This window comes from Pyrus communis, chromosome 13 (assembly GCF_041283825.1).
Source record: "Pyrus communis isolate YQ-2024b chromosome 13, ASM4128382v1, whole genome shotgun sequence".
Classification (NCBI taxonomy): Eukaryota; Viridiplantae; Streptophyta; class Magnoliopsida; order Rosales; family Rosaceae; genus Pyrus; species Pyrus communis.
The window spans coordinates 7,601,223-7,673,311 of NC_142577.1; the positions used below are offsets into that span (position 1 = coordinate 7,601,223).

At 38.8% G+C, this 72,089-nt stretch overlaps 1 protein-coding gene and 2 non-coding genes across 3 annotated transcripts; 2 read left to right on the forward strand and 1 right to left on the reverse strand.

The window, feature by feature from the left end:
• The first annotated feature begins 21,271 nt into the window (after window positions 1-21,271).
• TRNAD-GUC (transfer RNA aspartic acid (anticodon GUC)) lies at window positions 21,272-21,343 on the forward strand. Its single transcript has one exon. It is a non-coding gene; the product is annotated as a tRNA-Asp (tRNA).
• A 12,029-nt stretch (window positions 21,344-33,372) lies between these two features.
• LOC148691689 (small nucleolar RNA R71) lies at window positions 33,373-33,483 on the forward strand. Its single transcript, XR_015955370.1, has one exon. It is a non-coding gene; the product is annotated as a small nucleolar RNA R71 (small nucleolar RNA).
• A 19,004-nt stretch (window positions 33,484-52,487) lies between these two features.
• LOC148691690 (uncharacterized) lies at window positions 52,488-56,455 on the reverse strand. Its single transcript, XM_088683249.1, has one exon. The coding sequence runs from the start codon at window positions 56,453-56,455 to the stop codon at window positions 53,594-53,596; it is 2,862 nt and encodes a 953-aa protein (XP_088539375.1). The 3' UTR covers window positions 52,488-53,593.
• Window positions 56,456-72,089: the final 15,634 nt, after the last annotated feature.

Below are 72,089 nucleotides of genomic sequence, written 5' to 3' on the forward strand. Positions count from 1 at the left end.
CGAATTGCACCATTTAACACTTCCACATCATTTCCTGAAATTCCAGCAGTCAAATGTTTCCTAGATTCTTCATTTGAACTTCAATTTAACTCCCTAGAATCCTCTCCACGTTTGGAATAATGCTCAGCTACCAAAAGGAATGTTTTTAATTCATTTGCCTTCCCATTGATCCAAATTCACACTTGGCTGCACACTAACACCAAATAATGTAAAATGCACTAGTTTAATCCAAAAACATCACAAAGACGCCAAATAAGGAAGATATAAATGCATGCAACATGTGACTTATCATTGGACACAGAAGCCAGCGCACTGAACACTGAGAGCCAGGGACTCTTGAACGGCCAACTCATCGGACCGTCCTGAAAGCAGCTGACTATCTTTGGGAGTGAGGAGGTTCCGAGCTACTATCGTAGCCGTTGTTGCATCCGTCATCACAGAGTCCTCATCTCTAAGAGGGCCATGAGAAGATAAGAAAGACGGGCACCATACCTTATCCTGACGCGGCGCAACAGGATCATTGCTTAGACTCAAATCTAAGCAAATGTTCGATGGGTTAGATGAGCTAGCCATTTTTTTCAAGAAGTTAAAAGAGAAGGGTTGGATGGAGTGAAATCTCGACGGGCCGGAGACGAATTCTGGGCAATTTTCAAGTGTGCATGCTAGAGGTGATCGATCACCTCTATTAAAGGAGAGGCGTTCACCAATTCAGAAATGAAGAGACACCACTCTTCAAAACCGAAATTTCCGGCGTAAAGATCGCCAGCTCGTCAGACGCAATCCCGGCTTTTCAGAAAGCGTGTGTAACTTTGTCAAAAGCTCCCAGCTTTTCAGAAGACGCGTGGAAGGCGAGAAATCAGCTGCACACTTTTGCCGACAAGCGTGGGAGACAAAGCCGAAAGCTCCCGGCTTTTCAGAAAGCGTGTGCCACTTTGTCGAAAGCTCCCGGCTTTTCAGAAAACGCGTACCATTTTGTCAAAAGCTCTCTGACAAAGCTGAAGACGCGTGGAGGTAATTTCCGCATCCGCATTGCCACTTGCCATTACAATTCCTATATACATCAACATTCATGGCAGGGCATACACCCAGAAGCGCATGACTTTCCTTCTCGGCCGAGAATGTAAATGCAACCAACCCTCTCAAACATGCTCAGTTTTCTCCTTCTCTTGAGAACACACTTTCAACCATGGATGTATCCCCCAAAGAAGATACCAAATGCCTGGAGTACAAAGGAGGCAAGAGGAAACGGTGGATCGAAGCATGTGGATTCATTCGCTGCCTCTTCGAAAGCAAAGGTATCTCATATCATGCTCTTTCCCTGTCTTTTCCTTTGTCCTTGATATTACTTGCATGGCAAAGTGAAAGAAGCAATCAGCCAGCACTTGGAGTCTATCTAGACTCTATTCCCTGGTTGCTTACCTAGCGTTGCTCTCGAGTAGTCATCTTCAACGGTTGATACACTTCCAGAGAAGGGACCACTTCTGCAAAGGGGAGCAAGTAAGGCAAAGGAAAAAGATACATTGAAGCATGAGGAGACAAGCATATGCTGAGCTATCCTCTAACCCTCTTCAATACGAATTGGAGAGATTGAACAAAGAAACAGATAAAAGGAGTAAGCTCAGACCTTCGGGGGAGACCAAAAGAATCCTGCTGCCCAGTTCAAGAGTAGCACAAAGGAAAATCAACGATCGGAGGAAACCAAAAGAATCTCCAGCTCAGTTCAAGAGTAGCCTGTGGAAAAACTCACGATGAAGCCTCACTGCAATCACCAAGGAGAAGATGGAATTTACACTCCATAACCAGATTTGCATCCCTAAACTCTTCTCTTTGTTAGATACATTCTGCCATGTTTAGTATGTTTAGTTGCTGTTTATGTGTTTACTTTTGTTTGGTGTGTTTTAAGCTTAAAACATTGAGGACAATGTTTGATTTAAGTGTGGGGGGGGTAACTAAGTATATTTGATGCAAATTCGCGGGATTTTATCACCCATAACTTCTAGTGTTGTTCCTTGCTGTTTTAAAATGTTTTTAAACTGATTTGGAGTGTTTTAGCGTGTTTTGTGTTATAACTCCGAAAATCACATAAAAATTTGAAAAACATGTTTTGAAAAGCCTAAAAAGAGTGTTTTGAGTCGTTTTTGTGTCGTAGGTACCTTCCAACACTTGCCTCAGGATTTGGTTTTTAATTGCATGACTGTTAAAAAGAGTTATAAACATAGAGAAAAGTTTGATTTACTCTTGGTATATGCTTGGTTATGGTTATAATGTATGACTTCACATGCAATCATAAAAGAAAAATTAGTTTTTGTAACATGCCTGAAGGAAGGAACTCAAACAAACGCTACAACCCTGAGAGACTTGAGCCTATAACGTTCTTTGGAGAGTATAATCTGTGATTTCTTGTTTTCTAAAGTCGTTGCATGATCTCATTATTCTTTGCTTGGTTACTACTTAGAAGGCGTTTCATCATATAGTTCCAAATGCTAGAACTCATGCCCATTTCATTCAAAGCATGTTATTGATTTGCATAACACATATTCAAGAAGAAGTTGTGTAGTGACCACCACCATAGCCAAATAGCCTTACTTCCCATATTTCGTATATGTTGTAAGTTTTAACCCCGTTGAGCCTTGTTTAGCCTTTATTCTTTGTTTACCCACATTTTCCTCACCTAGCCTAGTTTAGGACAATCCCCACCCTTGTTCTTAAAAGATAGTGAGCATGACTTAATTGAATTCCTTTTGAGTTACATTATGAAAGAAAATAAGTGTGGGGGAGAGAATGTTTAAGTGTTTATGTATGTTTTGAGATTCAAAAGAAAAGAAAAAAAAAAAAAAAAAAAAAAAAAAGAAAAGAAAGAAAGAAAGAAAAAAGAGCTTGAAAAAAATGAAAGAATGAGTGATTGAAGAAAGGGTCCCAAACACCAATTCTGGCCGTAAATTGTCTAAATTCTCCCTTTTTGTTCAAAAGTTGAGTTTTCATTCAAAAGTGAATTCTAAGTTGATTCAAGTGCTTTGCTCACTATTTCTTTAAGAACCTTTGTTTTCCATATCCCTTCTTTGTTATCCACACGCCCCGAACCCCATTACAACCCGTGCTAAGAATATAGATAATACACACACTTACCATCACCCATGAATACATCCTCAATGATCAGCTAGGTCTTTCTCAAGATTGTAATGCAAGGCTTAGGGTATAGGTTACGAAAGAAGTGATATGAAATACTAGAGCTTGGGGCATACCAAAGTGTCTTTGAGGATCATGCTCTTCACTTGCGTTTGTCTTCTTTCTTCTTTGTTTTTGGCGTCCAGGCCCTATGTCTTATAATGAGGCGATTTGGAATTTGTATCCACTTTGATCCTCTTTTTTTTTTTTTTTTTTTTTTTTTTTTTTTTAGAAACATTTTCAACATAGGTGCCCTCGGTACACGCCACAATCTTGTTCTAAAGCTCAATTTACCTTTAGTCTTCATCACATTGGCATTCCCCAAACTATAAGGTATGGCTTGTAATGAGCTAGAATGGTAGAGTATGGTGTGGGTGATGAAAGAATTAGGCTAAAGTGTTTGGCTGCAACAAGGGTGAATGGAGCACACAAAGGGATAGGATTTAAGCCTTTTAGTAGTTAAAACATGCATAGCCTAACATCGTCTCATTGAGTTCATTCATAAATGATACTAAACACATGGTATCTGCAAAGGAGAGTGATTCTTAGTATCCAAACAAAATAGAAGTAATGAGATCATTTAGAGTGAAATTGAAAGAAAGAGATAGGAGTAGAAACACTTTAAACCCTCTCAAAGAAGCAATTAGGCTCAAAATAACTCACTAGGGTAGTCTCCACTATTCTTCTTTCAGAATTTGAGTATGGTACCTCTATCATCATAAATCCAAGAGTTACAGCTTTATAAAAGACAACAAGATGCAACACTTTTTATAGCAACCCATTTGTTTGTTTTCAAACATAGCCCTCATATACATTCGTATTAGTAAGCAAACACACTCTTAACCCAAAACAAACCCAAACAAACCAAACCTTCCATCCCATACCCCCAAACCTAACCTAAACATTGTCCTCGATGTTTAAAATTGTATGCAATGCAAGTAGGCAAAGAATATGGAATGGTAACAATATAAACACAACATAAAGAAAGAACACAAACCATACTAGGTTGCCTCCTAGCAAGCGCTTTATTTAATGTCTAGGCAAGACATGGTAGCTTGTTCATGGTGTTGTAAACTCAAGAAAATCTACAACTTGATACACTGGCTCTTCCGCCACTTTCTCCAAATATGGTTTCAATCGCTGCCCATTGACTTTAAAAGAGGTGCCATTCTTCATGTTCTCTATCTCCACAGCTCCGTGGGGAAATGTTTGTAGCACTTTGAATGGTCCCACCCACCTAGACTTCAATTTACCTGGAAAAAGTCTCAAACGTGAGTCATACAAAAGTACTTTCATACCTTGGTGAAACTCCTTCCTTAGGATGGCCTTGTCATGATAGAGCTTAGTCCGTTCCTTGTAGATTTTGGCATTCTCATATGCCTCATTTCTAAGTTCTTCCAACTCATTAAGTTGGAGCTTCCTTGCTATTCTAGCATCCTTGTAATCAAAGTTGAACTTCTTGATGGCCCAATATGCACGGTGTTCAAGCTCCATTGGCAAGTGACAAGCTTTCCCAAACACAAGGCGATAAGGGCTCATGCCAATGGGGGTCTTGTATGCTGTTCTATATGCCCATAGTGCATCATTCAACCTCAATGACCAATCCTTCCTTGTAGGGCTCACAGTCTTCATCAAAATGTTCTTGATCTCCCTGTTGCTAATCTCCACTTGTCTTGAGGTTTGAGGATGGTACGGGGTTGCCACTTTGTGGTTGATGTTGTACTTCTTCATTAAGGATTCAAAGGGTTTGTTGCAGAAATGGCTGCCACCATCACTAATAATAGCTCTTGGGGTTCCAAACCTACAAAAAATCACATCTTTAAGAAAATTCAAAACAACCTTATGATCATTAGTTCTTGTAGCAATGGCTTCAACCCATTTGGATACATAATCTACTGCCACTAATATGTATAAGTAACCAAAAGATGATGGAAATGGTCCCATGAAATCGATTCCCCAAACATCAAAGAGCTCCACCACCAAAATGTTGTTCAATGGCATCTCATTTCTTCGGCTAATGTTCCCCATTTTCTGGCACCTATCACACTTAGAACAAAAATCAAAAGCATCTTTGAATAAAGTAGGCCAAAAGAAACCAGATTGTAAAACCTTTAGAGATGTCTTTTTGGCACCAAAATGTCCTCCACATGCCAATGTATGGCTAAATGTTAGAATGCTTTGTTGCTCACTCTCTGGGACACATCTCCTAATGATTTGATCAGGGCAATATTTAAACAAATATGGTTCGTCCCAAACGTAGTGCTTTACCATGGCAAGGAACTTCTTTCTTTCCTGAAAAGAAAGGTCATTTCTAATTATACCACAAGCAAGATAATTAACAAAATCCGCATACCATGGTTCTTTTTCTTGAATGACAAGGAGTTGTTCATCTGGAAATGATTTATTTAGAGGCAACGGTTGTCCAACTCCATGGTTTTCATTAAGCCTTGACAAATGGTCAGCCACAACATTATCACTTCCCTTCTTATCTCGAATTTCCAAGTCAAACTCTTGTAGTAAGAGTATCCATCTAATTAAGCGTGGTTTAGCATCCTTCTTTGTCATCAAGTACCTAAGGGCTGCATGATCAGAAAACACAATAACTTTAGATCCCACAAGATATGATCTAAACTTTTCTAAGGCAAAAACAACAGCAAGCAACTCCTTTTCAGTTGTGGAATAGTTAAGTTGAGCATCATGCAGAGTCCGGCTTGCATAGTAGATCACATGTGGAAGCTTGTTCACCCTTTGCCCTAAAACTGCACCAATAGCATAGTCAGAGGCATCACACATCAATTCAAAAGGTAAAGACCAATCTGGTGCCATAATAATAGGGGCCGAGGTTAGTTCATATTTCAAAGTATTGAATGCATCCATACAAGCTTTATCAAAATGAAATACAACATCTTTAGCTAACAGATTGCATAATGGACGAGTGATCATTGAAAAGTTCTTAATGAAACGACGATAAAAACCGGCATGTCCCAAAAAACTTCTTACTCCCTTCACAGTGGTGGGGGCTACCATATTGGTGATGACGTCAATTTTGGCTTTGTCCACCTCCATTCCTTTGCTAGAGATTACATGTCCCAACACAATTCCTTGTTTCACCATAAATTGGCACTTTTCCCAATTGAGAACCAAATTTGTTTCCTGACATCTTTGAAGTACTAAAGAAAGATGGTTAAGACATTCATCAAAAGAGGAACCAAACACTGAGAAGTCATTGATGCGAGAATTATACGCACACAAATTAAACCCTCTTGTTGTCAAATTGTAGTAAGGATGCAAGTAGGGATCGTTCTAGACCGGGGATTAGGAGGGCTTGCTAAAACCTCTAAATTGACTCAAAAACATAAAAACAAAGTTAAAAACGTTCACAAAGACTCAAAGGACTCAAAACAGATTCAAAAGACTCAAAACTGCCTAAAAACACTCACTAGGCAGTTTCTGACCTTAAACACAAATTTGGACGAATTTAAGATTATAGGTTGATTCAAAACACTTTAAAACACAAATTAAGACACTTTAACACTAAACTAGACTCAAAGAATGCAAAACTAAAAGTTAAAACACTTAAACAAACCTAAAACCCAAAACAGCAACTAGAAGACTCAAAACTGCCTAAAAACCACTTTCTGGGCAGTTTTGAGCACCTACACTAATTTGGACGAAATTGGATGAAAACTTGAATCAAAATACTTAGAAACACAAATCAAAACACTTTCTAACTAATCTAAGACTTCAAATTAAAGGGGGATTTGTTTTGGACGAAAATTGAAATAACAAAACAAAGTAACAAACTAGGCAGATTGTAAAACGAATTCCTTGAAAACAAGATGATGGATGGATTAGCTAAGGGGTTCATCTCCACACATGTTACACTTGCATACAAAACGATTTCTAATTGCTTCTCAATAAACCATGAATTCTCAACGCCCCGGGTTAATTAGGTCCGCTTAAATTAACCGTCAAGTTTTCCTTAAGTTAATGAATTGGATGATTGCATACGACAACCCAAAGCATTCCTCACAAGTTCCCTACATGAATTGCATAATAGAGATACAAGCAAGAATCATTAAGCATCATGAAAACTATAAGTGTTGACGAGGCATTCGTTACTATGATTGCATGAAACTTATGCCAAGAATTTGTTTAACGCGATTGTTTATAAGCAACCTCCACTACTTGTGAATATAAGTTCATAACTATTACGTGAAACTCACTTATATTCTAGCGTCAAATTCATGCATGAAAATTAAGCGTGCACTCTCAATAAACATAAATAAATAGGTTATCAATCAAATAGTTAAACAAATTGAATCCACAACTTATGAAACGCAATTAGAAGTAATCAAATCAAAATGCAAGCATAAACATATATTTCGAATCCCCCCCTAGCCAAAGGGGGGTTTAGTTCCTCATGATACAAAACAAAGAGAATCAAAGAAACACCTAAACATTCCAACAACTCAAACTTGAATTGTATGAACGTTTAGGCCCTCTTCTCTTCCATTCCTCATTCGTACAAAACAAAGAGTATTGAAATTAAACATTGAAATCAAAGAAACACCTAAACATTCCAACAACTCAAACTTGAATTGTATGAACGTTTAGGCCCTCTTATCTTCCTCTTCGTTGTAGCACAAGGTCTAAGGATAGTTTGATGGTGTGAATGGTTTGGGGAGTTATGGATGGTGTAGAATGATGTGTTTAGGATAGGGATGGATGTAGGGGACCTCAAGGCTTATTTTTGAGCAGAAAATATGAAGAATGGTGAAGTATGGATGTGTTATAGAGAGGGGATGAATTTCTGGCGTGAATGGTGAATGAATTGTGTATGAATGGGAATGAATGCAATGGATGCTTATTTATAGGTGAATGAAGGAAGAAAAGAGGGAATATGACAGCTAGGTTGTGATGATGAATGCATGTGCAAAGTTGGTTGAATGATTATGGGTGCATGTGGCTGATTTATATGAAGGGAATGGGAGAGGGAACATGACAGCTAGGTAAAGTGAATGTGGCTGCATGTTTGAATGATTAAATGATGCATGTGGGTTGGAAATGCATGTGCAATGATTCTTTGGTGTTGAAAATGCATGTGTAAGCATGTGTTGGCTGATTTAAAGAATGTGAGGGAATGATGAAAGGGGAAACATGACAGCTAGGTTGGTTGGTGGCTGCCATGGATTAAAGGGTGAATGCATGTGGCTGATTTAAGTGAATGATTATGGGTGATTATGATAAGTGATAAGTGGTGATGATAAGTGTATGATATGTGATTATGATAAGTGATAAGTGGTGATGATAAGTAATGATATGTGATTATGATAAGTGATAGTGGTGATGATAAGTAATGATATGTGGGAGTGTGGCTGAAATGAAGGAGTGGAGTGTTGGAATGTTATGCACGGCTAAGGATATAGGAGAGGTTTAAATGTCCTAAAACTAAAGGGAACAAGGTTCGAACACTTTGGTCTTCAATTAGGTCTTCAATTTCGTCCAACACTTTGGCTCCAAGCATAGGCTATCCATCCTTAGCCCAAAAGTTCTCCAAAAGTCTCCAAAATGCATCTTTTTGCTCCTTTAGCCCTTTGGACCTACAAACCCACAAAAATAGCTTAAAGTACTAAAATAACTAAAGAAACATAACGTAAATGCACGAGAACAAGCCATTTAAGTCGCATGAATATGCTCCTATCAAATACCCCCACACTTAGCTTTTGCTAGTCCTCGAGCAAAACAAAACAAAAGAAACCAAAAACAAAACGACACTGAACAAGAAAAACACAACCTAAACCTTCCAACAATCGTCTCAGGGATTTCCAATGTACATGACAAGTTAAAAATCATTATTCCCACAGATTTTAGCCATCTTTACACTTAAGTACATTTTTAATCATAGTCACCACATACTAGTTCACAATTAAGCATTTAAAACCATGTTTTGAATGTAGTAACATGCCTTAGAGAATTTGCTCAATTCCTTACAAGATATGCACTCGATTTTCACTCAGATTTTCTAACTACACACCCTAATCTAGTCATATGTGAGAAGATTGATGTAAACATGAAACCGAACACTCACATATATGTATCACAAAGAATGCAATTTCTGGAGTTAATAAGCATGTTTAGATATGATCTCATGAATGGAATGCTACTATTTAGACGCGAGAACCAGTGACACCATATGCTCATACCAAGTTCAAACTCCACAAATTGAAACACATAACACTCAAGATTGAAGTCACGGGTTGTAATGGGGTTCGGGGCGTGTGGATAACAAAGAAGGGATATGGAAAACAAAGGTTCTTAAAGAAATAGTGAGCAAAGCACTTGAATCAACTTAGAATTCACTTTTGAATGAAAACTCAACTTTTGAACAAAAAGGGAGAATTTAGACAATTTACGGCCAGAATTGGTGTTTTGGACCCTTTCTTCAATCACTCATTCTTTCATTTTTTTTTTTTTCAAGCACTTTTTTCTTTCTTTCTTTCTTTTCTTTTTTCTTTTCTTTTGAATCTCAAAACATACATAAACACTTAAACATTCTCTCCCCCACACTCATTTTCTTTCATAATTCAATTAAGTCATGCTCACTATCTTTTAAGAACAAGGGTGGGGATTGTCCTAAACAAGACTAGGTGAGGAAAATGTGGGTAAACAAAGAATAAAGGCTAAACAAGGCTCAACGGGGTTAAAACTTACAACAAATACGAAATATGGGAAGTAAGGCTATTTGGCTATGGTGGTGGTCACTACGCAACTTCTTCTTGAATATGTGTTATGCAAATCAATAACATGCTTTGAATGAAATGGGCATGAGTTCTAGCATTTGGAACTATATGATGAAACGCCTTCTAAGTAGTAACCAAGCAAAGAATAATGAGATCATGCAACAACTTTAGAAAACAAAGAATCACAGAAAATAACTCTCCAAAGAACATTTAGGCTCAAGTCTCACAAGGTTGTAGCGTTTGTTTGAGTTCCTTCCTTCAAGCATGTTACAAAAACAATTTTTTTCTTTTATGATTGCATGTGAAGTCATACATTATAACCATAACCAAGCATATACCAAGAGTAAATCAAACTTTTCTCTATGTTCATAACTCTTTTTAACAGTCATGCAATTACAAACCAAATCCTTATCATTGTGTTGGAAGGTACCCTAAGACACAAACACACAAAAACGACTCAAAACACTCTTTTTAGGCTTTTCAAAACATGTTTTTCAAATTTTTATGTGATTTTCGGAGTTATAAAAACAAAACATATTAAAACACTCTAAAACATCTTAAAAACACCTTAAAACAGCAAGGAACAACATTTGAAGTTATGGGTGATAAAATCCCACGAATTTGCATCAAATATACTTAGTTACCCCCCCACACTTGAATCAAACATTGTCCTCAATGTTTTAAGCATAGATTCACACAAAACATAAGTAAACACACAAAAAGCAACTAAACATACTAAACATGGCAGAATGTAATTAACAAAGAGAAGAGTTTAGAGACGCAAATCTGGTTATAGAGTGTAAATTCCATCTTCTCCTTGGTAATTGCATTGAGGCTTGGATCTTTGTGATTCCACAGGCTTACTCTTGAACTGCGCTGCTCTCATCGTTGATTTTCCTTTGTGCTACTCTTGAACTGGGCAGCAGGCTTCCTTTGGTCTCCCCCGAAGGTCTGAGCTTCCTCCTTTTATCTGTTTCTTTGTTCAATCTCTCCAATTCGTATTGAAGAGGGTTAGAGGATAGCTCAGCATATGCAGTTGTTGCTTGTCTCCACATGCTTCAATGTGTCATTTTCACTTGCCTTACTTGCTCCCCTTTGCAGAAGTGGTCCCTTCTCTGGAAGTGTATCAACCGTTGAAGATGACTACTCGAGAGCAACGCTAGGTAAGCAATCAGGAAAGGGATTCCAGGCAGTCGGAAGACTGACTCCAAGTGCCGGCTGATTGCTTATTTTACTTTGCTATGCGAGTAATAACAAAGACAAAGGAAAAGACAGGGAAAGAGCATGATATGAGATACTTTTGCTTTTGACCTTGATGATATGAGATACCTTTGCTTTTGAAGAAGCGGTGAATGAATCAGCACATGTATTTGTTGTGCTGTTTCCTCCTGGGTCATCTGTACTCCAGGCATCTGGTATCATCTTTGGGGAAGAAGAAAGAATTGAGTATTTCGAAGGGCTTTGCTGGGAGTGCGCCCTCAGAGGTGAGGAAGAGTTGGGCATTTTCTTCAGGTTTGCCTTGCCATAAAAGATGAAGGTCGACATATATAGGGATTTCCCAATAGCAAGTGGTGGTATTGTTCTTTTACCCTTGTCGACAACCGTTTTGATCCCGCAAATCCGGCTTTTTGAAATAGTGACGCCTCTTCGATTTCTGAACGACGCCTCTTCGATTTCTGAGCAGGCGCCCCTTCGATTTCTGAGCGACACGTAGTAGTGCGGATGCGGCTCTTTTGACAAAGCTGCATGCGTTTTCTGAAAAGTAGAGAAAGCGTCGCCGAACTTTGCGCTTGTCGGCTAAAGATGTGTAGTTGCGATGATGGCCTCCACGTGTTTTCACTTTGTCGGAGATCTTTTGACAAAGTGAACGCGTTTTCTGAAAAGCCGAGAGATCGTCGCCGAACTTTGCGCAGGAAATTCCGGCTTTTTGAATTGGTGAACGCGTCGCCTTGGCTTTTTATAGAGCTATCGATCACCACCAACATACACACTCTGAAGATTTCCCCTTCTTGAAACTTGTCTCCGGCCCTTTGAAAATTTACTCCGTCCACCCCTTCTCTTGAACACCTTTGAAAAATGGCAAACCCATCGAACCTTAGCTTAGAATTGAGTCTCAGCAGTGATATGGGCGCGCCGCGTCAAGGTAACGTATGGCACCCTTCTTTCTTATCTTCTAACGGTCCTCTTACAGGTGAAGACTCAGTGATGCAGGACGCCACAACAGCTACAATAGTAGCTAGGAACCTCCTCACTCCCAAAGATAGTCAGCTGCTTTCAGGACGGTCTGATGAGTTGGCCGTTCAAGAGTCCCTGGCTCTCAGTGTTCAGTGCGCGGGCTCTGTGTCCAACATGGGCCAACGCCTGCTTGCTCGGTCCCGCCAAGTGGAATCATTGATGGCGGAGGTGGAGAATCTTAAGCAGGAGATTAAACAGCTTAAGTACGAGAATAGAAGTTTGCATGTGCTTGCAAATAACTATTCGTCGGGCATGAAGAGGAAGCTTGATGAGATGCAAGAATCTCAAGGTCGAATGCAAAGTGACCGTCAAAGGCTTGCGTCTTTCTTCCAGAGGCACCTTTTTCCTGGGTCATCCAGCGTTCCGCCAAGTATTGAGGCCTGGAATGCTTTATCTCCTATGCCTCTCGCTCCGATGCCTCCTGCTCCGATGCCTCTTGCTCCGATGCCTCTCGCTCCGATGCCTTCCGCTCCGATGACTTCCGCTCCCAGAGTTTTGCCACGTAGTGGGGCTTCACGTAAACAAAAACAACCGTTGTGAAGGCTCCATCTTTCTCTTTCTTTGTTAGATACATTATTATTATTTTTTTTTTTTTTTTTTTTTCGCATTTGTAATTCTCGAAAATAAATGAACATGCTTTGTTTTATTCAGTGCATTGGGTTGCCTCCCAAGTAGCGCTTTCTTTTACGTCTTGTAGCCGGACGAGGAACTTCTTTCCTCACTTAGGACCCACGACATGGAATTTATCTTTGAATGGGGGGTGATACTTGAGATGATCCGGTAATGGTTTAAATTCTAGAGTGGGTGCCTGGATCATTAACAACATATCAGTATAAAACAAAATTGAAATTCGGGGAGGTGGCTTACCTGTGTGCTCCGATATAAACTCAAGAATAAACACCACTCCCTGGAAAGTTTCAGGGATATTGGACTTGGCCAGATGTGGTGTCATGGTTATGACTTGTCCAATGTCATCAAATTCAACTTCTTTGGGTTTTGTGGTTTCAAATATGTCCTCTTTGATGCCTTCTACATCTTCTCCAGCCACTACCTTCTCTTGAATCATTCTTCTTGGTGTACAAAGTCCTTTGAAGAATTCAACACCATCTAAAACTTGCTGTGTTGCACCAAGAATTGGAATAGCATTTTGCACCTTTGGGAAGGCTTCCACGATGTCCTTTTTACTCTCTTCTTGGTTGGGAATCAAAAACCTGCTAGGAAAAGGGACATTGGGTGGAATAACATCAGAATAACATGGAATTGGGACGTCCTTACTTGTGGTGGGTGGTTTAGAGGGCTTAGGGGGCTGCGGCAAGGGTTGTTCTACCCTTGCCGTGTGCATGTCTTCTTCCTCCTCCTCAATTAGCAGCTCCTCATCCACTTCTAGGCTATGTTTGGACATTTTTAGGTCAGCTCCAACCTCCATAGCACTTCCCAAAGTGATAGCATTATGGATTTCAAAATCTTCCTTCGAGTTTTCAATAGTTGAGTTGGAGAGTTCACTTTGCTCTTGAATTTGTTTCATGAACTCCATAATCTGCCCAACTTGCTCCTCCAATTTACCCAACTTCTTGTCTTGATTTTGTTCGTCCTGCGTCAAAGTGGTTAGTAATTGAAAATTTTTATCATTATCCATGGACATACTTGAACTTGATTGGAATTGTTGTGGGGGAGGTTGTGGTGGCTGCACAGGTGTTGTATAGAACTCCTCATATGGTTGCCAATATGCTTCTTGTTGAGCCTCCTTGGCTTGATTTTGTGAGCCCTGCACCAACAAAATTAATTCATCAAGCTTTTGATTATAATCTATTGACGAACTTGAATTTAATTGAGCATATTGCATATGAAGTTGTGGTGGCTGCATAGGTCTTGAATAGAACTCCTCATATGGCTGCCAATCTGCTTCACGTTGAACTTGTTGAGCTTCCCACCACATAGAGTTTGAATGATCCCTCCAATCTCTTTGTGGACATTGATTGGCTTGAAATCCTTGCCTATATGAAGCACCAAATGTAGGGACACTCTACATTGTGGTCCTTTCGGCATACGGCGACAATTGAGAAGTAAGATTTGCCAATTGAGCTTGAATGCTAGCAAAATCCATATCTTACTTCTCTAGTACCTAAAATCAAAGAAAGAGAACTAAATCAAATATCAAAAGTAACAACAAACAAAGAAAACAACACTAAGTTAGAAACTAAAACGAAAACAACTAAACCAAAAAGAAAAGAACCAAGGGATTAGCAAAGTTGCTAATCCCCGGCAATGGCGCCAAAATTTGATGCGAGAATTATACGCACACAAATTAAACCCTCTTGTTGTCAAATTGTAGTAAGGATGCAAGTAGGGATCGTTCTAGACCGGGGATTAGGAGGGCTTGCTAAAACCTCTAAATTGACTCAAAAACATAAAAACAAAGTTAAAAACGTTCACAAAGGACTCAAAACAGATTCAAAAGACTCAAAACTGCCTAAAAACACTAACTAGGCAGTTTCTGACCTTAAACACAAATTTGGACGAATTTAAGATTATAGGTTGATTCAAAACACTTTAAAACACAAATTAAGACACTTTAACACTAAACTAGACTCAAAGAATGCAAAACTAAAAGTTAAAACACTTAAACAAACCTAAAACCCAAAACAGCAACTAGAAGACTCAAAACTGCCTAAAAACCACTTTCTGGGCAGTTTTGAGCACCTACACTAATTTGGACGAAATTGGATGAAAACTTGAATCAAAATACTTAGAAACACAAATCAAAACACTTTCTAACTAATCTAAGACTTCAAATTAAAGGGGGATTTGTTTTGGACGAAAATTGAAATAACAAAACAAAGTAACAAACTAGGCAGATTGTAAAACGAATTCCTTGAAAACAAGATGATGGATGGATTAGCTAAGGGGTTCATCTCCACACATGTTACACTTGCATACAAAACGATTTCTAATTGCTTCTCAATAAACCATGAATTCTCAACGCCCCGGGTTAATTAGGTCCGCTTAAATTAACCGTCAAGTTTTCCTTAAGTTAATGAATTGGATGATTGCATACGACAACCCAAAGCATTCCTCACAAGTTCCCTACATGAATTGCATAATAGAGATACAAGCAAGAATCATTAAGCATCATGAAAACTATAAGTGTTGACGAGGCATTCGTTACTATGATTGCATGAAACTTATGCCAAGAATTTGTTTAACGCGATTGTTTATAAGCAACCTCCACTACTTGTGAATATAAGTTCATAACTATTACGTGAAACTCACTTATATTCTAGCGTCAAATTCATGCATGAAAATTAAGCGTGCACTCTCAATAAACATAAATAAATAGGTTATCAATCAAATAGTTAAACAAATTGAATCCACAACTTATGAAACGCAATTAGAAGTAATCAAATCAAAATGCAAGCATAAACATATATTTCGAATCCCCCCCTAGCCAAAGGGGGGTTTAGTTCCTCATGATACAAAACAAAGAGAATCAAAGAAACACCTAAACATTCCAACAACTCAAACTTGAATTGTATGAACGTTTAGGCCCTCTTCTCTTCCATTCCTCATTCGTACAAAACAAAGAGTATTGAAATTAAACATTGAAATCAAAGAAACACCTAAACATTCCAACAACTCAAACTTGAATTGTATGAACGTTTAGGCCCTCTTATCTTCCTCTTCGTTGTAGCACAAGGTCTAAGGATAGTTTGATGGTGTGAATGGTTTGGGGAGTTATGGATGGTGTAGAATGATGTGTTTAGGATAGGGATGGATGTAGGGGACCTCAAGGCTTATTTTTGAGCAGAAAATATGAAGAATGGTGAAGTATGGATGTGTTATAGAGAGGGGATGAATTTCTGGCGTGAATGGTGAATGAATTGTGTATGAATGGGAATGAATGCAATGGATGCTTATTTATAGGTGAATGAAGGAAGAAAAGAGGGAATATGACAGCTAGGTTGTGATGATGAATGCATGTGCAAAGTTGGTTGAATGATTATGGGTGCATGTGGCTGATTTATATGAAGGGAATGGGAGAGGGAACATGACAGCTAGGTAAAGTGAATGTGGCTGCATGTTTGAATGATTAAATGATGCATGTGGGTTGGAAATGCATGTGCAATGATTCTTTGGTGTTGAAAATGCATGTGTAAGCATGTGTTGGCTGATTTAAAGAATGTGAGGGAATGATGAAAGGGGAAACATGACAGCTAGGTTGGTTGGTGGCTGCCATGGATTAAAGGGTGAATGCATGTGGCTGATTTAAGTGAATGATTATGGGTGATTATGATAAGTGATAAGTGGTGATGATAAGTGTATGATATGTGATTATGATAAGTGATAAGTGGTGATGATAAGTAATGATATGTGATTATGATAAGTGATAAGTGGTGATGATAAGTAATGATATGTGGGAGTGTGGCTGAAATGAAGGAGTGGAGTGTTGGAATGTTATGCACGGCTAAGGATATAGGAGAGGTTTAAATGTCCTAAAACTAAAGGGAACAAGGTTCCAACACTTTGGTCTTCAATTAGGTCTTCAATTTCGTCCAACACTTTGGCTCCAAGCATAGGCTATCCATCCTTAGCCCAAAAGTTCTCCAAAAGTCTCCAAAATGCATCTTTTTGCTCCTTTAGCCCTTTGGACCTACAAACCCACAAAAATAGCTTAAAGTACTAAAATAACTAAAGAAACATAACGTAAATGCACGAGAACAAGCCATTTAAGTCGCATGAATATGCTCCTATCAGTCATCCATAAATACCTCAATGAATCTTTCTACCATGTCAGAAAAGATGGCCAACATGCATCTTTGGAATGTTGCTGGAGCATTGCAAAGTCCAAAAGGCATTCTCCTATATGCAAATGTGCCAAATGGGCAAGTAAAGGTTGTTTTCTCTTGATCCTCCGGAGCAATTGCAATTTGATTGTAACCTGAGTAACCATCAAGAAAACAATAGTGTGAGTAACCTGCCAATCTCTCAAGCATTTGATCTATGAAAGGCATAGGAAAATAATCTTTTCTAGTGCTAGAATTCAACTTCCTGTAATCGGTGCAAACACGCCAACTAGCCGTGGGCTTTGTGGGCACAAGCTCATTGTTTTCATTCCTCATCACTGTGATTCCCACCTTCTTAGGTACCACTTGAATAGCACTGATAGGAGCATATTCATGCGACTTAAATGGCTTGTTCTCGTGCATTTACGTTATGTTTCTTTAGTTATTTTAGTACTTTGAGCTATTTTCGTGTGTTTGTAGGTCCAAAGGGCTAAAGGAGCAAAAAGATGCATTTTGGAGACTTTTGGAGCACTTTTGGGCTAAGGATGGATAGCTTATGCTTGGAGCCAAAGTGTTGGACGAAATTGAAGACCAAAGTGTTGGAACCTTGTTCCCTTTAGTTTTAGGACATTTAAACCTTTCCTATATCCTTAGCCGTGCATAACATTCCAACATTCCACTCCTTCATTTCAGCCACACTCCCACATATCATTACTTATCATCACCACTTATCACTTATCAAACCATTCACTTATCACTTATCATAACCATTCACTCATCACTTATCAAACCATTCACTTATCACTTATCATCAACATTCACTTATCACTTATCATAACCATAACCATACCTTCCTCCTTGCAATTCCACATGCATTCATCAACATATCTAGCTGTCATTCACATGCATTCCATTCATCATTTCCACCCCCACATGTCCCTTTAATCATTCAAACATGCACTCCCTTTAATCACATGCATAAATCAGCCACATGCACTCCCTTTAATCACATGCATAAATCAGCCACATGCATCTCCCATCATCATTCCACTTTAACCCACATGCATTTCCACCCACATGCTCTCCCATTTCAGATTACATTACCATTCACACACCAACAACACAAAACAACCAACACATGCTTGCACATGCATTTCCAACCCACATGCATCCTTTAATCATTCAAACATGCAGCCACATTCCCTCCTAGCTGTCATGTTCCCCCCATTTCGCCTATAAATAAGCATCCATTACACCTAAATTCTCATTCATTCTTCCATACACATTTCAGTCACAAACACCAACCATTCCCTTGTGCCTTGCTCTCTCCCTAATAATCCAAACACCACACCAGAAATCATCCCATTGCCGTGGCCTCCTCCTTCCATTTTCACCACTCCCCAAACCATTCACACCATCAAACTATCCTTAGACCTTGTGCTACAACGAAGAGGAAGATAAGAGGGCCTAAACGTTCATACAATTCAAGTTTGAGTTGTTGGAATGTTTAGGTGTTTCTTTGATTTCAATGTTTAATGTCAATACTCTTTGTTTTGTACGAATGAGGAATGGAAGAGAAGAGGGCCTAAACGTTCATACAATTCAAGTTTGAGTTGTTGGAATGTTTAGGTGTTTCTTTGATTCTCTTTGTTTTGTATCAAGAGGAACTAAACCCCCCCTTGGCTAGGGGGGGATTCGAAATATATGTTTATGCTTGCATTTTGATTTGATTACTTCTAATTGCGTTTCATAAGTTGTGGATTCAATTTGTTTAACTGTTTGATTGATAACTTATTTATGTATGTTTATTGAGAGTGCACGCTTAATTTTCATGCATGAATATGACGCTAGAATATAAGTGAGTTTCACCTAATAGTTACGAACTTATATTCATAAGTAGTGGAGGTTGCTTATAAACAATCGCGTTAAATGAATTCTTGGAATAAGTTTCATGCAATCATAGTAACGAATGCCTCGTCAACACTTATAATTTTCATAGAGCGTAATGATTCTTGCTTGTATCTCTATTATGCAATCATGTAGGGGACTTGTGGGGAATGTTTTGGGTTGTCGTATGCAATCATCCAATTCAATAACGTTAGGAAGATTTGAAGGTTAATTTAAGCGGACCTAATTAACCCGGGGTGATGAGTTTCATAATTTATTGAAATGCAATTGGAAATCGTTTTATTATGCAAGTGTAACATGTATGGAGATGAACCCCTTAGCTAGTCATCCCATCTATTCAAATCCATCACATTCATATTTACATTCTGTTTTTAATTAGAATCTGTGCAATTAGTTTAATTTCGTCCAAAACTCAATCCCCCCTTACTTTAATGTCCAAATTAGTTAGAAATCAATTTAGTTTGTGTTTTTAAGAGTCTTGAGTCAAGTTACAACTTAATTTCGTCCAAATTTGGGTTTAAGGTCAGAAACTGCCTAGTTAGTGTTTTTAGGCAGTTTTGAGTCTTTTGAACTTGTTTTGAGTCCTTTGAGTCTTTGTATTGTTCAAATTAGTTAGAAAGTGTTTTGGTTTGTGTTTATAAGTGTTTTGATTCAATTTGTTACCCAAATTCGTCCAAAGTACTCAAAGTGCTCAAAACTGCCCAGAAAGTGTTTTTAAGGCAGTTTTGAGTGTTTTGGTGCTGTTTTGAGTCTTTTAGGTTTGTTTAAGTGTTTTAACTTTTAGTTTTGCATTCTTTGAGTCGAGTTTAGTGTTTTAAACTTTGTTTTTGAGTTTTTAAGTCAGTTTCCAAGAGATTTGCAATCCCTCCTAATCCCCGGTTAAGAACGATCCCTACTTATATCTATACTACAATTGTCAAAAAGAGGGTTTAATTTGTGTGCGTATAAAATCTCGCATCAAATTTTGGCGCCGTTGCCGGGGATTAGCAACTTTGCTAATCCCTTGGATTGTTTTATTTTCGTTTGATTTTATTTTATTCCAGATTCTTAATCTTGTTTTGTTTCTTCTTTTAGGTACTAGTTTATGAATCGGAGTTCTCATCCGATTCGTGAACATATCATGGAGTGATTGGAGTCTTCGTCCGGCTGCAAGACGTAAAAGAAAGCACTACTTGGGAGGCAACCCAATACAGTGAATAAAACAAAGCTCGTTCATTGATTTTTCGAGAAATTACAATTGTATCTAAACATGGCAGAAAGATGGAGCCTTCACAAGGGTTGTGTACGTGAGGCCCCACTACGTGGCAACACTCTAGGAGCGAGAGGCATCGGAGCAGGAGGCATCGGAGCAGGAGGCATCGGAGCAGGAGGCATCGGAGCGAGAGGCATAGGAGCGGGAGGCATCAAAGCAAGATCATTCAAGGCCCCAATCCTTGGTGGAACGCTGGATGACCCAGGAAAAAGGTGCCTCTGGAAGAAAGCCGCAAGCCTTTGACGGTCATCAAGCTCATCAAGCTTCCTCTTCATGCCTGTCGAATAATTGTTGGCAAGCACGTGCAAACTTCGATTCTCGTGCTTAAGTTGTTTGATCTCCTGCTTGAGACTTTCCACCTCTGCCATCAACGATTCCACTTGGCGGGACCGAGCAAGCAGGCGTTGGCCCATGTTGGACACCGAGCTCGCACACTGAACACTAAGAGCGAGGGACTCTTGAACGGCCAACTCATCGGACCGTCCTGACAGCAGCCTACTATCTTTTGGAGTGAGGAGGTTCCTAGCTACTATTGTAGCTGTTGTGGCATCCTGCATCACGGAGTCTTCATCTGTAAGAGGACCGTTAGAAGATAAGAAAGAAGGGCGCCATATCTTTCAAGGTGTAAGGAAACACTCTCATCCTCAAATTTGCTTCACTTACTCCCTGCAAGGGCAAACCACTCACAACATTGTAAAACTCTTTAATATGAGCTAAAGGGTCTTCATTAGGTAAGCCATAAAAAGAGGGAAACATATGGAAATGTGAAGATTTAAGATCATAGTTTCTAGCTTCTGTGGGCAGCAAGATGCATGAAGGTGAATTTGGTATGATTGGTTGAGCAAAGTCCTCCAAAGCTCGAAGCTCATCTTGGTTGCCCGCCATCTCTTCTTCTCTTTCCCAATTAAATTGCTCAGATCCTTTACTTGTTGAACTAGGTGAATTCCCTTCCTCTTCTTCACGGATAATGGAGGAACTTGATGGCACAAAGTTGTCCAAAGTGTGGCCCTTTAACCGTTCAATTCTTTGGCCTAGCTCCACGAGTCTATTTGACATATACTACCTGAAACAAAATAACACAAGTTTGAATGAAAATCAAGAATCTACCTACAATGAAAAGAACAAAGTTTAAATAGCAAACAAGCAATTACAAGGGACTGAAATCAGTCCCCGGCAACGGCGCCATTGTCGTTGTAGTATAGTGGTAAGTATTCCCGCCTGTCACGCGGGTGACCCGGGTTCGATCCCCGGCAACGGCGCCAGTTTTGTTGAAGTAATTTCCTTCCTAGATGCTAAAATAGGTTTAGTATAATGGCACAAGCAAGGGTGTCGAATCCACAGGGACTAATTGGACCTATATAATCACTTGTTTTGCAAGAACTCTATGAAATGAATCAAACTAAGCAAATTAGGCAGATTTGTTGTTGTAACTTGAAAGCATAAGAAAATGATGTAAATACAAATAAATGAATCAACAACTAATAAAATGGGATAGTATCAATGGAGATGAAGCTAGGGATTCGGTTTCACCATTGCTTAAACCAAGTCCATGTTTGTTAAGTTAGTTTATACTCAGCTATCTACTTATTTCTTGAGTTTGTTTCACTTAGATATGATCAACCATATGATGTGTGGATTTGATCACATGTCCTTAATCATGAGCCTAGTTGTGATGTGCAACTTTGGTTTTTAATCAAGAAGGTGTTACGAACAAGAAACTTTCATAAAACCAAAGGTAACACTTGGCAGGTTGTTTGCAAAGTATTCCCTTCATTCATTCACATATCTACCAAGAATATGCATGATGTGTGCTCTAATCTTGGCTAAACAACCTGTGGTTAATTCAAATGGTGATCAAACATTATAATCAACTCACAAAGTCACAATTAAATCAGAGAATGAAACAAGAAATAGATGGACAAACTGAGCATTCTAACTTAATTACATGGCAAACTTTGCAAGGCTACATCGAATCCCTAGAGGGAGATTAGTTACACTTCATGTTTACAAAAGGTTTAACATAACAATATAAAACATGAGTGAACATAGAATTAATTAAGAAGAAACCCTTGAAGCAAAACTGATGTCGAAATCCCTTAAGAGTGCCTTCGGTGGTGGTTCTCCAAGTGTGATGTAAATGAAGGTAGATTGGCTATGGTTGAATGGTTTCTGCACTTGGGAGAACAAATGGACAGAGATGGAGTGAAATGGAGTGGTTATGCGTGTGAATCATGGAATGATGGAAGCCAACTTGTTGTGTGAAATGTGCATGGTTTTATAGAAGGGAAATGTCACTGCCATCATTAAGAATTGAGCTGGAATTGCACATGTGAGATGGGAGTGCATAAATGAGCTGGAATGAATGGGTTTCTGAGGTGGTGGACGCACGGCATGGGCAATGTCCAAGCATGTGGCTATTTTAATTGAATCATGCATGTGTATTGGCTGCAAAGCTGAAATGGACAACCTGGAATTGGTTGTCCAAATCTGGAAAGGACATGAAGGTGCACGGCATAGACAAGAGGGAGCTGGAATGGCATGGAATGGTTTATTTAATCAAAGATGCATGTGTGATATCTGCAACAAAGGAGTGGACAACCTGGAATTGGTTTCACCAAGCTGGAACAATGGATTTGCACGGCATGATTGTGTTTGTTGGTGTAAATATGGTTGAATGAATTAAGTAATGGAAGTGCATGTTCTTAGTGCAAAAGGGAGCTGGAAAGGCATGGAATGATGGGATGAATGGATTTCTGGAATGATGGATGCACGGCATGGGTGTGTGGAAGCTGTTTTAGAGTTAGAAGTGCATAAGTGAGCTGGAACCACATGGGAGTACACGGCAAGGTTGTAAACATGCATGTGAATGCATGTTTTGGTGTTGTGATAGGAGCATATTTATGCACCTTAGTTTAGCTTGTCTTGTGCATTTAAAGTGTTTCTCCTTAGTAAAGTAGTCTTTTAAGCTAGTTTTATGTATTTTCAGGATTTAAGGGCAAAGGATGCATTTTGGAGCATTTTGGAGCAAAATTGGGCTTAAAATGGATAGCATATGCTTGGAGCAAAAGGAATGGACGAAATTGAAAGCATTCACTCTTCATAATTCACTCACATGCTCTCCCATCATCATTCCACACCTCCATTGCAGCCACCAACCAACCTAGCTGTCACCCACATGCTCTCCCATCATCATTCCCTCTTTAACCCATTCAGCCACATGCACTTTGCCTTTAATCATTCACCCTAGCTGTCACTCCCATGCTCTCCCATTAATTAATTCAAGTCCATATCTGATTTCCCTAGGGTTCTATGTGCCTATATATACTCATATTAACCCCTAGATCAGATGACCACCTCTCATACACACTCTTCCATTTCAGAAATTCATTCATTCAAACACACATCCACACCATCAAACTATCCTTAGACCTTGTGCTACAACGAAGAGGAAGATAAGAGGGCCTAAACGTTCATACAATTCAAGTTTGAGTTGTTGGAATGTTTAGGTGTTTCTTTGATTTCAATGTTTAATTTCAATACTCTTTGTTTTGTACGAATGAGGAATGGAAGAGAAGAGGACCTAAACGTTCATACAATTCAAGTTTGAATTGTTGGAATGTTTAGGTGTTTCTTTGATTCTCTTTGTTTTGTATCATGAGGAACTAAACCCCCCCTTGGCTAGGGGGGGATTCGAAATATATGTTTATGCTTGCATTTTGATTTGATTACTTCTAATTGCGTTTCATAAGTTGTGGATTCAATTTGTTGAACTGTTTGATTGATAACTTATTTATGTATGTTTATTGAGAGTGCACGCTTAATTTTCATGCATGAATATGACGCTAGAATATAAGTGAGTTTCACCTAATAGTTACGAACTTATATTCACAAGTAGTGGAGGTTGCTTATAAACAATCGCGTTAAACGAATTCTTGGCATAAGTTTCATGCAATCATAGTAACGAATGCCTCGTCAACACTTATAATTTTCATAGAGCGTAATGATTCTTGCTTGTATCTCTATTATGCAATCATGTAGGGGACTTGTGGGGAATGTTTTGGGTTGTCGTATGCAATCATCCAATTCAATAACGTTAGGAAGATTTGAGGGTTAATTAGTGCAATCACGGTTAACCTGGGGCGTTGAGAATTCATGGTTTATTGAAAAGCAATTAGAAATCGTTTTATTATGCAAGTGTAACATGTATGGAGATGAACCCTTTAGCTAATCCATCCATCATCTTGTTTTCAAGGAATTCGTTTTACAATCTGCCTAGTTTGTTACTTTGTTTTGTTATTTCAATTTTCGTCAAAACAAAACCCCCCTTTACTTTCTTGTTCTATAGTGTTTAGAATCTGTTTAATTTGTGTTTTAAAGTGTTTTGAATCAACCTATAATCTTAAATTCGTCCAAATTTGTGTTTAAGGTCAGAAACTGCCTAGTTAGTGTTTTTAGGCAGTTTTGAGTCTTTTGAACCTGTTTTGAGTCCTTTGAGTCTTTGTATTGTCCAAATTAGTTAGAAAGTGTTTAAGTTTGTGTTTATAAGTGTTTTGATTCAATTTGTTACCCAAATTCGTCCAAAGTACTCAAAGTGCTCAAAACTGCCCAGAAAGTGTTTTCAAGGCAGTTTTGAGTGTTTTGGGTGCTGTTTTGGGTTTTAGGTTTGTTTAAGTGTTTTAACTTTTAGTTTTGCATTCTTTGAGTCGAGTTTAGTGTTTTAAACTTTGTTTTTGAGTTTTTAAGTCAGTTTCCAAGTGTTTAGCAATCCCTCCTAATCCCCGGTCTAGAACGATCCCTACTTACATCTTTACTACAATTTGACAAAAAGAGGGTTTAATTTGTGTGCTTATCTATTTCGCATCATGTTGGAACCACCTAATCTGACTTCAATGTTTCTTGCCTTGTTTAGAATCACCCAATATGGCCGAATTGCACCATTTAACACTTCCACATCATTTCCTGAAATTCCAGCAGTCAAATGTTTCCTAGATTCTTCATTTGAACTTCAATTTAACTCCCTAGAATCCTCTCCACGTTTGGAATAATGCTCAGCTACCAAAAGGAATGTTTTTAATTCATTTGCCTTCCCATTGATCCAAATTCACACTTGGCTGCACACTAACACCAAATAATGTAAAATGCACTAGTTTAATCCAAAAACATCACAAAGACGCCAAATAAGGAAGATATAAATGCATGCAACATGTGACTTATCATTGGACACAGAAGCCAGCGCACTGAACACTGAGAGCCAGGGACTCTTGAACGGCCAACTCATCGGACCGTCCTGAAAACAGCTGACTATCTTTGGGAGTGAGGAGGTTCCGAGCTACTATCGTAGCCGTTGTTACATCCGTCATCACAGAGTCCTCATCTGTAAGAGGGCCATGAGAAGATAAGAAAGACGGGCACCATACCTTATCCTGACGCGGCGCAACAAGATCATTGCTTAGACTCAAATCTAAGCAAATGTTCGATGGGTTAGATGAGCTAGCCATTTTTTTCAAGAAGTTAAAAGAGAAGGGTTGGATGGAGTGAAATCTCGACGGGCCGGAGACGAATTCTGGGCAATTTTCAAGTGTGCATGCTAGAGGTGATCGATCACCTCTATTAAAGGAGAGGCGTTCACCAATTCAGAAATGAAGAGACACCACTCTTCAAAACCGGAATTTCCGGCGTAAAGATCGCCAGCTCGTCAAACGCAATCCTGGCTTTTCAGAAAGCGTGTGTAACTTTGTCAAAAGCTCCCAGCTTTTCAGAAGACGCGTGGAAGGCGAGAAATCAGCTGCACACTTTTGCCGACAAGCGTGGGAGACAAAGCCGAAAGCTCCCGGCTTTTCAGAAAGCGTGTGCCACTTTGTCGAAAGCTCCCGGCTTTTCAGAAAACGCGTACCATTTTGTCAAAAGCTCTCTGACAAAGCTGAAGACGCGTGGAGGTAATTTCCGCATCCGCATTGCCACTTGCCATTACAATTCCTATATACATCAACATTCATGGCAGGGCATACACCCAGAAGCGCATTGATAGGAGCATATTTATACGACTTAGTTAGCTTGTTTTCTTGCATTTAATTAGCTAAATTATGTTAATTATAGTGTTTAAAGTTATTTTCGTGCAATTTCAGGTTTTAGTGTCAAAGTATGCAAAAAGAAGCAATTTGGAGCATTCTAGAGCATTTTTGGGCCAAGATTGGATAGTGCAAGCATGGAGGCATGAGGATGGACGAATTTGAAGGCTTGAATTCAGTTAGGGAGCTGCAAGGGGGCCTAAAAACCTTATTTCTAGAAGGCTTTATCTATTCACACATAGTGCCTAATTTCTGCCTAATTTCTGTATTGGAAGCACAAGCCGTCCTACCTTGTCTCCTAGCCGACCTACCTTGTCTCCTAGCCGTCCTAGCTTCCTACCTTGTCTCCTAGCCGTCCTAGCTTGTCTCCTAGCCGTCCTAGCTTCCTACCTTGTCTCCTAGCCGTCCTAGCTTGTCTCCTAGCCGTCCTACCTTGTCTCCTAGCCGTCCTACCTTGTCACAAGCCGTCCTAGCTTGTCTCCTAGCCGTCCTAGCTTGTCTCCTAGCCGTCCTGCCTTGTCTCCTAGCCGTCCTACCTTGTCACAAGCAGTCCTAGCTTGTCTCCTAGCCGTCCTACCTTGTCTCCTAGCCGTCCTAGCTTGTCACAAGCTCATATCTGATTACCCTAGGGTTTTAAGTGCTTATATATACTCATATTAACCCCTAGATCAGATCACCACCTCTCATACACATTCATTCACGCCAGAAATTCATTCCCTCTCTCTAACACAGCCATACTTCACCATTCTTCATATTTTCTTTCCAAAAACACTCCTTGCCTTCCCCTACATCCATCCCTACCCTAAACACATCATTCTACATCATCCATAACCCCCAAAACTCACCAAAACCCCTTGTGCCGCAGCAACTAGAGGAGAAGAGGCTTAAACGTTCATACAATTCAAGATTGAGTTGTTGGAATTTTTAGGTGTACTTCGATTCTTGTTTTCAATGTTTACTTTGTTATTACTCTCTAAGTTTGTTGTAATCATGAGTGGCTAAACCCCCTTGGTTAGGGGGGGAATTCGAAACCATGTACATGCTTGCAATATGATTTGATTACATTCAGTTGTTATTTCATAAGTTGTGGATTCAATTCGTTCATCTATTTGATTGATAACTTATTTGTGTATGTTGATTGAGAGTGCACGCTTAGTTTTCATGCATGAATATGATGCTAGATTATGAGGGAGTTTCACCTAATAGTTACAATCTTATAATCACAAGTAGTGAAGGTCGCTTGAAAACGATCGCGTTGAATGAATTCTTAGCATAAGTTTCATGCAATTCATAGTAACGAATGCTTCGTCAATGCTTATGTTTTTCATAGAACTTAATGATTCTTGCTTGTATCTCTATTATGCAATTCATGTAGGGAACTTGTAGGGAATGTTTTGGGTTGTCGTATGCAATCATCCAACTTAATAACTTGTGGAAAAACTGAGGATTAATTAGTGCAATTCACGGTTAATTTGGGGCGTTGAGTATTTATAATTTATTGGAAGAACAACTGAAAATCGTTTTGTTTGCAAGTGTGACATGTGTGGAGAAGAACCTCCTAACTAGCCTTTTATCCATCCTTTTTATCCAAAAACATTCTACAATCTGTTTAGTTTAAAGTTTCTGTTTTATGTTAAATTTTCGTCCAAAACAAATCCCCCTTTAATTTGAAGTCTTAGATTAGTTAGAAAGTGTTTTGATTTGTGTTTCTAAGTATTTGGATTCAAGTTTTCATCCAATTTCGTCCAAATTAGTGTAGGTGCTCAAAACTGCCCAGAAAGTGGTTTTTAGGCAGTTTTGAGTCTTCTAGTTGCTGTTTTGGGTTTTAGGTTTGTTTAAGTGTTTTAACTGTTAGTTTTGCATTCTTTGAGTCGAGTTTAGTGTTTTAAACTTTGTTTTTGAGTTTTTAAGTCAGTTTCCAAGTGTTTAGCAATCCCTCCTAATCCCCGGTCTAGAACGATCCCTACTTACATCTTTACTACAATTTGACAAAAAGAGGGTTTAATTTGTGTGCTTATCTATTTCGCATCACGCATGACTTTCCTTCTCGGCCGAGAATGTAAATGCAACCAACCCTCTCAAACATGCTCAGTTTTCTCCTTCTCTTGAGAACACACTTTCAACCATGGATGTATCCCCCAAAGAAGATACCAAATGCCTGGAGTACAAAGGAGGCAAGAGGAAACGGTGGATCGAAGCATGTGGATTCATTCGCTGCCTCTTCGAAAGCAAAGGTATCTCATATCATCAAGGGCGAAAACAAAGGTATCACATATCATGCTCTTTCCCTGTCTTTTCCTTTGTCCTTGATATTACTTGCATGGCAAAGTGAAAGAAGCAATCAGCCGGCACTTGGAGTCTATCTGGACTCTATTCCCTGGTTGCTTACCTAGCGTTGCTCTCGAGTAGTCATCTTCAACGGTTGATACACTTCCAGAGAAGGGACCACTTCTGCAAAGGGGAGCAAGTAAGGCAAAGGAAAAAGATACATTGAAGCATGAGGAGACAAGCATATGCTGAGCTATCCTCTAACCCTCTTCAATACGAATTGGAGAGATTGAACAAAGAAACAGATAAAAGGAGTAAGCTCAGACCTTCGGGGGAGACCAAAAGAATCCTGCTGCCCAGTTCAAGAGTAGCACAAAGGAAAATCAACGATCGGAGGAAACCAAAAGAATCTCCAGCTCAGTTCAAGAGTAGCCTGTGGAAAAACTCACGATGAAGCCTCACTGCAATCACCAAGGAGAAGATGGAATTTACACTCCATAACCAGATTTGCATCCCTAAACTCTTCTCTTTGTTAGATACATTCTGCCATGTTTAGTATGTTTAGTTGCTGTTTATGTGTTTACTTTTGTTTGGTGTGTTTTCAGCTTAAAACATTGAGGACAATGTTTGATTTAAGTGTGGGGGGGGGTAACTAAGTATATTTGATGCAAATTCGCGGGATTTTATCACCCATAACTTCTAGTGTTGTTCCTTGCTGTTTTAAAATGTTTTTAAACTGATTTGGAGTGTTTTAGTGTGTTTTGTGTTATAACTCCGAAAATCACATAAAAATTTGAAAAACATGTTTTGAAAAGCCTAAAAAGAGTGTTTTGAGTCGTTTTTGTGTCGTAGGTACCTTCCAACACTTGCCTCAGGATTTGGTTTTTAATTGCATGACTGTTAAAAAGAGTTATAAACATAGAGAAAAGTTTGATTTACTCTTGGTATATGCTTGGTTATGGTTATAATGTATGACTTCACATGCAATCATAAAAGAAAAATTAGTTTTTGTAACATGCCTGAAGGAAGGAACTCAAACAAACGCTACAACCCTGAGAGACTTGAGCCTATAACGTTCTTTGGAGAGTATAATCTGTGATTTCTTGTTTTCTAAAGTCGTTGCATGATCTCATTATTCTTTGCTTGGTTACTACTTAGAAGGCGTTTCATCATATAGTTCCAAATGCTAGAACTCATGCCCATTTCATTCAAAGCATGTTATTGATTTGCATAACACATATTCAAGAAGAAGTTGTGTAGTGACCACCACCATAGCCAAATAGCCTTACTTCCCATATTTCGTATATGCTGTAAGTTTTAACCCCGTTGAGCCTTGTTTAGCCTTTATTCTTTGTTTACCCACATTTTCCTCACCTAGCCTAGTTTAGGACAATCCCCACCCTTGTTCTTAAAAGATAGTGAGCATGACTTAATTGAATTCCTTTTGAGTTACATTATGAAAGAAAATAAGTGTGGGGGAGAGAATGTTTAAGTGTTTATGTATGTTTTGAGATTCAAAAGAAAAGAAAAAAAAAAAAAAAAAAAAAAAAAAAAAGAAAAGAAAGAAAGAAAGAAAAAAGAGCTTGAAAAAAATGAAAGAATGAGTGATTGAAGAAAGGGTCCAAAACACCAATTCTGGCCGTAAATTGTCTAAATTCTCCCTTTTTGTTCAAAAGTTGAGTTTTCATTCAAAAGTGAATTCTAAGTTGATTTAAGTGCTTTGCTCACTATTTCTTTAAGAACCTTTGTTTTCCATATCCCTTCTTTGTTATCCACACGCCCCGAACCCCATTACAACCCGTGACTTCAATCTTGAGTGTTATGTGTTTCAATTTGTGGAGTTTGAACTTGGTATGAGCATATGGTGTCACTGGTTCTCGCGTCTAAGTAGTAGCATTCCATTCATGAGATCATATCTAAACATGCTTATTAACTCCAGAAATTGCGTTCTTTGTTATAACATATGTGAGATACTAGTCTTTCATGTTTACATCAATCTCTCACATATAACTAGTGTAGGGTGTGTAGTCAGAAAATCTGTGTGAAAATAGAGTGCATTCTAGTAAGGAATTGAGGAAATTCTCTAAGGCATGTTACTACATTCAAATCATGGTTTTAAATGCTTAATTGTGAACTAGTATGTGGTGACTATGATTAAGAATGTACTTAAGTGTAAAGATGGCTAAAATCTGTGGGAATAATGATTTTTAACTTGTCATGTGCATTGGAAATCCCTGAGACGATTGTTGGAAGGTTTAGGTTGTGTTTTTCTTGTTCAGTGTCGTTTTGTTTTTGGTTTCTTTTGTTTTGTTTTGCTCGAGGACTAGCAAAAGCTAAGTGTGGGGGTATTTGATAGGAGCATATTCATGCGACTTAAATGGCTTGTTCTCGTGCATTTACGTTATGTTTCTTTAGTTATTTTAGTCCTTTATGCTTCTTTTGTGTGTTTTCAGGTTCTAAGGGCAAAGTATGCAAAAAGGTGCATTTTGGTGCATTTTGGAGTAGTTTGGGGCGTTAAATGGATTGCATATACTTGAAGCCAAGTAGATGGACGAAATTGAAGACCAAAGGAGGCCCTTTGTACCAGAAATTCACACCAACACATCCCATTTCAGATTGCATTCCAATCATTCCAGCCAAGCCACATGCACTCCCTTTAATTTATTCAACCTAGCTGTCAAAGCACATGCACATTCACCCTAATCATTCAACCAACTTTGCACATGCATTCATCATCATAACCTAGCTGTCATTACCCTTTAATCACATGCATAAATCAGCCACATGCATCTCCCATCACCATTCCAGATTTCCACCAAGTTCCTAGCTGTCATATTCCCTCCTTTTCACCTATAAATAAGCATCCATTGCAGCCACAATTCATTCATTCCCATTCATACACAATTCACTCTTCCATTTCAGAAATTCATTCATTCAACCACACATCCACACCATCAAACTATCCTTAGACCTTGTGCTACAATGAAGAGGAGGAGAAGAGTGCCTAAACGTTCATACAATTCAAGTTTGAGTTGTTGGAATGTTTAGGTGTTTCTTTTCCTCGATTACAATGTTTAATTTCAATTCTCTTTGTTTTGTACGTATGAGGAACTAAACCCCCCTTGGCTAGGGGGGGATTCGAAATATATGTTTATGCTTGCATTTTGATTTGATTACTTCTAATTGCGTTTCATAAGTTGTGGATTCAATTTGTTTAACTATTTGATTGATAACTTATATATGTATGTTTATTGAGAGTGCACACTTAATTTTCATGCATGAATATGACGCTAGAATATAAGTGAGTTTCACCTAATAGTTACGAACTTATATTCACAAGTAGTGGAGGTTGCTTATAAACAATCGCGTTAAACGAATTCTTGGCATAAGTTTCATGCAATCATAGTAACGAATGCCTCGTCAACACTTATAATTTTCATAGAGCGTAATGATTCTTGCTTGTATCTCTATTATGCAATCATGTAGGGGACTTGTGGGGAATGTTTTGGGTTGTCGTATGCAATCATCCAATTCAATAACGTTAGGAAGATTTGAAGGTTAATTAGTGCATCACGGTTAACTTGGGGTGTTGAGAAGTAATGGTTTATTGAAACGCAATTGGAAATCGTTTTATTATGCAAGTGTAACATGTATGGAAATGAACCCCTTAGCTAGCAATCCATCACATTCATACTTACAATCTGTTTTAATTAGAATCTGTGCAATTAGTTTAATTTCGTCCAAAACTCAATCCCCCCATACTTTAATGTCCAAATTAGTTAGAAAGTGTTTTAGTTTGTGTTTATAAGTGTTTTGATTCAAGTTATTACCCAAATTCGTCCAAAGTACTCAAAGTGCTCAAAACTGCCCAGAAAGTGTTTTTAAGGCAGTTTTGAGTGTTTTGGTGCTGTTTTGAGTCTTTTGGTTTGTTTTGGTGTTTTAAAGTTTAGTTTTGCATTCTTTGAGTTTAGTTTAGTGTTTTAAACTTTATTTTACGTTTTTAAGTTAGTTTCCAAGAGATTTGCAATCCCTCCTAATCCCCGGTTAAGAACGATCCCTACTTATATCTATACTACAATTGTTAAAAAGAGGGTTTAATTTGTGTGCGTATAATTCTCGCATCACCCAGAAACCACCACCATCCAATCTGCCGCAAGCAAGGGAAAGGAGACAGATTCACTCAATTGTTTGGCTCTTCATTCTGAGTTGTTGAACAATTTTAGGTGTATTCTCTCTTATATTTCAATGTCTAATTCATGTAATCTTTGTTTTGCTTTGAGAATGATTGGCTAAATTCGTTTTGGCTAAGGGTGTATTCGAAACCATGATTATATATGTGAAATAAGTTGATTACTTCCAGTTATCGTTGCATAAGTCGTGAATACAATTTGCTTAACCGTTTGATTTAGAACTTATTCTTGTATGTTGATTGAGAGTGCACGCTTAATTTGCATGCTTGAATTTGGTGCTAGGATATAAGTTTGTTTCACCTAATCGTTATGAATTTATATTCACAAGTAGTGAAGGTCGCTAGTCACGATCATGTTAAGTAGATTCCTGGCAAGAGTATCATGCTTTTCATAGTTACAAATGCCTTGTCGATGCTTATGATTTCCAAAGAACGTAATGATTCTAACTTGTATCTTTATCATGCCGTTCATATAGAGAACTTGTTAGGAATAATTTGGTTGCGATGCATATTCATCCAATTCAATGATTCTAGGGAAATCTGAAGGTTAATTGTTGATATATAATTCCTTCCTGATGCTAGAATATGTTTTAGTATAATGGCACAAGCAAGGGTGTCGAATCCACAGGGACTAATTGGACCTATGTAATTACTTGTTTTGCAAGAACTCTATGAAATGAATCAAACTAATCAAAATAGGCAGATTTGTTGTTGTAACTTGAAAGCATAAGAAAATGAAGTAAACACAAATAAATGAAAAGGTAACCCATGGTGTGGACATTGCAACAAGAGGCCTTTAAAACGCTCCCAACACTCATTGAAAGGTTCTCCATCATCTTGTTTGAAATTGAAGATTTGTCCCCTTAATGTGGCTGTCTTTTGAGTGGAAAAGAACTTCTCCAAGAACTTTTTAGCCACGGCATCCCATGTAGTGAGGGAACCTGGTGTTAGAGTCATCAACCAACTCTTGGCCCTATCTTTCAAGGTGTAAGGAAACACTCTCATCCTCAAATTTGCTTCACTTACTCCCTGCAAAGGTAAACCACTCACAACATTGTAAAACTCTTTAATATGAGCTAAAGGGTCTTCATTAGGTAAGCCATAAAAAGAGGGAAACATATGGAAATGTGAAGATTTAAGATCATAGTTTCTAGCTTCGGTGGGTAGCAAGATGCATGAAGGTGAATTTGGTATGATTGGTTGAGCAAAGTCCTCCAAAGCTCGAAGTTCATCTTGGTTGCCCGCCATCTCTTCTTCTCTTTCCCAATTAAATTGCTCAGATCCTTTACTTGTTGAACTAGGTGAATTCCCTTCCTCTTCCTCACGGATAATGGATGAACTTGATGGCACAAAGTTGTCCAAAGTGTGGCCCTTTAACCGTTCAATTCTTTGGCCTAACTCAACAAGTCTATTTGACATATACTACCTGAAACAAAGTAACACAAGTTTGAATGAAAATCAAGAATCTACCTACAATGAAAAGAACAAAGTTTAAATAACAATCAACAATGAAAAGAACAAAGTTTAAATAGCAAACAAGCAATTACAAGGGACTGAAATCAGTCCCCGGCAACGGCGCCATTTTTGTTGATATATAATTCCTTCCTGATGCTAGAATATGTTTTAGTATAATGGCACAAGCAAGGGTGTCGAATCCACAGGGACTAATTGGACCTATGTAATTACTTGTTTTGCAAGAACTCTATGAAATGAATCAAACTAATCAAAATAGGCAGATTTGTTGTTGTAACTTGAAAGCATAAGAAAATGAAGTAAACACAAATAAATGAATCAACAACTAATAAAATGGGATAGTACCAATGGAAATGAAGCTAGGGATTCGGTTTCACCATTGCTCAACTAAGTCCATGTTTGTTAAGTTAGTTTATACTCATTCATCTACCTATTTCTTGAGTTTGTTTCACTTGGATATGATCAACCATATGATGTGTGGATTTGATCAAATGTCTCTAATCATGAACCTAATTGTGATGTGCAACTTTGGTTCCTAATCAGAAGTATGTAGTGCACAAGAAACTTTCATAAAACCAAAGGGAACACTCGGCAGGATGTTTGCCAAACATTCCCTTCATTCATTCACAAATCCACCAAGATTAGGCATGATGTATGCTTTAATCTTGGCTAAATAACCTGTGGTTAATTCAAATGGTGATCAAGCATACAAATCAACTCACAAATTCACAATTATATCAGAGAATGAAACAAGAATTAGATGGACAAACTGAGCGTTCTAACTTGATTACATGGCAAACTTTGCAAGGCTACATCGAATCCCTAGGGAGGGCTTAGTTACACTTCATGTTTACAAAAGATTTGACATAAAAATATAAAACATGAATGAACATAGAATTAATAAGAAGAAACCCTTGAAGCAAAACTGATGTTGAATTCCTTGAAGAGTGCCTTCGGTGTTGGTTCTCCAAGTGTGGTGTAAATGAAGGTAGAATGGTTTCTGCACTTGGGAGAACAAATGGACAGAGATGGAGTGAAATGGAGTGGTTTTGCGTGTGTAAAGGACTGAATGAAGAACCCTTTGATGTGTGAAGTGTGCCTAGTTTTATAGGAAAGAATGTGGCTGCCAACATTCAGATTGGATCTCAATCTGCACAAGTGAGATGGAAGAGCATAAAATGAGCTGGAATTGATGGGTTTCTGAGGTAGTGGACGCACGGCACTAGGGAAGTATGCATGCATTTGGCTATTTTAGTTGAATCATGCATGTGTATTGGCTGCAAAGCTGAAATGACACCCTGGAAAGGGTATCAAAGTGCACGGCATAGACAAGGAGGAGCTGGAATCGCATGGAATGATGGGATGAAAGGATTTCTGAAATTGTTTGTACAAATCTGGAAAGGGGAAGAAAGCACACGGCATGGACAAAGGGGAAATGTGCAAGCATGTGGATTTCTGCAAAGATGAAATGGAGAAAGGTAATGGAATGCACGGCCATGATTGTGTTTGTTGGTGAGAATATGGTTGAATGAATTAAGTAATGGAATTGCATGTTCTTGGTGCAAAAGGGAGCTGGACAAGTAGTGGAATGCACGGCACAAGGTGTGAGGAATCTGATTTGGTGCTCGAAGTGCATAAAATGATGGGATGACATGGGAACGCACGGCCAAGGTTGTGAACATGCATGTGAATGCATGTTTTGGTGTTGGAACCACATAGCTGACTTCAATGTTTTTGCCTTGTTTAGAATCACCCAATATGGCCGAATTGCATCTCTTAACACTTCACATCTTTTCTGGAATGTTTTTACTTCATTTGCCTTCCCATTGATCCAAATTCACACTTGGCTGCACACTAACACCAAATAATGTAAAATGCAACTAGTTTAATCCAAAACAATCACAAAGACGCCAAATAAGGAAGATATAAATGCATGCAAAATGTGACTTATCATTAATTTAAGCGGACCTAATTAACTTGGAGTGTCGAGGTTCATAACTTATTGAATTGATAATTGGAAATTGATTTACGTTGCATATATTTCATGTATGGAGAAGAACCCCTTAGCTATTCCATCATCCATTGATTCATCACAATTTGTTTTACAATCTGTTTTCTTTACAATCTGCCCATTTAATTTAATTTCGTCCAAACACAATCCCCCCATATTTTGTTAAGTCTTAGTCTTTATAATCTGTCTTATTTTGTGTTTTTAAGTATTTGGAGTCACAAACACCTTCAAATTCGTCCAAATTTGCCTAGTTTACATTCTTGTTTTGTTTGTTTGATTTTCGTCCAAAACCAAATCCCCAATTGTCTTAGAGTGTCTAATTGGTTCAATTATGTTTTAGATTGTGTTTTTAAGAGTTTTGAGTCAAGTTAGAACCAATTTTCGTCCAAGTTTGTGTTTAGGCTCAAAACTGCCCAGTTTGTGTTTTTAGGCAGTTTTGAGTGTTTTTAGCTTATTTTGAGTCTTGTGAACTTGTTTTGAGTTTTTTTTTAAGTGAGTTAAGTGTTTTAAAGGTTAGTTTTATTTATTTGAGTTAGTTTAAAGTGTTTAGCACCCCTAGTTAATCCCGGTTAGAACGATCCCTACTTACATCATTACTACAATTGTCACAAATAGGGTTTAATTTGTGTGTCACATTCGTAACGCATCACATACACAATTCAAAACATTCTCCAAAAGTCCTTTACGTGAAAAGCACAATAAAGATACAATCAAAGATCATTAAGCAACATGAAAACTATAAGTGTTGACGAGGCATTCGTTACTATGATGAGCATGAAACTAGTGCCAAGAATTCATTTAACGCGATCGTTTATAAGCGACCTCCATTACTTGTGAATATAAGTTTGTAACTATTAGGTGAAACTCACTTATATTCTAGCATCATATTCATGCATGAAAACTAAACGTGCACTCTCAATAAACATACACAAATAAGTTATCAATCAAGCAGTTAAACAAATTGAATCCACAACTCATGAAATTCCAACCAAAGGTAATCAATTTATATTGCAAGCATAAACATGGTTTTGAATCACCCCCTAGCTAACTAGGGATTTAGCCTCTCATGTTCCCAGAAAGAGAAATAAAATTGAATTTAAACATAGAGAACAAAAGATTGATTACACCTAAAACGCCCAACGAATCCACTTTGAATTTCTGCACGTTTCAAGCTCCTCTTTCTCCTTTCTTCTTGCTGCGGCAGAGAGGGTTTGGGGTGGTTTTGGATGATTTTCTGGGTTGTAGATGGGTTTAGGGTGGTAAAGGGTTGCGCCAAGAGGTGTAGGTGGTGTATGGAGGTGTGGAATGGAGTGGGGAATGGATGGTGGTGCTGCGGCAAGGTTGGATGGTGGCTGGAATTGGATGGAAGTTGCGGATGGAAGGTGGAATGATGAATGGTGGCTGCGGCAGAAAAGGGTTTTGGGTGAATGAAAAATTATGAATGAATAGAGAGAATAGGGTGCGGCTAGGGTTTAAAATATATATGGTTTCAGAAAACAAAACCCTAGCTTATTTTGGTTAATTAAAATTAAATCAAAGGCTTTTAGAATTAGGAAATAAAATCAGAAATTAAAGAGGGAATGGCTGCAAGGTGCGGCTAGGGTTTTAAATTAGGAGAGGAGCATGTGTTTAATTGCCTAACCTAGGACAAAACTACCCCCGTTGCACAGCAAGGGAAGGAAAGAAAGGGAGAGGCCACGGCAAAGGGGTTTAAGGGCCCTAGGACCTTTGTTTCGTGTCCTAAAGTGCCTACAAGGCCTTCAAAGTGGCTAGAAAATACGGACGTTTAAGATTAGGAAAGGTTACCAAAACGGGAAACCTAGGGTTAACTTTCTGATAGGAGCATATTTATGCACCTTAGTTTAGCTTGTCTTGTGCATTTAAAGTGTTTTTCCTTAGTAAAGTAGTCTTTTAAGCTAGTTTTATGTATTTTCAGGATTTAAGGGCAAAGTATGCAAAAGGATGCATTTTGGAGCATTTTGGAGCAAAATTGGGCTTGAAATGGATAGCATATGCTTGGAACAAAAGGAATGGACGAAATTGAAAGCATTCACTCTTCATAATTCACTCACATGCTCTCCCATCATCATTCCACACCTCCATTGCAGCCACCAACCAACCTAGCTGTCACCCACATGCTCTCCCATCATCATTCCCTCTTTAACCCATTCAGCCACATGCACTTTGCCTTTAATCATTCACCCTAGCTGTCACTCCCATGCTCTCCCATTAATTAATTCAAGTCCATATCTGATTTCCCTAGGGTTCTAAGTGCCTATATATACTCATATTAACCCCTAGATCAGATCACCACCTCTCATACACATTCATTCACGCCAGAAATTCATCCCCTCTCTATAACACATCCATACTTCACCATTCTTCATACTTTCTGCCCAAAAATAAGCCTTGAAGTCCCCTACATCCATCCATATCCTAAACACATCATTCTACACCATCCATAACCCCCAAAACTCACAACAAACCCTTATGCCGCAACAAAGAGGAGGAGAAAAGGGCTTAAACGTTCATACAATTCAAGTTTGAGTTGTTGGAATTTTTAGGTGTTTTCCCCTCCTTGATTTCAATGTTTAAATTCAATTCTCTTTGTTTTGTACGTATGAGGAACTAAACCCCCCCTTGGCTAGGGGGGGATTCGAAATATATGTTTATGCTTGCAATATGATTTGATTACTTCTAATTACGTTTCATAAGTTGTGGATTCAATTTGTTTAACTATTTGATTGATAACCTATTTATGTATGTTTATTGAGAGTGTACGCTTAATCTTCATGCATGAATATGACGCTAGAATATAAGTGAGTTTCACCTAATAGTTATGAACTTATATTCACAAGTAGTGGAGGTTGCTTATAAACAATCGCGTTAAATAAATTCTTGGCATAAGTTTCATGCAATCATAGTAACAAGTGCTTCGTCAATGCTTATGGTTTTCAAAGAACCTAATGATTCTTGCTTGTATCTCTATTATGCAATCATGTAGGGGACTTGTGGGAAATGTTTTGGGTTGTCGTATGCAATCATCCAATTCAATAACGTTAGGAAAATCTGAGGGTTAATTAGTGCAATCACGGTTAACCTGGGGCGTTGAGAATTCATGGTTTATTGAAAAGCAATTAGAAATCATTTAGTATGCAAGTATAACATGTGTGGAGATGAACCCCTTAGCTAGCCATCCCATCCATTCAATTCCATCACATTCATACTTACAATCTGTTTTAATTAGAATCTGTGCAATTAGTTTAATTTCGTCCAAAACTCAATCCCCCCTTACTTTAATGTCCAAATTAGTTAGAAAGTGTCTTAGTTTGTGTTTCTAAGTGTTTTGATTCAAGTTATTACCCAAATTCGTCCAAAGTACTCAAAGTGCTCAAAACTGCCCAGAAAGTGTTTTTAAGGCAGTTTTGAGTGTTTTGGTGCTGTTTTGAGTCTTTTGGTTTGTTTTGGTGTTTTAAAGTTTAGTTTTGCATTCTTTGAGTCTAGTATAGTGTTTTATATTGTGTTTTTACGTTTTTCAGTGAAATCCAAGTGATTAACAATCCCTCCTAATCCCCGGTCCTGAACGATCCCTACTTACATACTTACTACAATTGTCAAAAAGAGGGTTTAATTTGTGTGCGTATAATTCTCGCATCACTTTCCTACGTCAAGTAGGAACCTTGTTGGAGTAGGAATCCTCGTTGGAGTAGGAATTCATCGTTGGAGTAGGAATTCATCGTTTCTTCAAGTCTTCAACTCATTCATTCCTCTTTTGCTCCAAAAGGCTCCAATTTGCATCTTCTTGCACACTTTGGCCTTATAATCTGAAAATACACAAAAGTGACTTTAAACACTAAAGTAACTAAGGAAACACAACATAAATGCACGAGAACAAGCTAATTAAGTCGCATGAAAATGCTCATATCAAATTCCCCCACACTTAGCTTTTGCTAGTCTTCGAGCAAAACAAAACAACTAAAGAAAACAAAACGAAACAAAACAATCAAAACATAACCTAAACCTTCCAACGTTTGCCTCAGGGATTTCCAATGAAACATGACATGTCAAAGATCATTACTCACATAGCTTTTAGTCTTCCTTCCCCTCGAGCACATACTTAATCATAGTCACCATTCACTAGTTTGCATTTAATCAATTAAAACACATTTTGAATGCAGTAACATGCCTTAGAGAATTCCCTCAATTCCTCCCTAGTTATGCACTCAATTTTCACTCAGATTTTCTGACTACACACCCTACAATAGTTATATGTGAGAAGATTGATGTAAACATGAAAAACTAGTACTCACATACGTTATAACAAAGAAAGCAATTTCTGGAGTAATTAAACGTGTTTAGATATGAGCTCATGAATGGAATGCTACTACTTAGATGTGAGAACCAGTGACACCATATGCTCATACCAAATTCAAACTCCACAATTGAAATACACAACACTCAAGATAGAAGTCAAGGGTTGTAACGGGGCTTGGGGTATTGGCTAACAAGGAAAGATAGGGATAAACAAAAGTTCCTTAAGCAATAGCAAGCAAAGTAATGAAATTGAGACATAGAATTCACTTAGAATGCAGAAATCAACTTTTAGACAAATAGGGGAGATTCAAACAACTCTTAGGGCCTAATTCATCACTTTTTTTTTTTTTTTTTTCTTTTTTTTCTTTTTTTTTTTTTCACAACTTTTTTTTTTTCTTTTTTCTTCTTCTAGCCGTGCCTATGACACATAAACTCACATAAATACTCCTTCCCCCACACTTATTTTCTGCAACACATTAATCAAAAGGAATTCATTTTCAGTCATGCTTACTATGCTTCAAGAACAAGGGTATGGATGGTCCTAATCTAGGCTAGGTGAGGATAATATGGGTTAACAAAGAACATGGGCTAACACGGCTCAATGGGGTTAAACTTAAACACAAAATGAGTTAAGGGTACACGGCTATTTGGCTTTGATGGTGGTCACTACACAACTTCATCTTGAATATGTGTTATGCAATTCAATAACATGCTTTGAATGAAATGGGCATGAGTTCTAGCATTTGGAACTAAGTGATGAAACGCCTTCTAAGTAGTAACCAAGCAAAGAATAATGAGATCATGCAACGACTTAAGAAAACAATGATGCACAGATTATTACTCTCCAAATGACGTTTAGGCTCAAGTCTCACAGGGATGTAGCGTTAGTTTGAGTTCATTCCTTCAAGCTTGTTACAAAAACTAATTTTCCTTTGTGATTACATGTGAATTCGTAAACTATAACTACAACCAAGCATAAACCAAAGAGTATATCAAACGTCCATCCATGTTTGTAACTTTCTTTAACCATCATGCAATTAAAAACCAAATCCTCATCATTGTGTTGGAAGGTGACCTACGACACAAACAAACACACAAAAACAACTCTTTTTGGGTTTTTCAAAACAATTTTTCAAAATTTTATGGGTTTTTTTTTATTTTTAAGTCAACACACACTAAAACACTCTAAAATAGCTTAAAAACACTTAAAAACAGCAAGGAACAACATTGGAAGTTATGGGTGATAAAATCCTACGAATTTGCATCAACAACATTAGTTACCCCCCCCCCCCCCACACTTAAATCAAACATTGTCCTCAATGTTTTAAGCCTAAAATCACACCAAACACAAGTAAACACACAAACAGCAACTAAACACACTAAACATGGCAGAATGTAAATAACAAAGAGAAGAGGTTAGGGACGCAAATCTGGTTATGGAGTGTAAATGCCATCCTCTCCTTGGTGATTGCATGGGTTGCCTCCCACGAAGCGCTTGCTTTAACGTCTTGCAGCCGGACGAGGGTATGCTCATTCCTCATTACTTAGAACCCACGGCATGGAGTGGGATCTCCTCCACAACATGCTCAACAAAGTTCTCGTAGTAGGGTTTCAACCTATGGCCATTCACCTTGAATTCTTGTCCAGTTTTCAAACTCTGTATTTGAACTGCACCATGCACAAAAACATTAGTGATAACAAATGGACCAACCCACTTGGAACGTACCTTACCGGGGAATAACCGAAGACGGGAATTGAATAACAACACTTTCTGCCCGATTGAGAAGGTTTTGCCTCTAATCATCTTGTCATGGACGGCCTTGGTCTTCTCCTTGTAAATCCGGGCATTCTCATACGCCTCATGCCTAATCTCTTCAAGCTCGCTCAATTGTAGCTTCCTATGGTTTCCAGCCGTGTCCACATCCATATTGAAGGTCTTGACCGCCCAATGTGCCTTGTGTTCAAGCTCCACGGGTAGATGGCACGGCTTGCCATAGACTAGCCGAAATGGGGACATACCAATGGGCGTTTTGTAAGCCGTTCGATAGGCCCACAGTGCATCCTCCAAACGCAAGCTCCAATCTTTTCTATTCGGCCCAACGGTCTTTTCCAGGATTTGCTTTATTTCTCGATTTGAAACCTCGGCTTGGCCACTTGTTTGGGGGTGATAAGGTGTGGAAACCTTATGCATCACGTTGTACTTCTTGAGCAATGCCGCAATGGTGCGGTTGCAAAAATGAGACCCACCATCGCTTATGAGCACTCGAGGCATCCCAAATCTAGAGAAAATGTTAGATTTTACAAAATCTGCAACAACTCTAGAATAGTTAGTTCGGGTGGCTTTAGCTTCCACCCACTTTGACACATAATCAACGGCAAGTAAAATGTAAGTAAAACCAAAAAGGGAAAGGACCCATAAAATCAATACCCCAAACATCAAAGATTTCAACAACAAGGATTGGGGTTTGCGGCATTTGGTCTCTTTGGCCTAAACTTCCGGTCTTTTGACATCGATCACATGTTAAGCAAAAAGCCCTAGCATCTCTAAACAATGTAGGCCAATAAAAACCACTTTCAAGAACCTTAAACGCTGTGCGTTGTGTGCCAAAGTGTCCACCACATGCATATGTATGGCAAAAACTCAAAATGGAATTAAATTCAGATTCATGAACACAACGACGCACAATCTGATCCGGGAATATTTTCCACAAATAAGGGTCGTCCCAAACATAAAAACGTGCATCCTTTTTTAATTTATCACGTTGAGCCTTGCTTAAGGTGTTAGGAACTTGCTTAGACACCAAAAAATTAACCAAATCGGCATACCAAGGGGTACTTACCTCAACGGACAGAAGTTGTTCATCCAGAAACGTTTCTAAAATGGGAAGGTCCTCTTCTTCACGCACCATTCGACTTAGGTGGTCAGCCACCACGTTTTCACATCCCTTCTTGTCCCTAATTTCAAAGTCAAATTCTTGAAGTAGGAGCATCCAACGAATGAGCCTTGGTTTGGCCTCCTTTTTGGTGAGAAGATACTTCAAGGCTGCGTGGTTGATAGGAGCATATTCATGCGACTTAAATGGCTTGTTCTCGTACATTTACGTTATGTTTCTTTAGTTATTTTAGTCCTTTATGCTTCTTTTGTGTGTTTTCAGGTTCTAAGGGCAAAGTATGCAAAAGGGTGCATTTTGGTGCATTTTGGAGTAGTTTGGGGCGTTAAATGGATTGCATATACTTGAAGCCAAGTAGATGGACGAAATTGAAGACCAAAGGAGGCCCTTTGTACCAGAAATTCACACCAACACATCCCATTTCAGATTGCATTCCAATCATTCCAGCCAAGCCACATGCACTCCCTTTAATTTATTCAACCTAGCTGTCAAAGCACACGCACTCCCATCCATTTCATCATTGCAGCCACATATAGCTTTAATTCACATGTAAACAATCATGCATTCCCTTCATATAAATCAGCCACATGCACCCATAATCATTCAACCAACTTTGCACATGCATTCATCATCATAACCTAGCTGTCATTACCCTTTAATCACATGCATAAATCAGCCACATGCATCTCCCATCACCATTCCAGATTTCCACCAAGTTCCTAGCTGTCATATTCCCTCCTTTTCACCTATAAATAAGCATCCATTGCAGCCACAATTGATTCATTCCCATTCATTCTCATACACTCTTCCATTTCAGAAATTCATTCATTCAAACACACATCCACACCATCAAACTATCCTTAGACCTTGTGCTACAACGAAGAGGAGGGGAAGAGTGCCTAAACGTTCATACAATTCAAGTTTGAGTTGTTGGAATGTTTAGGTGTTTCTTTTCCTCGATTACAATGTTTAATTTCAATTCTCTTTGTTTTGTACGTATGAGGAACTAAACCCCCCCTTGGCTAGGGGGGGATTCGAAATATATGTTTATGCTTGCATTTTGATTTGATTACTTCTAATTGCGTTTCATAAGTTGTGGATTCAATTTGTTTAACTGTTTGATTGATAACTTATTTATGTATGTTTATTGAGAGCACACGCTTAATTTTCATGCATGAATATGACGCTAGAATATAAGTGAGATTCACCTAATAGTTACGAACTTATATTCACAAGTAGTGGAGGTTGCTTATAAACAATCGCGTTAAACGATTTCTTGGCATAAGTTTCATGCAATCATAGTAACGAATGCCTCGTCAACACTTATAATTTTCATAGAGCGTAATGATTCTTGCTTGTATCTCTATTATGCAATCATGTAGGGGACTTGTGGGGAATGTTTTGGGTTGTCGTATGCAATCATCCAATTCAATAACGTTAGGAAGACTTGAAGGTTAATTAGTGCATCACGGTTAACTTGGGGTGTTGAGAATTCATGGTTTATTGAAATGCAATTGGGAATCTTTTTATTATGCAAGTGTAACATGTGTGGAGATGAACCCCTTAGCTAGCCATCCCATCCATTCAATTCCATCACATTCATACTTACAATCTGTTTTAATTAGAATCTGTGCAATTAGTTTAATTTCATCCAAAAGTCAATCCCCCCTTACTTTAATGTCCAAATTAGTTAGAAAGTGTTTTAGTTTGTGTTTATAAGTGTTTTGATTCAATTTGTTACCCAAATTCGTCCAAAGTACTCAAAGTGCTCAAAACTGCCCAGAAAGTGTTTTTAAGGCAGTTTTGAGTGTTTTGGTGCTGTTTTGAGTCTTTTGATTTGTTTTAGTGTTTTAAAGTTTAGTTTTGCATTCTTTGAGTCTAGTATAGTGTTTTATATTGTGTTTTTACGTTTTTGAGTCAAATCCAAGTGATTAACAATCCCTCCTAATCCCCGGTCAAAAAGAGGGTTTAATTTGTGTGCGTATAATTCTCGCATCAAATTTTGGCGCCGTTGCCGGGGATTAGCAACTTTGCTAATCTCTTGGATTGTTTTATTTTCGTTTGTGTGTATATATTTTTAGTTTTATTTTGTTGATTTTAGAAGGACAACATGGCACTTGATAATGCTTCTCTTTTGTCACAGCTCATGGAAAGGTCCCAAATGCAAAGCGTTGATATATTTGATCTTCAATCAAGGAATAACGTGTTTTCCAATACTTACAATTCGGATTGGAGTGATCATTCAACTTCTATGTGGTGGGAACCTCAAAATGTTCAACAAGAAGAATATTGGCAGCCACCTCATATTCAATATGCCCAACCAAACTCAAGTTCGTCAATAGATTATAATCAAAAGCTTAATGAATTAATTTGTTTGGTGCAGGGCTCACAAAACCAAGTCGAGGAGGCTCAACAAGGAGAATATTGGCAACCATATGAGGAGTTCTATACAACACCTATGCAGCCACCACAACCTGCCCAAACAAATTCAAGTAAGTCTTTGTATAATGATATGGTTAGTGAGTTACTCACCAATTTGTCTCAGGGGCAAGAAGATCAAAACAAAGCAAGGCAAAATCAAGACAAAAGGTTGGACAACTTGGAAAAGCAAATTGGGCAAATAGCGGAGTTCGTAGGACAATTTCAAGACCAAGGCAAACTCCCTATTTCAACCATTGCAAATCCGAAGGAAGGATTTGAAACTGCCAATGCTATCACGTTAAGAAGTGGCAAGGAGGTTGGAACGGACCCTAAACCATCCAACTCAAATTACAAGGAAGATGAAAGGTTGCAATTTGAGGAAGAGGAACACACGCAACCTATGGCAAGGGTGGAAACACCTTTGCCGCAGGCACCTATTGCTCCTACGCCATCCAATTCAGGTAAGGTTGTTCCAAAGTTAATTATTTCTAACCCCGTTCCACTGAATGTCCCTATTCCTTGCAGGATCATGCAATCCAAGGAAGAAGAGGGTGAGAAAGGCATCTTCGAATCCTTTCCAAAGAATCAAGAGCAAGATGTGACTGGGGAATGTCTAGAATTCATCAAAGAGGATATACTTGAGAAAAACAACCCCAAGGAAGTTGAAATTCATGAAACAGTACAAGGACCAATCATCACACCACATCTGGCCAAGTCCAATATCCCTGAAACTTTCCAGGGAGTGGTGTTTATTCTTGAGTTTATATCGGAGCACACAGGTAAGCCACCTCCCCGAATTTCAATTTTGTTTTATACTGATATGTTGTTAATAATCCAGGCACCCACTCTAGAATTTAAACCATTACCGGATCATCTCAAGTATCACCCCCCATTCAAAGATAAATTCCATGTCGTGGGTCGTAAGTGAGGAAAGAAGTTCCTCGTCCGGCTGCAAGACGTAAAAGAAAGCGCTACTTGGGAGGCAACCCAATACAGAGAATAAAACAAAGCTTGTTCATTAATTTTCGAGAAATTACAAATGTATCTAACAAAGAAAGAGAAAGATGGAGCTTTACAAAGGTTGTTTTTGTTTTTGTTTATGTGAAGCCCCACTACGCGGCAAAACTCTGGGAGCGGAAGGCGTCGGAGCAAGAGGCATCGGAGCAAGAGGCATCGGAGCGAGAGGCATAGGAGCGAGAGGCATAGGAGCGGAAGGCATCGGAGATAGAGCATTCCAGGCCCCAATACTTGGCGGAACGCTGGATGACCCAGGAAAAAGGTGCCCCTGGAAGAAAGACGCAAGCCTTTGACGGTCACTTTGCATTCGACCTTGAGATTCTTGCATCTCATCAAGCTTCCTCTTCATGCCCGACGAATAGTTATTTGCAAGCACATGCAAACTTCTATTCTCGTACTTAAGTTGTTTGATCTCCTGCTTAAGACTCTCCACCTCCGCCATCAATGATTCAACCTGACGGGAGCGAGCAAGAAGGCGTTGGCCCATGTTGGACACAGAACCAGCGCATTGAACGCTGAAAGCCAGGGACTCTTGAACGGCCAACTCATCGGACCGTCCTGAAAGCAGCTGACTATCTCTGGCAGTGAGGAGGTTCCGAGCTACTATCGTAGCTGTTGTGGCGTCCTGCATCACGGAGTCTTCACCTGTAAGATGACCGTTAGAAGATAAGAAAGAAGGGCGCCATACGTTACCTTGACGCGGCACGCCCGTATCACTGCGGAGACTCAATTCTAAGCTAAGGTTCGATGGGTTTGCCATTTTTCAAAAGTGTTCAAAGAGAAGGGGTGGATGGAGTAAATTTTCAATGGGCCGGAGACGATGTTTGGGAAATCTTCAAAGTGTGCATTGATAGAGGTGATCGATCACCTCTATTAAAAGAGAGGCGACACAATCACCAATTCAGAGTTGAAGAGACACCACTCTTCAAAGCCGGATTTCCCGGCGTAAAGATCGCCGACTTTTCAGACGCAATCTCGGCTTTTTCAGATAAAGCGCGCCACTTTGTCAAAAGCTCCCAGCTTTTCAGAAGACGCGTGGAGGCCGAGAAAGCAGCTGCACACTTTTGCCGACAAGCGTGTACAACTTTGTCAAAAGCTCCCGGCTTTTCAGAAAGCGTATGCAACGTGTCGTTCAGAAATCGAAGGGCCGTCGTTCAGAAATCGAAGGGGCGCCTGCTCAGAAATCGAAGAGGCGTCTTCAAAGATCGAAGAGTCGTCACTATTTCAAAAAGCCGGATTTGCGGGATCAAAACGTTTGTCGACAAGGGTAAAAGAACAGTACCACCACTTGCTATTGGGAAATCCCTATATATGTCGACTTTCATCTTTTATGGCAAGGCAAACCTGAAGAAAATGCCCAACTCTTCCTCACCTCTGAGGGCGCACTCCCAGCAAAGCCTTTCGAAATACTCCATTCTTTCTTCTTCCCCAAAGATGATACCAGATGCCTGGAGTACAGATGACCCAAGAGGAAACAGCACCACAAATACATGTGCTGATTCATTCACCGCTTCTTCAAAAGCAAAGGTATCTCATATCATCAAGGTCAAAAGCAAAAGTATCTCATATCATGCTCTTTCCCTGTCTTTTCCTTTGTCTTTGTTATTACTTGCATGGCAAAGTAAAAGAAGCAATCAGCCGGCACTTGGAGTCTACCTGGACTCTATTCCCTGGTTGCTTACCTAGCGTTGCTCTCGAGTAGTCATCTTCAACGGTTGATACACTTCCAGAGAAGGGACCACTTCTGCAAAGGGAAGCAAGTAAGGCAAAGGAAAATGATACATTGAAGCATGAGGAGACAAGCATATGCTGAGCTATCCTCTAACCCTCTTCAATACGAATTGGAGAGATTGAACAAAGAAACAGATAAAAGGAGTAAGCTCAGACCTTCGGGGGAGACCAAAAGAATCCTGCTGCCCAGTTCAAGAGTAGCACAAAGGAAAATCAACGATCGGAGGAAACCAAAAGAATCTCCAGCCCAGCCCAGTTGAAGATCACCAAGGAGAAAATGGAATTCACACTCCAATAACCAGATTTGCATCTCTAAACTCTTCTCTTTATTAGATACATTCTGACATGTTTAGTATGTTTATTTGCGGTTTATATGTTTGCTTGTGTTTAGTGTGGTTTTAAGCTTAAAACATTGAGGACAATGTTTGATTGAAGTGTGGGGGGGTAACTAAAGTGTTTTGATGCAAATTCGTAGGGTTTTATCCACCATAACTTCAAATGTTGTTTCTTGCTGTTTTTAAGTGTGTTTAAACTGTTTTAGTGTGTTTTGACTTAAAAATTCGAAAATCCCATAAAAATTTGAAAAATTGTTTTGAAAAACCCAAAAAGAGTCGTTTTTGTGTGTTTGTGTCTTAGGGTACCTTCCAACACAATGATAAGGATTTGGTTTGTAATTACAAGACTGTTAAAAAGAGTTATAAACATAGAGAAAAGTTTGATTTACTCTTGGTATATGCTTGGTTATGGTTATAATGTATGACTTCACATGCAATCATAAAAGAAAAATTCATTTTTGTAACATGCTTGAAGGATGGAACTCAAACAAACGCTACAACCCTGAGAGACTTGAGCCTATAACGTTCTTTGGAGAGTATAATCTGTGATTTCTTGTTTTCTAAAGTCGTTGCATGATCTCATTATTCTTTGCTTGGTTACTACTTAGAAGGCGTTTTATCATATAGTTCCAAATGCTAGAACTCATGCCCATTTCATTCAAAGCATGTTATTGATTTGCATAACATATATCAAGATAAAGTTGTGTAGTTGCCACCATAGCCAAATAGCCTCATGATGCGAACTAAGTAAGCACACAAATTAAAACCCTCTTGTGACAATTGTAGTGTATGAATAAGTAGGGATCGTTCTAGACCGGGGATTAGGAGGGATTGCTAAACACTTGGAAACTGACTTAAAAACTCAAAAACAAAGTTTGAAACACTAAACTAGACTCAAAGAATGCAAAACTAACAATAAAAACACTCAAACAAAGCAAAAGACTCAAAACAGCCCCAAAACACTCAAAACTGCCTTAAAATCACTTTCTGGGCAGTTTTAAGCACTTTGGTAACTTTGGACGAATTTGTGTAATCAAATGAATCAAAACACTTAAAAACACAAACTAAGACACTTCCTAACTAAATTGGACACTAAAGTAAAGGGGGATTGAATTTTTGACGAAATTAATTAAAATGCACAGAATGTAGAATTAAGGCAGATTCTAATGAATGTGATGAACTATGGATGATGGAATAGCTAAGGGGTTCTTCTCCACACATGTCACACTTGCATACAATTTGATTTTCAATTGGTCTTTCGATGAATTAAGGAACTCGATACTCCAAGTTAATTAGGTCCGCTTAAATTAACCTTCAAATTTCCCTAGAATCATTGAATTGGATGAATATGCATCGCAAACAAATTATTCCTAACAAGTTCTCTATATGAACAGCATGATAAAGATACAAGTTAGAATCATTACGTTCTTTGGAAATTATAAGCATCGACAAGGCATTTGTAACTATGAAAAGCATGATACTCGTGCCAGGAATTCAATTAACGCGATTGTTTATAAGCAACCTCCACTACTTGTGAATATAAGTTCATAACTATTAGGTGAAACTCACTTATATTCTAGCGTCAAATTCATGCATGAACATTAAGCGTGCACTCTCAATAAACATACACAAACAAGTTATCAATCAAACAGTTAAATGAATTGAATCCAAAATTCATGAAATTCCAACCAAAAGTAATCAATTCATATTACAAGCATAAACATGGTTTCGAATCACCCCCTAGCTAACTAGGGGGATTTAGCCTCTCATGGTCACAAAAAGAGAATTACAATTGAATTTAAACATAAAGCACAAAGGAATGATTACACCTAGAACGCCCAACGAATCCACTTGAATTGGTGCGCGACGAAGCTCCTCTTTCCTCTTCTCCTTCTGCGGCAGATTGGTTGTGGGTGGTTTTTTGGTTGAATTTCTGGGTTAGGGATGGATTTAGGATGGTTGGGTGGTGCGGCAAGGTTGGTAGATGGTGTGTGAAGGTTTGTATGGTGGTGGAAGGTGGTGGAAATGGCACGGCAATGGTGGAAAGTGTATGGAATTGGTGGTGTTTTGGTTATGGTGGCTGCGGCACTAGGGAGAGAGTGGGGTTATGGAGGCTACGGCTGATGAGTGTATGGGAGAATTAGGGTGTATGATGAAGGGGTCACGGCTTAGAGAGAATTAGGGGAAGGAATTAAGTGATATGTGGCTGATTAGAATTAATTGGAAGTGACGGCTACAAGATTATGGTTTAGGGTTTATGAATGAATGGCTAAGATGATTTTGAATGAATGAAAGGCTATGGATTCAAGGGGGAGTATGAGAGGGTGCGGCTAGAGTGGGAAAAAGGGATTGTGGCTGAAAATTAAAAGAATGAATGGGAAAAGGGTGCGGCTGCATGTAATTAGGATGATTAGGTTTTAGGGTTAGGGTTTAAAGCATGAATTGGGCCAGAAATACCCCCCCTTGCACGGCAAGGAAAGGGAGTTGGGTTAAAGCCCACGGCAAAGGGTTTTAGGGGCCCTATGGCCTTCGTTTTGTGTCCTAAAGCGCCTACAAGGACATCAAAGTATCTAGAAAATGCGGACGTTTAAGATTAGGAAAGGTTACCAAAACGGGAAACTTAGGGTCAACTTTCCTAAAATAGGAAACCTTGTTTGAGTAGGATTCCTCGTTTTGGTAAGAATTCATCGTTGGCGTAGGAATTCGTCGTTTCTTCAAGTCTTCAACTCATTCATTCCTCTTTCGCTCCAAAAGACTCCAATTTGCATCTTCTTGCACATTTTGGCCTTATACTCTGAAAATACACAAAAGTGGCCTTAAACACTAAAATAGATAAGTAAACACAACATAAATGGACGAGAACAAGCTAATTAAGTCGCATGAATATGCTCCTATCAAATTCCCCCACACTTAACTTTTGCTAGTCCTCGAGCAAAACAAAACAAAACAAAGAAAACAACCTAAACCTTCCAACGTTTGCCTCAGGGATTTCCAATGCAACATGACATGTCAAAGATCATTACTCACATAGCTTTTAGTCTTCCTTCCCCTCAAGCACATACTTAATCATAGTCACCATTCACTAGTTCGCATTTAATCAAATAAAACACATTTTGAATGTAGTAACATGCCTTAGAGAATTCCCTCAATTCCTCACTAGTTATGCACTCAATTTTCACTCAGATTTTCTGACTACACACCCTACACTAGTTATATGTGAGAAGATTGATGTAAACATGAAAGACTAGTACTCACATATGTTATAACAAAGAACGCAATTTCTGGAGTAATTAAACATGTTTAGATATGATCTCATGAATGGAATGCTACTACTTAGATGCGAGAACCAGTGACACCATATGCTCATACCAAATTCAAACTCCACAATTGAAAGGCACAACACTCAAGATAGAAGTAGAGGGTTGTACGGGGCTTAGGGTGTTGGCTAACAAAGAAAGGTAGGGATACACAAAAGTTCTTTAAGCAATAGTAAGTAAAGTAATGAAATTAAGACCTAGAATTCCCTTAGAATGCAGAAATCAACTTTTAGACAAATGGGGAAGATTCAAACAACTCTTAGGGCCTAATTCATTGTTTTGGGCCCTTACTTCAACAACCAATACTTTGGAACTCTTTTTCACTTCTTTTCTTTTCTTTTTTTTTTTTTTTTTTTTTTTTTTTTTTTTTTTTTCTTTTTCTAACCGTGCCTATGGCACATAAACTCACATCAATAATCCTTCCCCCACACTTATTTTCTGCAACACATTAATCAAAGGGAATTCATTCATGCTTACTATGCTTCAAGAACAAGGGTACGGATGATCCTAATCTAGGCTAGGTGAGGATGATATGGGTTAACAAAGAACATGGGCTAACATAGCTCAATGGGGTTAAACTTAAACACAAAATGAATGAAGGGCACATGGTTGTTTGGCTTTGATGGTGGTCACTACACAACTTCATCTTGAATATGTGTTATGCAAATCAATGACATGCTTTGAATGAAATGGGCATGAGTTCTAGCATTTGGAACTAAGTGATAAAACGCCTTCTAAGTAGTAACCAAGCAAAGAATAATGAGATCATGCAACGACTTTAGAAAACAATGACGCACAGATTATTACTCTCCAAATAACGTTTAGGCTCAAGTCTCACAGGGATGTAGCGTTTGTTTAAGTTCCTTCCTTCAAGCATGTTACAAAAACTAATTTTTATCATTTGTGATTACATGTGAATTCGTAAACTATAACGACAACCAAGCATAAACCAAAGAGTATATCAAACTTCCAACCATGTTTGTAACTTTCTTTAACCATCATGCAATTAAAAACCAAATCCTCATCATTGTGTTGGAAGGTGACCTATGACACAAACAAACACACAAAAACAACTCTTTTTGGGTTTTTCAACACAATTTTTCAAATTTTTATGGTATTTTCGGATTTTTAAGTCAACACACACTAAAACACTCTAAAATAGCTTAAAAACACTTAAAAACAGCAAAGAACAAGTTTAAACATGTTAGGTGGTAATACCCTACGAATTTCATGCACAAATATCTCAAAACAGAATGTTACCCCCCCACACTTAAACTAAACATTGTCCTCAATGTTTTAAACACAATTAAAAACATTACACAAAACATAAAGTAAGCAACAAAGAGAAGGGTTTAGGGACGCAAATCTGAGTGTGGAGCGATTCCCAAGTTCTTCCTTTGTTGATTGCATGGGTTGCCTCCCACGAAGCGCTTGCTTTAACGTCTTCCAGCTGGACGAAACTTTCTTTTACTCCTCATTCTGGCTCACGGAATGGAAGGTTATGTCCTCCACGGTATAGAGGGGTGCAACTACAATCTGTCCGACGAACCACTTCATGCTTTGGGTCCTTGAATGGAGTGGGATAATGATCCTTTCTTATTGTCGTGTTTTTCTTTTCTACATCAACACGAATTCTCCCACGACGTTTAATTCGATTAGGTACCTGCACCACACGAGGTAACAACCTATTAGTTGAAATGGGAATCGAATTTGGAATAGGTGGCTTACCTTTGTATGGCAAAGAAGTGGTAGCACAATGGACGGATGCACAAGGGTTGCTCATGGCCAATTGTGGTCCTTTCAAGATTGGAGCCGTGCACTCCTTGTTCTCTACTCCAAGTTCCTTCTCGGTGGTAGTTCGAGAAACATCCTTCTTGATCTTTGTTGAACACTCCGTCCCTATGTGTTCAATTACATTAATGGCACAACAAGAACGAACATCATTAGTAGTCTCAATCGATTCAGGAATCTTAAAGTTAATCATATCACCACCAAAGGCCATAGTGACTGCTCCCTTGGCCACATCAATCTTGGTTTGAGCTGTTTTCATGAAAGGTCGTCCAAGTAAGAGTGGTGATGATGGAGAGTGTGCCGAATCTTCCATGTCAAGCACATAGAAATCTGCAGGAAAAATCAAATGGTCTACCTGCACCAAAACATCCTCCAAAACTCCTTTCGGGTATGCATTAGATCTATCAGCTAATTGAATAATAACACCATCCTTTTTAAGCTCTCCTAGATTCATAGATGCATAAACAGAATATGGCATGACATTAATTGAGGCACCTAAATCTAGCATGGCATGTTCGAACTTTGTATTTCCAATTACACAAGGAATAGTGAAACTACCTGGATCTTTGCATTTGGGAGGTAATTTGCGTTGCAAGATGGCAGAGACATTCTCACTTACATGAACCACCTCTTTTTCTTGAATCCGTTTCCTTGTTGTACAAAGCTTTTTCAAGAACTTCGCATACTTCGGGATTTGCTTGATTGCATCCAAAAGGGGTATGTTGACTTGAACTTTTCTAAATGTCTCTAGAACATCTTTTTCCTCCTCTTCTTTCGTGGATTGCAAAAATCTGCTAGGAAAAGGAACATTGGGTGGAACAAAGTTAGAATTAATCAATTTTGACCCCAACTTACCTTTGGTGGCCGAATGAGATGAGTTGGGTGCATTAATGTCCCTTGGTAGTTGCGGCAAGGGTGTTTGTACGCTTGCCGTGGGCTTGCTTGCTTCCTCCTCTTCATGTTGCAGCTTTTCATCCTCGTTATGACCTGTTTTTGATGTAGGACCTGCCCCAACTTCCTTACCACTTCTTAGGGTGATTGCTTTAGCTGATTCGAACCCTCCCTTCGGATTTGGAATGGTGGAACTAGGGAGTTGTCCGGGATCTCGAAACTTACCTACAAACTCGGCAATCTGCCCAATTTGTTTCTCTAGTTGATCCACCCTCTTATCTTGGTTTTGCATAGCCTTCGCTTGATCTTCCTGCCCATTAGACAACTTAGTTAGTATTTTAAGAAGTGCATCATTGTCAAGAGACGTACCTGAGGCACTTGGGCCGGATTGGGCTTGATTTTGGGGTGGACCGTAGGGTTTGGGAAAGAACCCCGGGGGTTGTTGCCGGAAGCCTCCTTGATTCTGAGGTTGCTGGGAATCCCTCCACTTGAAATTTGGGTGATCTCGCCACCCCGGATTATACGTGTTGGAGTAGGGATCATGTCTTGACTGATTTTGGCTTTGAAACCCAATGGCATTCGCACTCTCCCATCCGCCATTCTCAATGAGTTGAGGACACTTTTCGGAGGCATGTCCTTGGATAGAACATACGCCACATACCACAGGTCCTTGCATCTTCATTCCCTCGGCCATCTGTGAAACAATAGAAGTAAGATTAGCCAATTGTGAATGAAGATCGGACGTTGAACTTACCTCATGTACTTGTTGCCGTGGGGGTCCTCTTTGACCTACACCCTCGTACTGTTGAGCATTCAATGCTCGGTTCGCGATCAAGACCTTGGCCGCCATGGGTGTCTTGTCCACCAATGCTCCACCCGCCGATGCGTCAAGCATTTGTCGTTCGATTGGTAGGAGCCCCTCGTAGAAGTATTGCAGAAGCAACTCCTCCTTCATCTGATGCTGTGGACAAGAAGCAACAAGAGATTTAAAACGTTCGTAATACGTAGGAAAAGACTCACCATCTTCTTGCTGTATACCACTTATCCTTTTTCGTAAAAGGATGATTCGAGAAGTTGGGAAGAACTTCTCCAGAAAAGCCCTCTTCATGCTCTCCCAAGAAGTGACAGTGCCGGGAGCTAACTCATATAACCAATCTTTGGCTTTATCCATCAAAGAGAATGGAAAAGCCTTCATCTTCAATATGCTTCCATCGACGTTGACGGGAGTCATACTAGAGCAAACTACTTCAAATTCTTTCAAATGTTTGTTAGGATCTTCCATGGACAAGCCATGGTATTTAGGAATATGATGAAGTAAACTTGACTTTAATTCAAACTCATCCGTCTTACCTTGGGCAGGTGGGGGGTATTGAATGCACAAGGGTGTGGCATTATCCAAACCTGAGGCGGAAAGCTCCTTAAGTGTCCGGGTGTCTACGGCCATGTCTTGTGGCTCTTCAAATACCCTTGCCGTGGGTTCCTCAAAGATCCCTGCCGTGGCCTCTTCTTCCTCTTCTAGGCCTTGTTCTTCAAACTCAGGTTCCGGGCTTGGCGGATAGTGTTCTTGCTGGTTTCTAGCTCTTCTCAACTTCCTCTCAAAATCGTCGTCAAAATCCAAGATGTTCGCACGAATCGATTGAGAGCTTCTAGTCATACATTAGTACCTAAGAAACAAGAAACAAAATTAGGTCAGAAACTTAAACAAAATCAGAAACAAAATGAAATAAAAGAAACAAAAACAATCCAAGGGATTAGCAAAATTGCTAATCCCCGGCAACGGCGCCAAAAATTTGATGCTGTCTAAGTAAGCACACAAATTAAAACCCTCTTGTGACAATTGTAGTGTATGAATAAGTAGGGATCGTTCTAGACCGGGGATTAGGAGGGATTGCTAAACACTTGGAAACTGACTTAAAAACTCAAAAACAAAGTTTGAAACACTAAACTAGACTCAAAGAATGCAAAACTAACAATAAAAACACTCAAACAAAGCAAAAGACTCAAAACAGCCCCAAAACACTCAAAACTGCCTTAAAATCACTTTCTGGGCAGTTTTAAGCACTTTGGTAACTTTGGACGAATTTGTGTAATCAAATGAATCAAAACACTTAAAAACACAAACTAAGACACTTCCTAACTAAATTGGACACTAAAGTAAAGGGGGATTGAATTTTTGACGAAATTAATTAAAATGCACAGAATGTAGAATTAAGGCAGATTCTAATGAATGTGATGAACTATGGATGATGGAATAGCTAAGGGGTTCTTCTCCACACATGTCACACTTGCATACAATTTGATTTTCAATTGGTCTTTCGATGAATTAAGGAACTCGATACTCCAAGTTAATTAGGTCCGCTTAAATTAACCTTCAAATTTCCCTAGAATCATTGAATTGGATGAATATGCATCGCAAACAAATTATTCCTAACAAGTTCTCTATATGAACAGCATGATAAAGATACAAGTTAGAATCATTACGTTCTTTGGAAATTATAAGCATCGACAAGGCATTTGTAACTATGAAAAGCATGATACTCGTGCCAGGAATTCAATTAACGCGATTGTTTATAAGCAACCTCCACTACTTGTGAATATAAGTTCATAACTATTAGGTGAAACTCACTTATATTCTAGCGTCAAATTCATGCATGAACATTAAGCGTGCACTCTCAATAAACATACACAAACAAGTTATCAATCAAACAGTTAAATGAATTGAATCCAAAATTCATGAAATTCCAACCAAAAGTAATCAATTCATATTACAAGCATAAACATGGTTTCGAATCACCCCCTAGCTAACTAGGGGGATTTAGCCTCTCATAGTCACAAAAAGAGAATTACAATTGAATTTAAACATAAAGCACAAAGGAATGATTACACCTAGAACGCCCAACGAATCCACTTGAATTGGTGCGCGACGAAGCTCCTCTTTCCTCTTCTCCTTCTGCGGCAGATTGGTTGTGGGTGGTTTTTTGGTTGAATTTCTGGGTTAGGGATGGATTTAGGATGGTTGGGTGGTGCGGCAAGGTTGGTAGATGGTGTGTGAAGGTTTGTATGGTGGTGGAAGGTGGTGGAAATGGCACGGCAATGGTGGAAAGTGTATGGAATTGGTGGTGTTTTGGTTATGGTGGCTGCGGCACTAGGGAGAGAGTGGGGTTATGGAGGCTACGGCTGATGAGTGTATGGGAGAATTAGGGTGTATGATGAAGGGGTCACGGCTTAGAGAGAATTAGGGGAAGGAATTAAGTGATATGTGGCTGATTAGAATTAATTGGAAGTGACGGCTACAAGATTATGGTTTAGGGTTTATGAATGAATGGCTAAGATGATTTTGAATGAATGAAAGGCTATGGATTCAAGGGGGAGTATGAGAGGGTTCGGCTAGAGTGGGAAAAAGGGATTGTGGCTGAAAATTAAAAGAATGAATGGGAAAAGGGTGCGGCTGCATGTAATTAGGATGATTAGGTTTTAGGGTTAGGGTTTAAAGCATGAATTGGGCCAGAAATACCCCCCCCTTGCACGGCAAGGAAAGGGAGTTGGGTTAAAGCCCACGGCAAAGGGTTTTAGGGGCCCTATGGCCTTCGTTTTGTGTCCTAAAGCGCCTACAAGGACATCAAAGTATCTAGAAAATGCGGACGTTTAAGATTAGGAAAGGTTACCAAAACGGGAAACTTAGGGTCAACTTTCCTAAAATAGGAAACCTTGTTTGAGTAGGATTCCTCGTTTTGGTAAGAATTCATCGTTGGCGTAGGAATTCGTCGTTTCTTCAAGTCTTCAACTCATTCATTCCTCTTTCGCTCCAAAAGACTCCAATTTGCATCTTCTTGCACATTTTGGCCTTATACTCTGAAAATACACAAAAGTGGCCTTAAACACTAAAATAGATAAGTAAACACAACATAAATGGACGAGAACAAGCTAATTAAGTCGCATGAATATGCTCCTATCACCTCACTTCCCATATTTCGTATATGTTGTAAGTTTTACCCCCGTTGAGTTTTGTTTAGCCTTTATTCTTTGTTAACCCACATTATCCTCACCTAGCCTAGTTTAGGACAATCCACACCCTTGTTCTTAAAAGATAGTGAGCATGACTTAAATGAATTCCTTTTGAGTTACATTATGCAAGAAAATGAGTGTGGGGGAAGGAATGCTTGTTCTTAAGTATGTTTTGAGACAGAAAAGAAAAGAAAAACAGAAAAGAAAAGAAAGAAAGAAAGAAAAAAGAGCTTGAAAAAAAAAATAAAAGAATGAGTGATTGAAGAAAGGGTTCAAAACACCAATTCTGGCCCTAAATTGTCTAAATTCTCCCTTTTTGTTCAAAAGTTGAGTTTTCATTCAAAAGTGAATTCTAAGTTGATTCAAGTGCTTTGCTCACTATTTCTTTAAAAACCTTTGTTTTCCATATCCCTTCTTTGTTATCCACACGCCCCGAACCCCATTACAACCCGTGACTTCAATCTTGAGTGTTATGTGTTTCAATTTGTGGAGTTTGAACTTGGTATGAGCATATGGTGTCACTGGTTCTCGCGTCTAAGTAGTAGCATTCCATTCATGAGATCATATCTAAACATGCTTATTAACTCCAGAAATTGCGTTCTTTGTGATACATATATGTGAGTGTTCGGTTTCATGTTTACGTCAATCTTCTCACATATACTTAGTGTAGGGTGTGTAGTCAGAAAATCTGAGTAAAAATTGAGTGCATATCTTGTGAGGAATTGAGCAAATTCTCTAAGGCATGTTACTACATTCAAAACATGGTTTTAAATGCTTAATTGTGAAATAGTATGTGGTGACTGTGATTAAGAATGTAATTAAGTGTGAAGATGACTAAAATCTGTGGGAATGATGATTTTTAACATGTCATGTGCATTGGAAATCCCTAAGACGATTGTTGGAAGGTTTAGGTTGTGTTTTACTTGTTTTGTTTCGTTTCGTTTTGTTTTGTTTTTCTTTTTGTTTTGCTCGAGGACTAGCAAAAGATAAGTGTGGGGGTATTTGATAGGAGCATATTCATGCGACTTAAATGGCTTGTTCTCGTACATTTACGTTATGTTTCTTTAGTTATTTTAGTCCTTTATGCTTCTTTTGTGTGTTTTCAGGTTCTAAGGGCAAAGTATGCAAAAGGGTGCATTTTGGTGCATTTTGGAGTAGTTTGGGGCGTTAAATGGATTGCATATACTTGAAGCCAAGTAGATGGACGAAATTGAAGACCAAAGGAGGCCCTTTGTACCAGAAATTCACACCAACACATCCCATTTCAGATTGCATTCCAATCATTCCAGCCAAGCCACATGCACTCCCTTTAATTTATTCAACCTAGCTGTCAAAGCACACGCACTCCCATCCATTTCATCATTGCAGCCACATATAGCTTTAATTCACATGTAAACAATCATGCATTCCCTTCATATAAATCAGCCACATGCACCCATAATCATTCAACCAACTTTGCACATGCATTCATCATCATAACCTAGCTGTCATTACCCTTTAATCACATGCATAAATCAGCCACATGCATCTCCCATCACCATTCCAGATTTCCACCAAGTTCCTAGCTGTCATATTCCCTCCTTTTCACCTATAAATAAGCATCCATTGCAGCCACAATTGATTCATTCCCATTCATTCTCATACACTCTTCCATTTCAGAAATTCATTCATTCAAACACACATCCACACCATCAAACTATCCTTAGACCTTGTGCTACAACGAAGAGGAGGGGAAGAGTGCCTAAACGTTCATACAATTCAAGTTTGAGTTGTTGGAATGTTTAGGTGTTTCTTTTCCTCGATTACAATGTTTAATTTCAATTCTCTTTGTTTTGTACGTATGAGGAACTAAACCCCCCCTTGGCTAGGGGGGGATTCGAAATATATGTTTATGCTTGCATTTTGATTTGATTACTTCTAATTGCGTTTCATAAGTTGTGGATTCAATTTGTTTAACTGTTTGATTGATAACTTATTTATGTATGTTTATTGAGAGCACACGCTTAATTTTCATGCATGAATATGACGCTAGAATATAAGTGAGATTCACCTAATAGTTACGAACTTATATTCACAAGTAGTGGAGGTTGCTTATAAACAATCGCGTTAAACGATTTCTTGGCATAAGTTTCATGCAATCATAGTAACGAATGCCTCGTCAACACTTATAATTTTCATAGAGCGTAATGATTCTTGCTTGTATCTCTATTATGCAATCATGTAGGGGACTTGTGGGGAATGTTTTGGGTTGTCGTATGCAATCATCCAATTCAATAACGTTAGGAAGATTTGAAGGTTAATTAGTGCATCACGGTTAACTTGGGGTGTTGAGAATTCATGGTTTATTGAAATGCAATTGGGAATCTTTTTATTATGCAAGTGTAACATGTGTGGAGATGAACCCCTTAGCTAGCCATCCCATCCATTCAATTCCATCACATTCATACTTACAATCTGTTTTAATTAGAATCTGTGCAATTAGTTTAATTTCGTCCAAAACTTAATCCCCCCTTACTTTAATGTCCAAATTAGTTAGAAAGTGTTTTAGTTTGTGTTTATAAGTGTTTTGATTCAATTTGTTACCCAAATTCGTCCAAAGTACTCAAAGTGCTCAAAACTGCCCAGAAAGTGTTTTTAAGGCAGTTTTGAGTGTTTTGGTGCTGTTTTGAGTCTTTTGATTTGTTTTAGTGTTTTAAAGTTTAGTTTTGCATTCTTTGAGTCTAGTATAGTGTTTTATATTGTGTTTTTACGTTTTTGAGTCAAATCCAAGTGATTAACAATCCCTCCTAATCCCCGGTCCAGAACGATCCCTACTTACATACTTACTACAATTGTCAAAAAGAGGGTTTAATTTGTGTGCGTATAATTCTCGCATCAGTGGTCAGTGAAAACAATTACTTTAGTACCAATTAAATATGATCTAAACTTATCTAATGCAAATACAACCGCCAAAAGTTCTTTTTCAGTTGTAGAATAATTCAATTGAGCATCATTTAAAGTGCGTGAAGCATAATAAATAACATGTGGCTGTTTGTTTCTCCTTTGGCCCAAAACAGCTCCAAGGGCATAATCCGATGCATCACACATCAACTCAAAGGGAATGGACCAATCTGGTGGAGTGATGATTGGTGCCGTGGTGAGGAGGTCCTTGAGGTGGTTGAATGCTTTCTCACACGCCTCGTTGAACTCGAAAACCACCTCTTTTTGAAGCAATCGGCATAGTGGCTGCGCAATCTTGGAGAAATCCTTTATGAAACGCCTATAAAAACCTGCATGACCAAGAAACGAACGAACCTCTCTAACCGAAGTTGGAGAGGGTAAGTGACGAACAAGGTCTACCTTAGATTTATCTACTTCAATGCCTTTTTCAAAAATAATATGTCCTAGAACAATACCTTGCTTAACCATGAAGTGACATTTTTCCCAATTAAGCACAAGATTTGTTTCAACACAATGCTTCAAAATTAAGGTCAGATTATGTAAACAATGATCAAAAGAATCCCCAAACACACTAAAGTCATCCATGAATATTTCAATAATCCTTTCAACATAATTAGAAAATATGCTAACCATACACCTTTGAAACGTGGCAGGAGCATTGCACAAACCGAATGGCATGCGTCGATATGCAAACGTTCCAAAGGGACAAGTAAAAGTGGTATTTTCTTGATCATTCGGGGCAATAACAATTTGATTATAACCAGAATATCCATCAAGAAAACAATAAAATAAATGACCCGCTAACCTTTCAAGCATTTGATCTAGGAACGGCAATGGGAAGTGGTCCTTCCTTGTAGTGGCGTTTATCTTCCTATAATCAATGCATACACGCCAACCGGTTTGGATTCGGGTGGGCACCAGCTCGTTCTCCGCATTCTCCACAACCGTCACTCCAGATTTCTTGGGAACACATTGGATAGGTGAAACCCAACGACTATCGGAGATGGGGCAAATCACTCCACAATCAAGGAGTTTGATTATCTCCTTTTTCACTACTTCCATCATCGGAGGGTTGAGACGGCGTTGAGCCTCTCTAGTTGGTTTGGCCCCCTCCTCAAGAAATATGTGATGCATACATGTGGCGGGACTAATACCTTTGATATCGGCCAAGGTCCAACCTAGCGCAAATTTGTACTCCTTCAAAACAAGCACTAGTTTCTCTTCTTCTTGTGCCGTGAGTGATGAAGAAATAATGGCAGGTAAGGTCTCATCTTCCCCCAAGAAAATGTACTTCAAATGGCGAGGTAGTGGTTTGAGATCAAGGGTAGGTGCCTGAACTATGGATGGAAGCAACTTGTTAGTCGAAATGGGAATTGACTCAAAGTTAGAAGACTTACCCTCGTGCTTAGGCAATGACTCAAGGGCAGCAACCAACTCAATACATTCCTCACTAGGATGCACGGCATGCAATGGAGTGTGTGTGCCGTGGGTTATCAACAATCCCCCTCCCTTGGTTTTGAGTTCCATGCTCCTTGTAATGACGTTTCCAAGTGCATTGGCGTTCAAATCTTCAAGGTATCCCTGCGCCAACGAGTCAATTATGTCAATGGAGAAACATGAATGATCCTCACTAGGATACTTAATAGAATCAGAAAGACTAAAATTAACAACTTCCCCATCAAATTCCATGGACAAAGTTCCATTAAACACATCAATCTTCGTCCGAGCCGTCTTCATGAATGGCCGTCCAAGGAGGATTGGCAACGAAGGGGCATGGTCAGATTCATCCATCTCGAGCACATAGAAGTCCGCCGGAAAGTTTAAATGATTTACCTGCACTAACACATCTTCCAAAACTCCCTTTGGATAGGCATTAGATCTATCGGCCAATTGTATGATTACACCATCATTTTTCAATACACCTAGGTTCATAGATGCATAAATTGAATATGGCATGACATTTATAGAGGCACCTAGGTCTAACATGGCAGATTCAAAACGAGTATTACCTATCACACAAGGAATGGTAAAACTACCCGGATCTTTGCATTTGGGGGGTAGTTTGCGTTGCAAGATGGCGGAGACATTTTCACCTACCTTTACCACTTCTTTGGTCGACATCCTCTTCCTAGTGGTGCAAAGCTCCTTTAGAAACTTGGCGTACCTCGGGACTTGCTTGATTGCATCCAAAAGGGGTATGTTAACTTGAACTTTTCGAAATGTCTCAAGGATGTCCTTCTCGGCTTCTTCTTTCTTTGTTTGCATGAACCTACTAGGAAAAGGCACATTCGAAGGAAAAACATTAGTAGGAACCAAATTTGACACATTCTTACCCTTTTTGGACAAATTGGACGATTTGGGGTCACTTAAAGCTTGCGGCAAAGGTGTTTCCACCTTTGCCGTGGGTTGGCTTGATTCCTCCTCTTCAATTCTCAGTTTTTCGTCCTCGTTAGGACCTGATGGTGATGGTGTAGGACCTGCCCCAACTTCTTTTCCACTTCTCAAGAGTATGGCCTTTGCACTTTCGAAGCCTCCCTTGGGGTTTGGAATGGTAGAACTAGGAAGTTGGCCTTGATCACGAAACTTCCCTACAAAATCTGCAATCTGCCCAATTTGTTTCTCCAATTGCTCCACCCTCTTATCTTGGTTTTGCATGGCTTTGGCTTGATTTTCTTGCCCCTGAGACAAATTAGTTAGTAACTTAAGAAGTGTTTGGGGCAGATTGTTGTGGAGCATGTGTGGGTGCGTATGGCTTTGTGAAGAACCCCGGGGGTTGTTGTCTAAAGCCTCCTTGTTGTGGTGGTTGTTGGGGCTCCCTCCATTTGAAGTTTGGGTGGTCTCTCCAACCTGGATTATAGGTGTTAGAATACGGATCGTTCCTTGGTTGGTTTTGGCCTTGAAATCCAATTGCATTTGCTCTTTCCCATCCACCATTTTCAATGAGTTGTGGGCACTTCTCAGAAGCATGTCCTTGGATAGAACACACCCCGCATACAATTGGTCCTTGCATCCTCATTCCTTTGGCCATCTGAGACATAATGGAAGTAAGATTAGCTAATTGTGAATGAATGTCGGGTGTGGAACTTACCTCATGAACTTGCTGCCGTGGGGGTCATCTTTGGCCTACTCCTTCGTATTGTTGAGCGTTCAATGCTCGGTTAGCAATCAAGACCTTGGCTGCCATGGGTGTCTTGTCCACCAATGCTCCACCCGCCGAGGCATCGAGCATTTGACGTTCAATTGGTAGGAGCCCCTCGTAGATGTATTGTAGAAGTAACTCCTCCTTCATCTGATGCTGTGGACAAGAAGCAACAAGGGATTTAAAACGTTCATAATACGTAGGAAAAGACTCACCTTCTTCTTGCTGAATTCAACTTATCCTTTTACGTAAAAGGATGATTCGAGAAGTTGGGAAAAACTTCTCCAGAAATGCCCTGTTCATACTCTCCCATGATGTGACGGTTCCGGGAGCTAATTCGTACAACCAATCTTTGGCTTTGTCCATTAAAACCCTCTTTTGACAATTGTAGTATATGAATAAGTAGGGATTGCTAAATCACTTGGAAACTGACTCAAAAACGTAAAACAAAGGTTAAAACACTAAACTAGACTCAAAGAATGCAAAACTAAACAATAAAAACACTAAAACAAACCAAAAGACTCAAAACAGCACCAAAACACTCAAAACTGCCTTAAAAACACTTTCTGGGCAGTTTTGAGCACTTTCACTAATTTGGACGAATTTGGGTAATAACTTGAATCAAAACACTTAGAAACACAAACTAAGACACTTTCTCACTAAATTGGACACTAAAGTAAAGGGGGATTTAGTTTTTGACGAAATTAAATAAAATGCACAGATTGTAATTAAAACAGATTGTAAAGATGAATTGGATGAAAATATGGATGGAATGCTAGCTAGGAGGTTCTTCTCCACACATGTCACACTTGCATACAAGATGATTTTCAGTTGGTCTTTCGATGAATTATGAAACTCAACACCCCGGGTTAATTAGGTCCGCTTAAATGAACCTTCAAGTTCTCCTTAAGTTAATGAATTGGATGGGACAGCGCATACACAATTCAAAACATTCTCCAAAAGTCCTTTACGTGAAAAGCACAATAAAGATACAATCAAAGATCATTAAGCAACATGAAAACTATAAGTGTTGACGAGGCATTCGTAACTATGATGAGCATGAAACTAGTGCCAATAATTCATTTAACGCGATTGTTTATAAGCAACCTCCACTACTTGTGAATATAAGTTTGTAACTATTAGGTGAAACTCACTTATATTCTAGCATCATATTCATGCATGAAAACTAAGCGTGCACTCTCAATAAACATACACAAATAAGTTATCAATCAAACAGTTAAACGAATTGAATCCACAACTCATGAAATTCCAACCAAAGGTAATCAATTCATATTGCAAGCATAAACATGGTTTTGAATCACCCCCCTAGCTAACTAGGGATTTAGCCTCTCATGTTCACAGAAAGAGAAATAAAATTGAATTTAAACATAGAGAACAAAGGATTGATTACACCTAAAACGCCAAACGAATCCACTTTGAATTTCTGCACGTTTCAAGCTCCTCTTTCTTCTTCTCCTTGCTGCGGCAGAGAGGGTTTGGGGTGTTTTTGGATGATTTTCTGGGTTGTAGATGGGTTTAGGGTGGTAAAGGGTTGCGGCAAGGGGTGTGGTTGGTGTATGGAGGTGTGGAATGGTGGGGGGAATGGATGGGAGGCTGCGGCAAGGAGGTGGAAGGGGCTGCAATGGATGGATGTTGCGGCTTGAAGGGAGAAGATGAATGGGTGGCTGCGGCTGAAAGGTTTTTGAATGAATGGCTGAATGATAATTCAATTCTAGGGTGCGGCATTAGATGTAGAATATATAGGGTTTCAGAAAATAAAACCCTAAGTTATTTTGGTTAATTAAAATTAAGTTAAAAGCTTCTAGAATTAGGAAATAAAATCAGAAATTAAAAGGGACATGGCTGCAAGGTGCGGCTAGGGTTTAGTTTAGGAAGGGAAATAGGGTTTAAGTGCATAACTTTGGACCTAAATACCCCCCCTTGCACGGCAAGGGAAGGAAAGAAGGGGAAAGGCACGGCAAGGGCTTTAAAGTGGGCTAGGGCCTTTGTTTTGTGTCCTAAAGTGCATACAAGGCCTTCAAAGTGGCTAGAAAATACGGACGTTTAAGATTAGGAAAGGTTACCAAAACAGGAAACCTAGGGTTAACTTTCCTACTTCAAGTAGGAATCCTTGTTTGAGTAGGAATTCATCGTTGGAGTAGGAATTCATCGTTTCTTCAAGTCTTCAACTCATTCATTCCTCTTTTGCTCCAAAAGACTCCAATTTGCATCTTCTTGCACACTTTGGCCTTATAATCTGAAAATACACAAAAGTGACTTTAAACACTAAAATAACTAAGGAAACACAACATAAATGCACGAGAACAAGCTAATTAAGTCGCATGAATATGCTCCTATCATTAGCAAAGTTGCTAATCCCTGGCAACGGCGCCAAAAATTTGATGCGAAATATATAAGCAAACAAATTAAAACCCTCTGTTGACAATTGTAGTATATGAATAAGTAGGGATCATTCTAAACCGAGGATTAGGAGGGATTGCTAAATCACTTGAAAACTGACTCAAAAACGTAAAACAAAGGTTAAAACACTAAACTAGACTCAAAGAATACAAAACTAAACAATAAAAACACTAAAACAAACCAAAAGACTCAAAACTGCACCAAAACACTCAAAACTGCCTTAAAAACACTTTCTGGGCAGTTTTGAGCACTTTCACTAATTTGGACGAATTTGGGTAGTAAATTGAATCAAAACACTTAGAAACACAAACTAAGACACTTTCTAACTAAATTGAACACTAAAGTAAAGGGGGATTTAGTTTTTAACGAAATTAAACGAAATGCACAGATTGTAATAAGGGCAGAATGTAAATACGAATTTGATGAAAATATGGATGGAAATGCTAGCTAGAAGGTTCTTCTCCATACATGTCACACTTGCATACAAGATGATTTTTAGTTGGTCTTCCGATGAATCATGAAACTCAACACCCCGGGTTAATTAGGTCCGCTTAAATTAACCTTCAAGTTCTCCTTAAGTTAATGAATTGGATGGGACAGCGCATACACAATTCAAAACATTCTCCAAAAGTCCTTTACGTGAAAAGCACAATAAAGATACAATCAAAGATCATTAAGCAACATGAAAACTATAAGTGTTGACGAGGCATTCGTTACTATGATGAGCATGAAACTAGTGCCAAGAATTCATTTAACGCGATCGTTTATAAGCGACCTCCACTACTTGTGAATATAAGTTTGTAACTATTAGGTGAAACTCACTTATATTCTAGCATCATATTCATGCATGAAAACTAAGCGTGCACTCTCAATAAACATACACAAATAAGTTATCAATCAAGCAGTTAAACAAATTGAATCCACAACTCATGAAATTCCAACCAAAGGTAATTAATTTATATTGCAAGCATAAACATGGTTTTGAATCACCCCCTAGCTAACTAGGGATTTAGCCTCTCATGTTCACAGAAAGAGAAATAAAATTGAATTTAAACATAGAGAACAAAAGATTGATTACACCTAAAACGCCCAACGAATCCACTTTGAATTTCTGCACGTTTCAAGCTCCTCTTTCTCCTTTCTTCTTGCTGCGGCAGACAGGGTTTGGGGTGTTTTTGGATGATTTTCTGGGTTGTAGATGGGTTTAGGGTGGTAAAGGGTTGCGGCAAGAGGTGTGGGTGGTGTATGGAGGTGTGGAATGGAGTGGGGAATGGATGGTGGTGCTGCGGCAAGGTTGGATGGTGGCTGGAATTGGATGGAAGTTGCGGATGGAAGGTGGAATGATGAATGGTGGCTGTGGCAGAAAAGGGTTTTGGGTGAATGAAAAATTATGAATGAATAGAGAGAATAGGGTGCGGCTAGGGTTTAAAATATATATGGTTTCAGAAAACAAAACCCTAGCTTATTTTGCTTAATTAAAATTAAATCAAAGGCTTTTAGAATTAGGAAATAAAATCAGAAATTAAAGAGGGAATGGCTGCAAGGTTCGGCTAGGGTTTTAAATTAGGAGAGGAGCATGTGTTTAATTGCCTAACCTAGGACAAAACTACCCCCGTTGCACGGCAAGGGAAGGAAAGAAAGGGAGAGGCCACGGCAAAGGGGTTTAAGGGCCCTAGGACCTTTGTTTCGTGTCCTAAAGTGCCTACAAGGCCTTCAAAGTGGCTAGGGTTAACTTTCCTACGTCAAGTAGGAATCCTTGTTGGAGTAGGAATCCTCGTTGGAGTAGGAATTCATCGTTTCTTCAAGTCTTCAACTCATTCATTCCTCTTTTGCTCCAAAAGGCTCCAATTTGCATCTTCTTGCACACTTTGGCCTTATAATCTGAAAATACACAAAAGTGACTTTAAACACTAAAATAACTAAGGAAACACAACATAAATGCACGAGAACAAGCTAATTAAGTCGCATGAATATGCTCCTATCACAGATTATGTATATATAGAGGAAGAAAGGTTAAGGCAATAAGTAATTAATTTGGGAAGGTTTTTAGCTCCAAATCCTCAAGGAAAAAGGGTAACAAATCATAATCCCAATGGAAAAGGGAAGGAAAGTTGCGGCATTGACTAGAATAAAAAGGGAAAGAAGATATATGGCAGATTTTGGAAGAAAAGGGTAAGAAAGGTGCGGCTCCATCTTGGATTGGGATTAGAGCCTTTAGGACATATATTTAAGTGTCCCAAATTGATTAGGAACCCCTTTTGATAGCTGGAAATTAAGTAGGAAAGATTAGGATTAGGAAAGGTCAAACAAAAATAGGAAACCTTGGCTTAACTTTCCTACTTCAAATAGGAAACCTTCTTTGACTAGGATTCCTTCTTTGATTAGGAATCCTTCTTTGATTAGGAATCCTTCTTAGATTAGGAATCCTTCTTTGATTAGGAATCCTTGGTGCGAAAATTAACTTAACACACAAATTAACCCTCTTTTGACAATTGTAGCATATAAATAAGTAGGGATCGTTCTTACACCGGGGATTAGGAGGGATTGCTAAACACTCTAAACTGACTCAAATAACTAAAATTAACCTTTCAAACACTTAAACTCACGTAAAAAGACTCAAATATGTTCACAAGACTCAAAATAGGCTGAAAACACTCAAAACTGCCTTAAAAACACAATCTGGGCAGTTTTGAGCCTAAACACAAACTTGGACGAAAATTGGTTCTAACTTGACTCAAAACTCTTAAAAACACAATCTAAAACATATTTGGACCAATTAGACACTCTAAGACAATTGGGGATTTGGTTTTGGACGAAAATAAACAAAACAAAACAAATATGTAAACTAGGCAGATTTGGACGAATTTGATGAAATTAAGTGGATGGTGAGATGGCTAGGAGGTTTTTCTCCACACATGGCATACTTGCACATAATACAATTTCCAGTTGCTTAATCAATGAATTCATGAACTTCAACACCCCAAGTTAATTAGGTACGCTTAAATTAACTCTCAGATTTCCCTTAGGTTATCGAATTGAATGGAATTAGCGCATTGCAATCAAATTATTCCTTAAAAGTTTTCTATATGAAAGCGCATAAAAGAAAGACAATCAAAGATCATTAGATTCTATGGAAATCATAGGTGTTGACGAGGCATTCGTAACTATGAAAGCGCATGATACTTATGCCAAGAATTCACTTATCATAATTGTGACCAACAATCTTAACTACTCATGAATATAAGTTCCCAACGATTAGGTGAAGTTCCCTCATACCCTAGCATCATGTTTATGCATGCAAATCAAGCGTGCACTCTCAATTCATATACATAAGCAAGTTTTAATTAAAATAGATAAGCAAATTGAATTCATCATTCATGAAATCACAACTGAAAGTAATCAAATCATCATGCAAATATAACCATGGTTTCGAAATTCCCCCTAGCCAAAGGGGGGATTAGTTCCTCATGCTTGCACAACAAAAAGTATTGAATTTAAACATTGAAATCATAAGAAAGAGTACACCTAAATGCTCAGCAATTCCAAGATGGATTCGATGCACAGATTGGCTCTTCTTCCTCCTCCTTGCTGCGGCACAAAGTGGGGTTGCTGGAATTGGTGGTTTTGGATGGTGTTCCCTTGTTTAGAGGGATGGAGGATGGTTGATTATGGTGGGGAAGGTGCGGCAGGTGTGTATGGATGTGTAGGGAGGTTTATGGAGGCTTAGAATGGAGAATGGAGGTGCGGCACAAGGGTTTCTGAATAGCATAAGGTGTGGTACGAATTTGTGGCTCAAAATATGTTTATATAGTCCTAGGGTTAATTAGATTAGGGTTACACTTAGCAGATTTTATGGATTAGGGCCCTAGGGTTTAGCACAAGCAAGTTAAATCCACTTAGGAGAGGGTTTGGCCCAATTCGTTTCATAAAAGGATTTATATAACCCAAATCCACAATGAATAAGGCCTAATAAATCAGAATCCAAAAGGGAAAAGGTTTAGGAAATTCGTCCAAAATTGGGCCTTCTAGAAACTAGGTGTTTTGTGGCTGATTTTGGGTTTTCTAGAAGAAATAAAAGGGGGAAGGGTGTGGCACCCTTTTAGGGTTAGATAAGGCTTCTAGAAATTAGGTTTTTAGGTCCACATGCAGCTAGGATTAAGGTGGAACAAGATTAGGTTAGGATAAGATAGGATAAGGTTGGATAAGGTTAGATAAGGTTTTGGATAATGTTTCCTCTTTTGAGCTAATTCCTTATCCACTTTGTCTTGAGTTTAATTTCTTCATCTTCTTATCATATTTCTAGCCTCTTGAACTCCAAATTCGTCCATCCATGTTGGCCCATATGCAAGCTATCCACATAGTGTCCAAAATCGCTCCAAAATGCACCAAAATGCCATTTCTTGATACTTTACCCCATAGGACCTACAAACACACGAAATTGAGTTGTAATGCGACATTAACTAAGAAATAATAGCATAAATGCACAAGAATAAGCTAGTTAAGTCGCCTAAATATGCTCCTATCAAATTCCCCCACACTTATCTTTTGCTAGTCCTCGAGCAAAACAAATAAACAAAAGAAACAAAACATAACTCTAAACCTTCCAATGTTCGCCTCAGGGATTTCCAATGAAACATGACATGTCAAAGATCACCACTCACATAGATTTAAGCAATCCTTACCCTCGAGCATACTTAATCATAGTCACCATTCACTAGCACGCATTTAATCAATTAAAACAACATTTTGAATGTAGTAACATGCCTTAGAGAATTCCCTCAAT

What these genes read in the sequence shown, in the direction of transcription:
- LOC148691690 (XM_088683249.1), bottom strand. Translation starts at nt 56,455, where the DNA reads ATGACTAGAAGCTCTCAATCGATTCGTGCGAACATCTTGGATTTTGAC.